Genomic DNA, 72,089 nt, shown 5'->3' with positions numbered 1-72,089 from the left:
TGTACAGCAATATGCTACCACATGTTTTACAATTAAAGTGCCAAAAGCAAATCAAAGCAAAACAGCTATTATTTAATATTAAATGATATTTTAAATGACTGTAACTAGACAATTGGCCTTATCTTTATGTCATGAAAAATTATTCCGTCACTGGTATTTCTTTCTTGTGTTTGCTAAAATAGTTGTCTCTGGCTTCACTGCTAAGCCAAATCATGTTGACTTTTTAAGAAATATTATATTAACCCTTTTCTGGCATCTGACATACTATCCTGTTGAGGTGGTACGGTCCTATATGACCCCCGACGGGATAGTATGTCATCACCGATCAGCCATGCTCACGGGGGGAGCGTGGCCGATCGGGGCCGGGTGTCAGCTGACTATCGCAGCTGACATCCAGCACTATGAGATAGGAGCGGTCACGGACCGCTCGTGGCACATTAACCCCCAGCACACTGCGATCAAAGATGATCGCAGTATTCTGGCGGCACAGGGAAGCATTGAGCATGGAGTGGGCTCCCAGCCTGCTTCCCTGAGACCCTCGGAGCAACGCGATGTGATCGCGTTGCTCTGAGGGTCTCCTACCTCCTCCTCACTACAGGCCCGGATCTAAAATGGCCACGAGGGCCTTCCGGGTCCTGCATGGAGGTGGCTTGCAAGCGCCTGCTCAGAGCAGGCGCCAGCAAACCTCCTTCAGTGCCTGTGTGATCGCTGATCAAACACAGTGCACTGCAAAGTGTCAGATCAGCGAACTGTCACTATAATGTGATGTCCCCCCGGGGCAATGTAAAAAAGTTTAAAAAAAAATATTTGCATGTGTAAAAAAAAAAAAATTCCTAAATAAAGAAAAAAAATATTGTTCCAATAAATACATTTCTTTATCTAAATAAAAAAACAATAAAAGTACACATATTTAGTATCGCCATGCCAGTAATGAACCGACCTATAAAACTGTCCCACTAGTTAACCCCTTCAGTGAACACCGTAAAAAAATGAGGCAAAAATGACGCTTTATTATCATACAGCCAAACAAAAAGTGGAATAACACTCGATCAAAAAGACGGATAAAAATATCCATGGTACCGCTGAAAACGTCATCTTGTCCCGCAAAAAAGGAGCTGCCATACAGTATCATCAACAAAAAATTAAAAAAGTTATAGTCCTCAGAATAAAGCGATGCAAAAATAATTATTTTTTATATAAAATAGTTTTTATCGTATAAAAGCGCCAAAACATAAAAAATATAAATGATGTATTGCTGTAATCATACTAACCTTAAAAATATAACTGCTTTATCAATTTTGCCTAACGTGGAATGGTATAAGCGCCCCCCAAAAGAAATTCATGAATAGCTGGTTTTTGTTCTTTCTACCTCACAAAAATCGGAATAAAAAGTGATCAAAAAATGTCCCGTGCCCGAAAATGGTACCCATAAAAACATCAACTCGTCCCGCAAAAAACAAGACCTCATATGACTCTGTGGATTAAAATATGGAAAAAGTATAGCTCTCAAAATGTGAACACACAAAAACAATTTTTTGCAATAAAAAGCCTCTTAGTGTGTGACGGCTGCCAACCATAAAAATCCGCTAAAAACCCGCTATAAAGTAAATCAAACCCCCCTTCATCACCTCCTTAGTTAGGGAAAAATAATAAAATTTTAAAAAATGTATTTATTTCCATTTTCCCATTAAAGTTAGTGTTAGTGTTGGGGCTAAAGTTAGGGTTAAGGTTTGGGCTAAAGTTAGGGTTAGGGTTGGGGCTAAAGTTAGGTTTAGGGTTGGGGATAAAGTTAGGGTTAGGGTTGGGGCTAAAGTTAGGGTCAGGGTTGGGATTAGGGTTGGGGCTAAAGTTAGGGTTAGCGCTAAAGTTAGGGTTAGGGTTGGGGTTAACGTTTGGGTTAGGGTTGGGGCTAAAGTTAGGATTAGGGTTGGGGCTAAAGTCAGGGTGGGGGCTAAAGTTAGGGTTAGGGTTGGGGCTAAAGTTAGGGTTTGGATTACATTTACGGTTGGGATTAGCATTGGGATTAGGGTTAGGGGTGTGGTTATGGTTGGGATTAGGGTTAGGGGTGTGTTTGGGTTAGGGTTTCAGTTACAATTGGGTGATTTCCACTGTTTAGGCACATCAGGGGCTCTCTAAACGCGACATGGTGTCCGATCTCAATTCCAGCCAATTCTGCGTTGAAAACGTAACACAGTGCTCCTTCCTTTGGAGTATCAGCGTACTCAGGGAAAATTGGTCAACATCTTTTGGGGTCCAATTTCTCCTGTTACCCTTGAAAAAATACAAAACTGGGGGCTAAAAAATAATTTTTGTGGAAAAAAAAAGATTTTTTTCTTTTCAGGGCTCTGCGTTATAAACTGTAGTGAAACACTTGGGGGTTCAAAGTTCTCACAACACATCTAGTTAAGTTCCTTGGGGGGTCTAGTTTTCAATATGGGGTCACTTGTGGGGGGTTTCTACTAAGGGCTCTGCAAACGCAATGTGAGATGCCTACAGATCATTCCTTCTAAGTCTGCATTCCAAACGGCGTGCCTAAACTTCCAAGCTCTGCCATGCTCCCAAACGATGATTCCCCCACATATGGGGTATCGGCATACTCAGGACAAATTGGACAAGAACTGTTGGGGTCCAATTTCTCCTGTTACCCTTGGGAAAATACAAAACTGGGGGCTAAAAATAATTTTTGTGCAAAAAAAAGAATTTTTATTTTCACACCTCTGCATTATAAACTGTAGTGAAACACTTGGAGGTTCAAAGTTTTCACAATACATCTAGATAATTTCCTTTGGGTGTCTTCCAAAATGGTGTCACTTGTGGGGGGTTTCAATGTTTAGGCACATCAGGGGCTCTCCAAACGTGACATACTGTCCTATGTCAATTCCTGTCAATTTTGCACTGAAAAGTCAAACGACGCTCCTTCCCTTCTGAGCTATGCCATGCACCCAAACAGTGGTTTACCCCCACATATGGGGTATCAGCGTACTAAGGACAAATTTTGCAACAACTTTTGGGGTTCAATTTCTTCTGTTACCCTTGGGAAAATAAAAAATTGGAGGCGAAACGATCTAGATAAGTTCCTTAGGGGGTCTACTTTCTAAAATGGTGTCACTTGTGGGGGGTTTCAATGTTTAATCACATCAGGGGTTCTCCAAACGCGACATGGCGTCCCATTTTAATTGCAATCAATTTTGCATTAAAAAGTCAAGTGGCGCTCTTTCCCTTAGGAGCTTTGCCGTGTGCCCAAACAGTGCTTTACCCCCACATATGGGGTATCAGCGTACACAGGACAAATTGCACAACAACTTTTGAGGTTCAGTTTCTTCTGTTACCCTTGGGAAAAATAAAAAATTGGGGGCGAAAAATCATTTTTGTTAAAAAATGATATTTTATTTTTTTGGCTCTACATTATAAGCTTCTGTGAAACACTTGGTGGGTCAAAGTGCTCACCTCACATCTAGACAAGTTGCTTAGGGGGTCTACTTTCTAAAATGGTGTCACTTGTGGGGGTTTCAATGTTTAATCACATCAGGGGTTCTCCAAACGCGACATGGCGTCCCGTTTTAATTCCAGTCAATTTTGCACTAAAAATTCAAGTGGCGCTCCTTCCCTTAGGTTTAACCCCGCATATGGGGTATCAGCGTACTCAGGACAAATTGTAAGGCAACTTTTGGGGTCCAATTTCTCTTTTTACCCTTGGTAAAATAAAACAAATTGGAGCTGAAATAATTTTTTTCTGAAAAAAGTTAAATGTTCATTTTTACATTCCAAAAATTCCTGTGAAACACCTGAAGGGTTAATAAACTTCTTGAAGGTGGTTTTGTGCACCTTGAGATGTGCAGTTTTTAGAATGTAGTCATACTTGGGTATTTTCCATCATATAGACCTCTCAAAGTGACTTCAAATGTGATGTGGTCCCTAAAAAAATGGTGTTGTAAAAATGAGAAATTGCTGGTCAACGTTTAACCCTTATAACTCCCTAACAAAAATATGTTGGCTCCAAAATTGTGCTGACGTAGACATGTGGGAAATGTTACTTATTAAGTATTTTGTGTGACATACCTCTGTGATTTAAGGAAATAAATATTCAAATTTGGAAAATTGGGAAATTTTCAAAATTTTCGCCAAATTTCATTTTTTTTCACAAATAAATGCAGGTAATATCAAAGAAATTTTACAAATATCATGAAGTACAATATGTCGTGAGAAAACAATGTCAGAATCATCAGGATCCGTTGAAGCAATCCAGAGTTATAACCTCATAAATGGACAATGGTCAGAATTGTAAAAATTGACCCGGTCATTAATGTGCAAACCACCCGGGGGGGGGTAAAGGGGTTAATATTTCTGGCACTATAGAACAGTTTTAGTTTTTGTGTAAGGGCTCAAAATCATATAGAGGAGATAATGTCCTGTGATTGTTATGGCTACAAGTCCTGACCTCACCTTGGGTTTCAGGATCTGAAATAATGGTATCATAAATTCCTATGATGCTGTACATTTGGTTTACAATAACTGTGGTAGGGCTTGGACATAAAGCTATAAAGCTGTTAAGAAAATATAACTGGCTTACAGTTGGAGGAATTAGTCTTAAGGCTAGGTTCCCATTGCGTTAATGGGACTGCGCTAACGGACAGCGTTGCATGGCGAAATTAACGCCGTGCAACGCGTCCGTTAGCGCACCCACTAACAGCAATGGGGACGCGCATCACTTGCGCGTGCCATTTTCGGCACGCGCTAGTGATGTGCCGGTGTTTTGTGGCGCACCGCGGACGCTGCTTGCAGCGTCCAAGTCGTGCCCAAGGTCCGTTCCCCGCTCTTGCAGATTGGAGATCTGCGAGGGCGGGGACGTTTAACGCGACCCTTTTAAAACATTGCATTAGCGCAATCCGCTAGCGCTAGGCGCTAAACGGATTGCTCTAACGCACTCTGAACCTAGCCTAAGACAGTTATGCAACTGCATTTGTTAACCAGTTTTGGACTTCACATTGACATTAAACGTCAAGGCAGTCTACCCTTTACTTTGCACTGACGTTTTAAAATGTCATTGCGGAGAAAGAAGCTTGCAGGAGATTGTGCAGCTATAGGGAAGGAATTCCAGCTGTCAGACACAATTACACTTCCCACATAGTAGACAAATAAGGTTTATTACCATCCCTGCCTTCATGATCACTGCATGCACAATGCTGAACAAGCATTATATAAATTAGGTAGCACTGACTGTGATTCCACCTCCGGACCTAGTGATGATGCAATCTGTGAGTGTAGGGTGAGAGCAGGAACTGCTGGGCCCTAGGAGACCCTGTCAGCACTGCTATGCATGCTGTAAGTTGAATTTCCCCTGTCACTGGGGCTTACAGTACAGACCAAAGTTTGGACACACCTTCTCATTTAAAGATTTTTCTGTATTTTCATAACTATAAAAATTGTACATTCACACATGTGGAATTATATACTTAACAAAAAAGTGTGAAACAACTGAAATTATGTCTTATATTCTAGGTTCTTCAAAGTAGCCACCTTTTGCTTTGATGACTGCTTTGCACACTCTTGGCATTCTCTTGATGAGCTTCAAGAGGTAGTCCCCGGGAATGGTCTTCCAACAATCTTGAAAGAGTTTCCAGAGATGCTTAGCACTTGTTGGCCCTTTTGCCTTCACTCTGCTGTCCAGCTCTGTTATGATCTGGTGGCCTAGGAGCAGCATGAGACGGACTCTGGAGAAGGTGGTCCCTGTACTGACCACAAACCCTGAACCTAGCAGCGCAACTAGAAGCAGCCGTGGGGGGTACCTAACACTCCCTAGACCCCTCGGCACAGCCTAAGATCTAACTACCCCTAACTACCCCTAAAGACAGAAACAGGAAACCTATCTTGCCTCAGAGAAAATCCCCAAAGGATAGATAGCCCCCCACAAATATTGACTGTGAGAGGAGAGGGAAATAACATACGCAGATATGAAATCAGATTTTAGCATAGGAGGCCATACTAACTAAAAAGAAAGAAAAGAACAGAGTACTATGCGGTCAGTATAAAAACACTAGAAAATATCCACCGCAGAAAATACGGATCACCACATCTGACTAAAGACATGGGGGGTATATCTGCATCTCCAGAGAAATAGCTAGGCTGCAAAAAATCCTTCACAGACTAAGCTGGACAAGACAAAGACATGGAAAAGCACAGAACTATAAGGTCCACTGCAGGTGGACAGCAAAAACAAAGCCAGGACTTATCTTTGTAGAAAAGCACAGCAAACTGGAGAGACCAGCTGGGAAGTGAATCCTTCCAGAACAATGGACAACTGGCACTGACTAAAGGATCCTGCAAAGCTATATACCCAAGTCAGTTTTGCAATTAGTAGATACACCTGTCCACTCCTGCAGTCCAGGCACAACTGTATTACCCTTTACAACCACCGGAGGGAGCCCAAAAGCTGAATTCACAACAGTACCCCCCCCTTGAGGAGGGGTCACCGAACCCTCACCAGAGCGCCCAGGCCGATCAGGATGAGCCCGATGAAAGGCATGAACCAAATCAACGGCATGGACATCAGAGGCAGAAACCCAAGAATTATCCTCCTGGCCATAACCCTTCCACTTGACAAGGTACTGAAGCTTCCGCCTCGAAAAACGGGAATCCAAAATCTTCTCAACAACATATTCCAACTCCCCATCGACCCATACAGGGGCCGGAGGATCAACAGAGGAATCAACGGGCTCCACATATTTCCGCAACAAAGATCTATGGAAGACATTATGAATAGCAAAAAAGGCCGGAAGCGCCAGGCGAAAGGACACCGGATTAATATTCTCAGAAATCCTATAAGGACCAATAAATCGAGGCTTAAACTTAAGGGAAGAAACCTTCATAGGAACATGACGGGAAGATAACCAAACCAGATCACCAACTCGAAGCCGGGAACCAACACACCGACGACGGTTAGCAAAACGCTGAGCCTCCTCCTGAGACAGCACCAAATTGTCCACCACATAAGCCCAAATCTGCTGCAACCCGTCGACCACAGAATCCACACCACGAAGGTCAGAAGGCTCAACCTGCCCAGAAGAAAAACGAGGATGAAAACCAAAATTACAAAAAAAAGGCGAAACCAAAGTAGCCGAACTAGCCTGATTATTAAGGGCAAACTCGGCCAATGGCAAAAAAGCCACCCAATCATCCTGATCAGCAGACACAAAGAATCTCATATAGGTCTCCAAGGTCTGATTAGTTTGCTCAGTCTAGCCATTTGTCTGAGGATGAAATGCAGAGGAAAAAGACAAATCAATGCCCAGCTTGGCACAAAAGGCCCACCAAAACCTGGAAACAAACTGGGAACCTCTGTCGGACACAATATTCTCCGGAATACTATGCAAACGCACCACATGCTGAAAAAAAACCGGAACCAAATCAGAAGAAGAAGGCAATTTAGGCAAAGGCACCAAATGAACCATCTTAGAAAATCGGTCACAGACAACCCAGATAACCGACATTATCAGCCTGAAATTCCTGAAGAACCCGTCGCAAATCAGGGGAGATGGCAGAAAGAATCACCCCTTCCTTCAAATGCCGGCCGGCTCAAGAACCCCAGGGGAATCAGGAAAAAAACTCCTAGAGAGGGCATCCGCCTTAACATTCTTAATACCAGGAATGTACGAGACCACAAAATCAAAACGGGAGAAAAACAGGGACCATCGAGCCTGTCTAGGATTCAGCCGTTTGGCAGACTCGAGGTAAATCAGATTCTTATGATCGGTCAGGACCACAATACGGTGCTTGGCCCCCTCAAGCCAATGTCGCCACTCCTCAAATGCCCACTTCATAACCAACAACTCCCGATTGCCGACATCATAATTGCGTTCCGTAGGCGAAAACTTCTGAGAAAAGAAGGCACACGGTTTCATCAAGGAACCATCAGAACTCCTCTGAGACAAAACGGCCCCTGCCCTAATCTCAGACGCGTCAACCTCAACCTGAAATGGAAGAGAAACATCTGGCTGACGCAACACAGGGGCAGAAGTAAATCGGCGTTTAAGCTCCTGAAAGGCAGAAACAGCCGCGGAGGACCAATTCGTCACATCAGCGCCTTTCTTGGTCAAATCGGTTAGAGGTTTAACCACACTGGAGAAGTTACATATAGTTATTAAGGTTGAAGGAAGACTATATGTCCATCTAGTTCAACCCATAGCCTAACCTAACATGCCCTAACATGTTGATCCAGAGGACGGCAAAAAAAACCCATGTGGCAAAGAGTAAGCTCCAGATTGGGGAAAAAACTTCCTTCCCGACTCCACATACGGCAATCAGACTAGTTCCCTGGATCAACGCCCTATCAAGGAATCTAGTGTATATACCCTGTAACATTATACTTTTCCAGAAAGGTATCCAGTCCCCTCTTAAATTTAAGTAATGAATCACTCATTACAACATCATACGGCAGAGAGTTCCATAGTCTCACTGCTCTTACAGTAAAGAATCCACGTCTGTTATTATGCTTAAACCTTTTTTCCTCCAAACGCAGAGGATGCCCCCTTGTCCCTGTTTCAGGTCTATGATTAAAAAGATCATCAGAAAGGTCTTTGTACTGTCCCCTCATATATTTATACATTAAAATAAGATCACCCCTTAGTCTTCGTTTTTCCAAACTAAATAGCCCCAAGTGTAATAACCTATCTTGGTATTGCCTAATAACCTTGGTCGCTCTTCTCTGCACCCGCTCCAGTTGGCAATGAAACGATGATAAAAATTAGCAAAGCCCAAGAATTTCTGAAGGCTCTTCACAGATGTGGGCTGAATCCAATCATTAATGGCCTGAACCTTAACCAGATCCATTTCTATAGATGAGGGAGAAAAAATGAAACCCAAAAAAGAAACCTTCTGCACTCCAAAGAGGCACTTTGACCCCTTCACAAATAAAGCATTATTACGGAGGATCTGAAATACCATCCTGACCTGCTTCACATGAGACTCCCAATCATTGGAAAAAATCAAAATATCATCCAAATATACAACCATGAATTTATCAAGAAAACTCCGAAAGATATCATGCATGAAGGATTGGAACACAGATGGGGCATTAGAGAGTCCGAATGGCATTACAAGGTATTCAAAATGGCCTTCGGGCGTATTAAATGCAGTTTTCCATTCGTCACCCTGCTTGATACGAATAAGATTATATGCCCCTCGAAGTTCAATCTTAGTAAACCAGCTAGACCCCTTAATCCTAGCAAACAAATCAGTAAGCAAAGGCAAGGGGTATTGAAATTTAACCGTGATCTTATTCAAGAGGCGATAATCAATACAGGGTCTCAAGGAGCCATCCTTCTTGGCAACAAAAAAGAACCCCGCTCCCAACGGTGAAGAAGATGGCCGAATATGCCCTTTCTCCAAAGACTCCTTAATATAGCTCCGCATGGCAGTATGTTCAGGCACAGACAGATTGAAAAGTCTGCCCTTAGGGAACTTACAACCTGGAATCAAGTCAATAGCACAATCACAGTCCCTATGCGGTGAAAGGGAACTGGATTTGGGCTCATCGAATAGATCCTGGAAGTCAGACAAAAACTCAGGAACTTCAGAAGAGGGGGAAGAGGAAATTGACATCAAAGGGACCTGATCATGAACCCCCTGACAACCCCAACTAGTCACAGACATGGATTTCCAATCTAACACCGGATTATGTAGCTGCAACCATGGAAAACCCAGCACAATATCATCATGCAAATTATGCAACACCAGAAAACGACAATCTTCCTGATGGGCTGGCGCCATGCGCATGGTCAGCTGTGTCCAAAACTGAGGCTTATTTTTAGCCAACGGTGTAGCATCAATGCCCCTCAAAGGAATAGGGCTCTGAAAAGTCTGCAAGGGAAAACCACAACGTCTGGCAAATTCTAAGTCCATTAAGTTCAGAGCGGCGCCTGAATCCACAAATGCCATGACAGAAAATGATGATAATGAGCAGATCAAGGTCACGGATAACAGAAATTTAGGTTGTATAGTACTGATGGCAACAGAACTAGCGATTCTCTTAGTACGCTTAGGGCAATCAGAAATAACATGAGCAGAATCGCCGCAGTAAAAACACAACCTATTCTGACGCCTGAATGTTTGACGTTCAGCTCTAGACAAAATCCTATCACACTGCATAGGCTCAGGGCTCCGCTCGGAGGACAACGCCACAGTGTGCACAACTCTGCGTTCGCGCAAGCGCCGATCAATCTGAATGGCCAGAGACATAGAATCACTCAGACCAGCAGGCGTGTGGAACCCCACCATAACATCTTTAACGGATTCAGAAAGACCCTTTCTGAAAATTGCCGCCAAGGCATCCTCATTCCATTTAGTTAGTACAGACCATTTTCTAAATTTCTGGCAATACAATTCTGCCTCTTCTTGACCTTGACACAGGGCTAACAAGATTTTCTCAGCCTGATCCACAGAATTAGGCTCATCATACAACAACCCCAATGCCTGAAAGAACGAATCAACATTAAGCAAAGCAGGATTGCCAGATTCCAGGGAAAATGCCCAATCCTGTGGGTCACCACGCAGCAGAGATATGATGATTTTAACCTGCTGAATAGGATCACCAGAAGACCGGGGTCTTAATGCAAAAAACAGTTTACAGTTATTTTTGAAACTCAAAAATTTGGATCTGTCACCAAAGAATAAATCAGGAGTGGGAATCTTAGGTTCTAAGGCAGGAGTTTGAACAATGAAATCTGAAATACCCTGTACCCTAGCAGCAAGCTGATCCACCCGAGAAACTAACTCCTGAACATTCATGTTAATACTAGACTCCGTAGCCACCCAGAGGTAAAGAGGGAGGAAAAATACCAAACAGGCTAAGGAAAAAAAAATGGCTCAAAAGCTTCCCGTCCTTCTTCTGAGATGCAATTAACTCATTGTTGGCCAGTTGTACTGTTATGATCTGGTTGCCTAGGAGCAGCATGAGACGGACTCTGGAGAAGGTGGTCCCTGTACTGACCGGAAACCCTGAACCTAGCAGCGCAACTAGAAGCAGCCGTGGGGGGTACCTAACACTCCCTAGACCCCTCGGCACAGCCTAAGATCTAACTACCCCTAAAGACAGAAACAGGAAACCTATCTTGCCTCAGAGAAAATCCCCAAAGGATAGATAGCCCCCCTCAAATATTGACTGTGAGAGGAGAGGGAAATAACATACGCAGATATGAAATCAGATTTTAGCATAGGAGGCCATACTAACTAAAAAGAAAGAAAAGAACAGAGTACTATGCGGTCAGTATAAAAACACTAGAAAATATCCACCGCAGAAAATACGGATCACCACATCTGACTAAAGACATGGGGGGTATATCTGCATCTCCAGAGAAATAGCTAGGCTGCAAAAAATCCTTCACAGACTAAGCTGGACAAGACAAAAACATGAAAAAGCACAGAACTATAAGGTCCACTGCAGGTGGACAGCAAAAACAAAGCTAGGACTTATCTTTGTAGAAAAGCACAGCAAACAGGAGAGACCAGCAGGGAAGTGAATCCTTCCAGAACAATGGACAACTGGCACTGACTAAATGATCCTGCAAAACTATATACCCCAGTCAGTTTTGCAATTAGTAGATAATCTTTAATAATAATCTTTATTTTTATATAGCGCTAACATATTACGCAGCGCTTTACAGTTTGCACACATTTTTTTTCATCGCTGTCCCCGTTGGGGCTCACAATCTAGGTTCCCTATCAGTATGTCTTTGGAATGTGGGAGGAAACCGGAGTACCCGGAGGAAACCCACGCAAACACGGAGAGAACATACAAACTCTTTGCAGATGTTGTCCTTAGTGGGGCTTGAACCCAGCACTCCAGCGCTGCAAGGCTGCTGTGCTAACCACTGCGCCACCGTGCTGCCCTAGTAGATACACCTGTCCACTCCTGCAGTCCAGGCACAACTGCATTACCCTCTACAACCACCGGAGGGAGCCCAAAAGCTGAATTCACAACACAGCTCACCCCAAACCATCTCGATTAGGTTCAGGTCTAGTGACTGTGGAGGCCAGGTCATCTGGCGTAGCACCCCATCACTCTCCTTTATGGTCAAATAGCCCTTACACAGCCTGGAGGTGTGTTTGGGGTCATTGTCCTGTTGAAAAATAAATGATGGTCCAACTAAATGCAAACCGGATGGAATAGCATGCCTCTGCAAGATGCTGTGGTAGCCATGCTGGTTCAGTATGCCTTCAATATTGAATTAATCCCTAACAGTGTCACCAGCAAAACACCATCACACCTTCTCCTTCATGCTTCATGGTGGGAACCAGGCATGTAGAGTCCATCCGTTCACCTTTTCTGCGTCGCACAAAGACACGGTGGTTGGATCCAAAGATCTCAAATTTGGACTCATCAGACCAAAGCACAGATTTCCACTGGTCTAATGTCCATTCCTTGTGTTCTTTAGCCCAAGCAAGTCTCTTCTGCTTGTTGCCTGACCTTAGCAGTGGTTTCCCATGAAGGCCCGCTGCACAAAGTCTCCTCTTAACAGTTGTTGTAGAGATGCGTCTGCTGCTAGAACTCTGTGTGGCATTGACCTGGTCTCTAATCTGAGCTGCTGTTAACCTGCAATTTCTGAGGCTGATGACTTGGATAAACATATCCTCAGAAGCAGAGGTGACTCTTGGTCTTCCTTTCCTGGGGCGGTCCTCATGTGAGCCAGTTTCTTTGTAGAGCTTGATGGTTTTTGCCACCGTACTTGGTGACACTTTCAAAGTTTTCCCAATTTTTCGGACTGACTTACCTTCATTTCTTAACCCTTATCCGGCTGAATAGGTACAATTGTAACTATTCCGTTTTAAAATTGCAATAACTTTTTTTTGAAAAGACGTAGAGGGCTGAAATTTCGTGACATCTCTACATTTTTGGTCCAGAATATATTGGCCAAATTTCAATAAAATATCTCCACCCGCTTCCGAGATAAGGGGTCGAGATCTTTTTGCATCCATAACAAGCTGCATAGGTACAAATGTACCTCATATATTTTGAATGAAGATAATGCAAGGGAAAAAGCATAAATTTTTTTTTAATGATAATGCTATTTAACTATTATAAACAAGTAAAAAACTGTTCATTTACATTATAAAAGAAAATGTAAGAAACTTTTTTTTATTGATTTTCTTTGCAAGTAATGCATGTTGGCTTTGCTACAGAGTGTTCATCGCAAATGGGTTTCACACAAACCACACAAGACTTTCTAGTCTTGCGTTGTTTTCGCCTCAGGTCTCTGCAGACATAGCAACTACCAACAACAGGGGAGGGTCCACGACTACCATGAGGTATTTTGGGGCCAGCTGCTGGCTGCGATGCTACCACAATGCATCGTCCAAGCACCATTTCTACTGCACCTCGAAGAAAATGGTTTCTCATTATCATTTTGTTTGTACTACGATCTTCAATTGCAATCATACACAGCTGATTTGCGAGATCTTTCAGGAACTTTCTTCGTTGATCCTTTGCCCTGAAGCTTGGATTGTGTTCTCTGTAGATGATGTAGGATGCTAACCCACTGACATCAATCATATTGTAGAAAAATGCCAAAGTCCAACGTGATGTTCGTCGTTTCACAGTGTACTCTCCCAACATTTTATCCATAACATCAACGCCACCTTTTGTTATGTTGTAGTATTTTATTATCTCTGGCTTGGCTGCTAGTGTCTCTTCAACTTCTCCCGTCATGTGCATAGATGATAGAAGCACGACTGATTTGTTCTTCTTTGGTACATATGAACAGACTGTTGCATCATGATTGTAGGCAAAATTTGTCGAGTATACAGGCCTTTCTTTGGCAGGCTGCATGTTGTTAGGTAGGAACCTTTTGTTTTTTCTCACTGTACCAACTAGTGTCATGTTCCAGGAGTTCAATACCTTAGCTAGTTCCATGGTTGTAAAGAAGTTATCGGTGGTGACATTTCTTCCAGAGCCTTTATACGAGCTCACTAGGTCCAATACTGTTCGTTCTCCAATGTTTACTTGTCGAGGACCATCAGTTGGTTTCCCAGTGTAGAGCTGACCTTGTAAAGGGTAGGCATTTGATGAGTCACAAGCCCAGAAAATCTTTATGCCATATTTAGCTGGTTTTGAAGGTATATACTGGGTAAATTTAGTATGACCTCTAAATGGAAATAATTGCTCGTCGACGGTGATACAATGATATGGCTTGTAGGCTCTCTCCAGATTACTGTTCAGCATTGTCCAGATGTCCCGTATTGGTGCAGCTTTATCTGTTTGCACACGTTCTGCACGTGTATTTTCGTTGTCAAACCTGATAAATCTGAGTATCATCTTGAAGCGGTCACGAGACATGGCTGCACGTATAAGAGGCAGAGCAGCAACATTCCACATTTCCTCCAGATTCTCTTTGTTGGCTCTGTGCACACCAGCAGCAATCAGTATGCCCAAAAATGCATGAAGTTCAGTTTCAGTAAATTGCTTGAATGTTTTTTGTGGTGGCCGTTTGGAAGAATCAGGAAAACGTTGTACCAGTTCGTTGTTGTAAGCATCACAAACTCTCTTGGCCTTTCGATTCGTTTCCCGTAATATGATGTCACACATCTCGGGAGTCATGATGGACTTGAATAGCTCTTTTGCTGTATATAGGTTGCTGATTGCTGCAGGGCCACCTCTTTGTCGTAGGACATTACGAGATTTTGTTTGTGCATTTGGCAGTGGATTACTGCACCATTGAGTTTCATCCTTAGCAGTCCAAATGTCGCCTGCACTTTGAGGCACAGAATCATCCTCAACACTTTCGTCTGATTCGTATTCATTTTCATGCTCTATGACCATTTCTTGTTCAATGTCTGAATCTTCTTCAGTAACATCCACTTGTGGTACATAGTTTTCATCATCAGATGGAACATATGGTTCATCCTCATGCTCAGAATCAGATTCTTCTAGCATTCGCATTATTTCGTCAGACGTAAATCTGTAAATATGAAAAAATGTAAAATAAATAATTTTCCAAAATACTACATTATTGGCTTTTCACAAAATTATACTAACCTGCAAACACGTTTTCTTGGAATATGGCGGAAACTAGATCCAGCATTACTATCACTCATGATGACTTGCTAGATGAATTTTGGCTTCGTATTTTGTGCTGAATATAAATAAAACATCGTAAAACAATATGTAGATACTAATTATTATCCATTTTTCGTATAAAAATTATACCTATAGTGATAAGTTTCATACAAAATATATGTAAGCCAAGTCCAGGCTGAAAGACAATTTGACTGTTCTGTCCCCACATAATGAGAATAAAGGTATAACTGGCTGTTAGATGCTGTGAGACTTTCCTACCTTCGTTTCCAAGAAATTGAAGACTTCACAAGCCTAGAAATGTGTGCTCACAGCAATGAGATGAACAGCAAAATGGCTAATGAGAGGAGGGAGGCAGGAAGACAAGTAGAAGCCACTCCCAGTTTGAATTAACTTAATTGACAGCAACATAAGTGACCAGTAACAACACTGAACAATAGATATCAGCATAACATTTGTAGCTGAATGAACTTTAGTTTCTGAAACCAAGTAAAGTCTTCCCACAGTGGAGGTATATGTGAAGGTACAATTGTACCTATGCAGCCTGTTAAGGTTGTAAAATTATGCAGCCTGACAAGGGTTAAAGTAATGATGGCCACTCATTTTTCTTTACTTAGCTGCTTTTTTCTTGCCATAATACAAATTATAACTGTATATTCAGTAAGACTATCAGCTGTGTATCCACCAGACTTCTGCACAACACAACTGATGGTCCCAACCCCATTTATAAGGCAAGAAATCCTACTTATTAAACCTGACAGGGCACATCTGTGAAGTGAAAACCATTCCCAGTGACTACCTCTTGAAGCTCATCAAGAGAATGCCAAGAGTGTGCAAAGCAGTCATCAAATCAAAAGGTGGCTACTTTGAAGAACCTAGAATATAAGACATAATTTCAGTTGTTTCACACTTTTTTGTTAAGTATATAATTCCACATGTGTTAATTCATAGTTCTGATGCCTTCAGTGTGAATGTACAAATTTCATAGTCATGAAAATACAGAAAAATCTTTAAATAAGAAGGGGTGTGGTGTGTCCAAACTTTTGGTCTGTACTGTATATACAAGCCCTGTGCAAGGGGAAATCAGCAATGAAAAGTATGAATTAAAATCTACCAATGCCCCCCCCCAATGACTTCTGTATAAAAATGTGCAAAATAAATAAAAAAAATAATTAAATAATAAGCATGAAAAAATAAAACAAAATTGAAAAAAGTAAAGGGACACTGCTAGCCTGAAATTGGCTTAATAAAAATGTCAAATGCATTACAGCAATATACTGTATAAGGAATAGTGAACACAATTTTATAAAGTTAAAAGTTTTGCTTAACAGTGCTTTGTAGTAGTAAAAAAAGGTGAAAAATGGACATATATTTCCTGTATTTCATATTTTTCTTTATATTTTTTTAATGTATCAGCAAAAAAAATGAATGTAAAATTGAAATAAAAATATAAAAATATTGCTTAAAAACATGCAAAAATTATTAGAAAATCTGAACAAGAAAATAATTTTAGCACTGTGAAAATCCCATATACAATAAAAAACTTGAATTTGCCAAGTCAGGACTGGAGAAAAATTGCCGTTTAAAAAAAGGTGGCACTAGAATATATGTTTTCTTTCTCTTAGAAGAAAAGAGGGCTTATTTCAGTGCATTGTTTTGAGTGGCATGTAAAACTTGAGTGGCATAGTGGCATGTAAAACTTTGGGCACCCGTGGTCAAAATGACTGCTATTGTGAACAGTTAAGCAAGTTGATCAAATGATCTCTAAGAAGCCTAAAGTTAAAGATGACTCACTTTCTTTGTATTTTAGGTATATATATATGAATATATATATATATATATATATATTTTTTTTTTTTTTTTTTTTTTTTTCCATCTTTGAAATTATAAAAAATATAAAAAGGAAAATTTGCCAGGCAACTGTCAGTTCATGTTTGGGATATTTTCATCCATTCTTCCTTGAACAATTCTTTCAGTTAAGTGAGATTTCTTGATCGTCTTGCATACCCTGCTATTTTGAAATCTAGCCACAAATTTTCAATGATGTTCAGATCAGGAGACTGTGTGGACCATTGTATATACTTCAGCTTGCACCTTTTGAGGTAGTCTATTGTGGATTTTGATGTGTGTTTAGGATCATTATCCATTTGTAGAAGCCATACTCTTTTCACCTTCAGCTTTTTTACAGATGGTGTTAGGTTTGCATCAAGAATTTGTTGAAATTTCATTGCATCCATTCGTCCCTCTACCCATGAAATGCTTCCCGTGTAATTGGCTGTAACAGACCTCCAAAGCACTTAAGGTCAGTGAAATTTCCTTTTTCAGAAATTCAGTGCGCTTTTTTTCTCCATATCTTTGTCATTGTGTTCGAGAAGTTCTAATTTAATTTCATCTGTCCACAGGACTTGTTTCCAAAATTCATCAGTCTTCTTTGGAAGTTCTTTTCCCTACTTCTGAATTTTATAGTGAGGATGCAGGACAGGTTTTCTACTTATGACTCATGAAGGCCATATTCGTGCACGCGTCTCTGAACACTAGAAAAAGGTACCACAACTTCAGAGTCTGCTAAATGTTTATGAAGGTCTTTTACAGTCAAAATCCATAGTTGTGATTTGCCGTTCTGTTAATTGTACGAGCAGCTGTCGATGAAATTTTTCTTGGTCTTCCAGATCTTATCTTGATCTCCACTGTTCCTGTTAACTGCCATTTCTTAATTACATTTCAAACTAAGGAAAATGCAACTCGAAAATACTTTGCAATCTTCCTATAGCCTTCTCCTGCTTTGTGGTCCTCCACAATTTTCATTTTCAGAGTGCTAGGCAGCTGCTGAAAAGAAACCATGGCTGCTGTATTTTGCCACAAGGTTAAAGGAGACTGGGAAATTTGCACCACCTGGACTTTCCTAAGATTGAAAGTGTACAAGCTAAACCCTAACAGGCTAATTAACTTCTGAAACCTTGGTCAAAGTTATCTGAGCACACAAATCCAAAAGGGTGCCCAATCTTTTTCATCGACCCACTGTTAGGCGCCAAGATTCTTCCACTGCACAGGGTAGATCCCAAGCCTTGTCTGCCTCGGAGATCTCCCATTCGGGCTTGGCCGCAGCAGGTGTTGCTCAGCATAGATCTTGGTCCCAGCGTCTACCTCATGCTTGTGGTATACAGTTGGTTACTGCAGGCTCTCCAGCCAAGGCCTTTGTAACCAGTGTTATACAGAAGCAACCTGCCACTCTGGAGTTTAAGTCCAGAGATCACCTTAATGAGCATGTCCGTGAGGTGGCCTCTTCTTATTGGTGGACGGACATCAGTTGCTCTGGTGATGTGGCAGCTCCGGATTGGTCCACATTTAAGGTCCTGTCCAACTGGACATGAGTCTAGTGTATAAAAGGCTCTCAGAGGCGCACGCAGGTGTGCTAGTATCATTTGTGTGTTGTTGTTGCCATTGTATATTCTACCACTTTGTCTGCAAGTGTTGTATGTCTGTCTAGCTTGGGACTGTACACATCGGCAGGCAGCTAGCATCAGTGGTCGCAATTAGCCATTGGCTTGGTTCCTACGTGTGTGCGGTTAGCACAGTAGAGCACAATAGAGTTCCAGAGCAAGCACAATCAGGGTATTATACTGAACATCTGTTCCATTTCTGTGGGCAAGAGTGTTAGGAGTCGAGTTTCCTCTGCTGCACAGGGGGAATCTCGATCCGTGTCTGCTGCGGTCTCCCATTCTGCATCGGCCGCAGTGGGGTCTGCTCAGCGGAGACGTTGCTCCCAGCGTCTCGCTGAGGCTGATTCTGTGCATAGGGTTACTACGGCCTCTTCTGGCTCTCCTATTGTACCCTGCGAGCAGGCTTCTCTGGGGCTAAGTCCCTATTTACACACACTGAGCATGCCCAAGGCAAGACCTCTCAGTGGAGGTCTAGGGTCACATGCTCAGGTACTGCAGCGACTCCCATTGGTCCTTCTCACGGAAGGTCCTGCAGGTACTAGGACTAGTTCTGCTTTGCACACTGAGCATGCCCAGGGCAGGATCTCTCAGTGGAGGTCTAGGGTCACGTGCTCAGGTGCTGCAGCAATTCCATTGGTCCTTCTTTCACAGGTCCTAGACGTGCTGCAGCTATTTAAGGCTCGCATGGCCGCACGGCCATGCGCTAGTGTTGTCTAAAGTTATGTGCTTTGCGCCAGTGTGGTCACATGTGAGTGTGTTCAGGGACCCGGCTGAAATAAGCCCTTAGAATGCTGGCTCCTCCGGCAAGGAGATTGAGTCTGTGTGTATTCAGGGACCCGGCTGAAATAAGCCCCTAGAATGCTGGCTCCTCCGGCGAGGAGTTTTGTGTAATTGCGTGACCACTTACTGCACTCTGTTTGGGCAGTTAGCCTGTGCTTCTGTGGAGTCTAACAGGGCACAGTGCTTTACTTTCACGGCTACTCAGTGAATTAACTGAGTTAGTCTATACTGCCATATAGCTCCGCTGTTTGCTAGCAGCAGGTACTCCTGCACGGTGGACCCCGGGCTGCAAATGCACCAATATCAATAAACATCTCTATTTACTCGGTGCGTTCCGCTAGCCCTAACAAAGAGACAGCTCAGTTGCAGAGCATCTCCTTCATTTCTGTGAGCGAGTGACACAGCTCAGTTGCAGAGCATCTGTTCTGTTTCAGTGTGCAAGTGACACAGCTCAGCTGCAGAACATATATTTAATTTCTGTGTGCGAGTGACACAGTTCAGTTGTAGAGCATCTCTTTAGTTTCTGTGAGCGAATGACACAGCTCAGTTGAAGAGCATCTCTTTAGTTTCTGTGTGTGAGTTCAGTTCACGTGCTGTTCACACTGAGTGGCATTCAACCCAGTGTGTATGGGTAATCCCTCACAGTTTTCCATCTCTGCAAGGTGGACCCCGGGTTGCGATTGCGCTTTATTATTTTATTTAGCGCAATCCATCAACCCTAACACCCACTTTCCTTTTTGAAATTTAAAAAAATATAAAAGATTAAAATAAATAAAAAAAAATACAGTGCCTTGCGAGAGTATTTTGTCCCCTGGGACTTTTCAATCTTTTCCCACATATCATGCTTCAAACATAAAGATGTAAATTTTTGGTAAAGAATCAAGAACAAGCGAAACACAATTGTGAAGTTGAACGAAATTTATTGGTTATTTAAAATTTTTGTGGAAATTCAAAAACTGAAAAGTGGGGCGTGCAATATTATTCAGTCCCTTTAGCTGAATACTTTGTTGCGCCACCTTTTGCTGTGATTACAGCTGCAAGTCGCTTGGGGTATGTCTCTATCAGTTTTGTACATCGAGAGACTGAAATTCTTGCCCATTCTTTCTTGGTAAACAGCTCAAACTCTGTAAGGTTTGATGGAGATCATTTGTGAACAGCAGTTTTCAGCTCTTTCCACAGATTCTCGATTGGAATGAGGTCTGGACTTTGACTTGGCCATTCTAACTCCTGGATACATTTATTTGTGAACCATTCCATTTTAGATTTTGCTTTATGTTTGGGATCATTGTCTTGTTGGAAAACAAATCTCCATCCCAGTCTCAGGTCCTTTGCAGACTCCAACAGGTTTTTTTCAAGAATGGTCCTATATTTGGCTCCATCCATCTTCCCATCAATTTTAACCTTCTTCCCTGTCCCTGCTGAAGAAAAGCAGGCCCAAACCATGATGCTGCCACCACCATGTTTGACAGTAGGGATGGTGTGTTCAGGGTGATGAGCTGTGTTGCCTTTAAGCCAAACATATCACTTGGCATTGTTTATAAAAAGTTCAATTTTGGTTTCATCTGACCAGAGCAGCTTCTTCCACATGTTTGGTGTGTCTCCCAGGTGGTTTGTTGCAAACTTTAAACAACACTTTTTATGGATATCTTTGAGAAATGGCTTTCTTCTTGCCACTCTTCCATAAAGGCCAGATTTGTGCAGTGTACGACTGATTGTTGTCCTATGGACAGAGTGTCCCACCTCAGCTGTAGATCTCTGCAATTCATCCAGAGTGATCATGGGCCTCTTGGCTGAATCTCTGATCAGTCTTCTCCTTGTTTGTGATGAAAGTTTAGAGGGACGGCCAGGTCTTGGTAGATTTGCAGTGGTATGATACTCCTTTCATTTCAATATGATTGCTTGCACAGTGCTCCTTGGGATGTTTAAAGTTTTGGAAATCATTTTGAATCCAAATCCGGCTTTAAACCTCTCCACAACAGTATCACGGACCTGCCAGTTGTGTTCCTTGGTCTTTATGATGCTCTCTGTGCTTCAAACAGAACCCTGAGACTATCACAGAGCAGGTGCATTTATACGGAGACTTGATTACACACAGGTGGATTATATTTATCATCATTAGCCATTTAGGACAACATTGGATCATTCAGAGATCCACAATGAAATTCTGGAGTGAATTTGCTGCACTGAAAGTAAAGGGGTCGAATAATATTGCACGCCTCACTTTTCAGTTTTTGAATTTCCACAAAAATTTAAAATAACCAATAAATTTCATTCAACTTCACAATTTTGTTCCACTTGTTGTTGATTCTTCACCAAAAATGGCACATTTATGTTTGAGGCATGATATGTGGGAAAAGACTTAAAAGTTCCAGGGCGCCAAATACTTTCACAAGTATAAGTATAAATATAAATATATATATATATATATATATATATATTGTATAAAATACACAGAAAATGTGCAATCTTTAACATTAGGCGCCTTTTAGACATCATTTCATCTTCAACTTGCTTGACTGCAGTTTTTACAATGATGGTAATTTTGACTAGGGGTGCCCAAACTTTTACATACCACTCTATACAGTTGTGGCCAAAAGTATTGACACCCCTGCAATTCTGTCATAAAATGCTCAGTTTCTTCCTGAAAATGATTGCAATCACAATTTTTTGGGTATTATTATCTTCCTTTAATTTGTCTTAAACGAAAAAACACAAAAAGAATTGTCCTAAAGCCAAATTGGATATAATTCCACACCAAACATAAAAAAGGGGGTGGACAAAAGTAATGGCACTGTTCAAAAAAATCATGTGATGCTTCTCTAATTTGTATTATTAACAGCACCTGTAACTTACCTGTGGCACCTAACAGGTGTTGGCATAAACTAAATCACACTTGCAGCCAGTTGACATGGATTAAAGTTGACTCAACCTCTGTCCTGTGTCCTTGTGTGTACCACATTGAGCGTGAAGAAAAGAAAGAAGACCAAAGAACTGTCTCAGGACTTGAGAAACCAAATTGTGAGGAAGCATGAGCAATCTCAAGGCTACAAGTCCATCTCCAAAGACCTGAATGTTCCTGTGTCTACCGTGCGCAGTGTCATCAAGAAGTTTAAAGCCCATGGCACTGCGGCTAACCTCCCTAGATGTGGACGGAAAAGAAAAATCGACAAGAGATTTCAACACAAGATTGTGCGGATGTTGGATAAAGAACCTCGACTAACATCCAAACAAGTTCAATATGCCCTGAAATCCGAGGGTACAACAGTGTGAACCCGTACTATACGTCGGCGTCTGAATGAAAATGGACTGCATGGTAGGAGACCCAGGAAGACCCCACTTCTTACCCCGAGACATAAAAAGCCAGGCTGGAGTTTGCCAAAACTTATCTGAAAAAACCTAAAATGTTTTGGAAGAATGTTCTCTGGTCAGATGAGACAAAAGTAGAGCTTTTTGGGCAAAGGCATCAACATAGAGTTTACAGGAGAAAAAAAGAGGCATTCAAAGAAAGCAACATGGTCCCTGTAGTCAAACATGGCGGAGGTTCCCTGATGTTTTGGAGTTGCTTTGCTGCCTCTGGCACTGGACTGCTTGACCGTGTGCATGGCATTATGAAGTCTGAAGACTACCAACAAATTTTGCAGCATAATGTAGGGCCCAGTGTGAGAAAGCTGGGTCTCCCTCAGAGGTCATGGGTCTTCCAGAAGGACAATGACCCAAAACACACTTCAAAAAGCACTAGAAAATGGTTTGAGAGAAAGCACTGGAGACTTCTAAGGTGGCCAGCAATGAGTCCAGACCTGAATCTGATAGAACACCTGTGGAGAAATCTAAAAATGGCAGTTTGGAGAAGGCACCCTTCAAATATCAGGGACCTGGAGCAGTTTGCCAAAGAAGAATGGTCTAAAATTCCAGCAGAGCATTGTAAAAAACTCATTCATGGTTACTGGAAGCAGTTGGTTGCAGCTATTTTGGCTAAAGGTTGTGCAACCAAGTATTAGGCTCAGGGTGGCAATACTTTTGTCTGGCCCATTTTTGGAGTTTTGTGTAAAATGATCAATGTTTTGCTTTTTGCTTCAATTTTTTTGTGTTTTTTTCATTTAAGACAAATTAAATGAAGATAAGAATACCAAAGAATTTGTGATTGCAATTATTTTCAGGAAGAAACTGAGTATTATCTGACAGAATTGCAGGGGTGTCAATACTTTTGGCCACAACTGTATCTATAATATTAATCACTGTTAAAATATTGTGATTCATGTGATTATAACTGCTTGTTTGCTCATCTTAGTTCAATTATTTATCATTTATTCTTGGCTATATCATAAATATATACTACCGTTCAAAAATTTTGGGTCACCCAGACAATTTTGTGTTTTCCATGAAAACTCATACTTTTATTAATCAAATGAGTTGCCAAATGAATTTAAAATCAAGTCTAGACATTGACAAGGTTCGAAAAAAGATTTTTATTTGAAATAATAATTTTTGCCTTCAAGTTTTGCTTTCGTCAAAGAATGCTCCCTTTGCAGCAATTACAGCATTGCAGACCTTTGGCATTCTAGCAGTTAATTTGCTGAGGTAATCTGAAGAAATTTCACCCTATGCTTCCAGAAGCCCCTACCACAAGTTGGCTTGGCTTGACGGGGAATTTTTGCGTAACATACGGTCAAGCTGCTCCCACAGTTCTTGCATAATTTGGAGGTGTGATTTGGGTCATTGTTTTGTTGTAGTATGAAATTGGCTCCAATCAAGTTCTGTCCACAGGATATGGCATGGCTTTGCAAAGTGGAGTGATAGCCTTCCTTATTCAATATTCCTTTTACCTTGTACAAATCTCCCACTTTACCAGCACCAAAGCAACCCCAGATCATCATATTACCTCCACCATGCTTGACAGATGGTGTCAGACACTCTTCCAACATCTTTTCAGTTGTTCTATTTCTCACAAATGTTCTTCTGTGTGATCCAAACACCTCAAACTTGGATTTAATTGTTCATAATACATTTTTCCAATCTTACTCTGTCCAATGTCTGTATTATTTTGCCCATATTAATCTTTGTCTTTTATTAGCCAGTCTCAGCTATGGCTTTTTCTTTGCCACTCTGCCCTGAAGGCCAGCATCCAGGAGTCACCTCTTCATGGTAGATGTTGACACTGGCGTTTTGTGTGTACTATTTAATGAAGCTGCCAGTTGAGAACCTGTGAGGCATCGATTTCTCAAACTACAGACTCTAATGTACTAGTCTTGTTGCTCAGTTGTGCAGCGGGGCCTCCCACTTCTCTTTCTACTCCGGTTAGAGCCTGTTTGTGCTCTCCTCTGAAGGGAGTAGTACACACCGTTGAAGAAAATCTTCAGTTTCTTGGCAATTTCTCACATTTAATAGCCTTCATTTCTAAGAACAAGAATAGACTGTCGAGTTTCACATGAAAATTCTTTTTTTGGCCATTTTGAGAGTTTAATGGAGCCAACAAATGTAATGCTCCAGATTCTGAACTAGCTCAAAGGAAGGTCAGGTTTATAGGTTCTCTAAACAGCTAAACTGTATTCAACTGTGCTAACATACAGTACTTGCACAAGGTTTTTCAAGGGTATTCTAACCATCTATTAGCCTTCTTATACAGTTAGCAAACACAATGTACCATAAGAACACTGAAGTGATGGTTATTGGAAATGGGCCTCTATACACCTATGAAGATATTGCATTACAAACCAGACGTTTGCAGATAGAATAGTCATTTACCACATTAACAATGTATAGAGTGCATTTCTGAATCATTTAATGTTAGCTTCATTGGAAAAAAACTGTGCCTTTATTTAAAAAATAAGGACATTTCTAAGTGACCCTAAATTTTTGAACGGTAGTGTATAGAAAAGCAAAAGTCAATTAAAATCTTCATCAAGACACAGTATAATATGTATATGCAGAACCAAGATATTTTAGCAAATAAGCTCTGAATAAACCATGTACAGAATAAAAAAGTGATATAATGCTTGTGATACTACAATTCAGAATAAAAAAGTGATGCTAAAATACTACAATAATGCTTTCCACTTATAAAAAGCTATCCAGATAAATATGACTGTCCACATTTGGTATTTTAAATTACCGTACTTTTTTAAAATTGGGCTCTGTATATATTTAAATATAACTGAATATTAAATATTAATGAGAGACGTTTGGCTAATAAATATTACAGTATGGCTGTGTTAGTGCTCAGTGTCAGGCAGCTGGTGCAAAGCAGATAAAACCATGTGTATAATTAAAACAAAATAAGTAAAAATAGCGGCGCTAGTGCAGATGGAAGTGAGACGCAGCAGGTAATATTCTGTACCACACTCAGAAAAATGAATAAAATATATAAAAAATGCGTGTAACCTGCGCTGTCTATTATATATACAAAAATCAAACAATCACAGTGCGAAATTACCTGTCAGGTGAAGAATATTGATCGAATTTGGAGTGTATATATATACTCAAACAGGTGCAATAAGCAACTATAGGGGAAAAAGGAACAAGAAAAGGAAGATCAATAAATAATTCCTGTTTAAAAATATATAGTGAAGATACCGCTATACTATATATACTAATCTTATCAAAATGGTAAAAAATATATAAAAATATATTATGATAAAATGATATGCTCCTGTAGTTTGAGCGCTGTTAGTGACACACCTGTAGCTGACTGAAAATAGAATCAGTATAGTAGCAGACAAGTGCTCGTATGTAGTGCAATACAAACGTAGCAGCTACACGTGTAGTCCCAGTGCAGTACCTGTATTGTAGATAGCTGTCTGAAAGATCTCCGTAGTTGCTGCAAATGGATGCTGCTGAATGCTCAGCTTGTGGACACGAGAATGGTAGTCTTCCAAGCGGCTTATGCAGGCGCTGTCCCGGCCGGTGACAGACGCTTGCGCGGCCGCGGCTTGAAAGGCCTGGTAATATGCTTCGCAGGACCTGCAGTGACGTTCGGGTCACGTGTTCTTGAGTCACGTGGTGCCCCTGGAGACACTACGGATCGCAGTGGGAGCCAAAAACCTCATGTGTATAATTACTAGTGATGAGCGAGTATACTCGGTACTCTAGATCTCCGGAGCACGCTCGGGTGTCCTCCGAGTATTTGTACAACCTGGCAACCCCCACATGTACTTATGCTGGCTAACAGATGTAAATCATTCAGCTGCGGCAGAGAAAACAAAATCTCAAAGTACTTACAAATACTCGGAGGACACCCGAGCGTGCTCGGGATATCTCGAGTACCGAGTATACTTGCTTATCACTAATAATAATGTGTATTGATAATCACATCCAATTTTTTGAATCTTTGACCCAACTTACCTTGGATCAACTGTAAATAAGCTTCTTGATCCCTTAATGAAACCTGCAGACATTAACAAGCTTGAGCCTTAGACAGTGCATTCCTGAGCTAATGAACCATTTTGATTTGCACAAAAACGTATATTCTACTGTAATGTCGAGATAAATTACTTAACAGCTGAGTAAATTATATATCATCATTAAAGATACAAATTTCTTAGGCACTTAATATTACAGTTGATTGTTTGCTCTATATGTTGCAGAGATTCAAACTAACTTTAAAGAGCTTAAATTTCACAACTTTAAACATAGGTTCTTAACCTCTTGTGTGTCGAGCTCTTTTAACATCATTAAACCTAAACTTCATTTGGAAAATACTTTTACACGTAATTAGGGTTAAGTGAACCTGAATGGTGTCTGGTGCCGAACCTTGAACACTGAGCTTTTATTGTATTTCCGATTTAATGTTCGGAATTGCCAGACTAATAAAGATTGCCTAATGGCTGCAGCGCAGCCAACAACAAGCTTTTAGGCTGCATTCACACTAGCAGTATTTGGTCAGTATTTTACATCAGTATTTGTAAGCCAAAACCAGGAGTGGGTGATAAATGCAGAAGTTGTGCATATGTTTCTATTATACTTTACCTCTATTTCAGTGTTCCCCAAGTCCGGTCCTCAAGAGCCACCAACAGGTCATGTTTTCAGGATTTCCTTAGTATTGCACAGGTGATAATTGCATCACCTGCACAGGCAAGCATTCAATGACCTGTGCAATACTAAGGAAATCCTCAAAACATGACCTGTTGGTGGCTCTTGAGGACCAGACTTGGGGAACACTGCTCTATTTGTTCCACTCCTGGTTTTGGCTTACACATACTGATGTAAAATACTGACCAAATACTGCTAGTGTGACGGCAGCCTTAGACTGTAGGCACTTCCATAGCAATCACAGCCAGTGTTGGCACATGTTGTGTGTACTCTGCAAACCTTATCTGTGGGAGTAATATGCTTTTAAGCTGCTGTGTATACTCTGCAACATATATCTATGGTAACAGTGTGCTGCTGTGTGTATTGTGCACCCCAAGCATGTGGGAGTACTGTGCTTTTAAGCCACTGTGTGTACTATGTTCACTCCATCAGTGGGAGTACTGTTCCTTTAAGTCATTGTGTGTACTCTGCACACCCCTTCAGTGGTAGTACTTTGCTTTTAAGCTGCTGTGTGTACTCTGCTGCACCCCCTCCTGTGTGACTGTTGTGCCTTTAAGCCACTGTTTGTACCCTGCTCCTCTCGCCTGTGTGAGTACTCTACCTTTAAACCACTGTATGTACTCTGCATCCCCCAGCCTGTGGGAGTACTGTTCCTTTATGTCATGCATGCACTCTGCACCCCCACCTGTGAGAGTACTGTTTTTTTCTGTCTCTGTATATTTTCTAGTAGTCTGAGAAGTTTTTTATTTGGCATCAGCAACCTCATTGCCATTTGTAAGCCAAAGAAATAAGTTTCCTGGACTGGTGTGTGTTTTCTAATACTTTTAAAAAGAAATAATTGGCATAAGCAGTCTTTTTTGCGATTTCAAAGCCAACAAAATATATTTTCTGGGAGAGAGAGTGTTTTCTAGCAGTCTGGGAAATAAATAATTGCCATCAGCTGTCTTATTGACATTTGTAGGCCAAAACAATCATTTTTCTGGACAATTGTGTGTTTTCTAATACTTTTGAAAATAAATAATTTCCATCATCCATCTTTTTGCCATTTGTAGGCAAAATAAATTCATTTTCTGGACCTGTATATTTTTTCTAGCAGTTTTGGAAATAAATAATTGGCATCAGCTTTCTCACTGACATTTGTAGGCCAAATTAATAATTTTTCTAGACCATTGTCTGTTTTCTACTGCTTTTGCAAAAAAGTAAATCTACTCTTCCGCCATCTCTTTGCAAATAGTTTGCAGAAAAAAACACTTCCAAAAAGAAGGATAGCATCAAATAGGGACATGGCCATGGTGGTGCTCGTGTAGGTGATGCAGTGAAAGGAAGTATTCATTCTGTACCTGCTATGTGCCCAAATGCAACACCTTCCTCTGCTGCATGCAGGTGACAGGACATTTTGCATCCTTTCACAGGCCCGAATACTGATGCACAAGAGTTGCTCTACTTCCTTCTCATTATCTTCCAGAATGTGCACAGTTGGCACATGAGGACCATGGTCATCCGGCTTCCACCTCACCCCCTTGCAAATCAGCAAAGCAGTCTGAGCACCAAGTTATGCAGCAGTCTCTTCTGCTTTTTAATAAGTTTGCTGGCTTTGGTTTTGTGGCTCATCCACCTGGCTCTGCCCCAGACGTGGAAGAGACTGTGCACAGATGCTCAACCACTTGTTATGTTGGAGGATGAGTAGATAGGAGGGCTAGGGCACATGGTCAGTGCACCACAGCAGCACAAGTCAGATTACAAAACTCAATCACTAACTGAAGCATCTTTCTGCAATGTGCAAACCGGTAACAAGAGCAGGGTTGAGGAGGTGGTAAAAGATGATGAGGTCCTAGACCCCACATGTAGCAGAGGCACTCCTAGTGATGTGCACAGCAAAAAAGGAAGCAGGGGCAAACACACTGTGGGTAGTCTGTAGCCAGTTTGTCAGCTGCCACAGCCCACTGTGCCGATTAAATAAGCGCATCAAATCCAGATCAAAAGAGCTCCCTGGCATTCCATTTCTTCAGGCAATGTGCTGTCGACAAACGATAGGTGGCATACATGCTGTGCCATCAGACCCTGAAGTGAGACATAAATGTTCTGAAACTGAGCACCACCCACATGACTAGACATCTGAATTCCAAGCACAAGGTTCAATGGTGAACGTTGCTCCTGGCCGCCACTACTTTTCCAGGTGGGCCATCCTCGCACTGCACAAACATGTTGTGGACCTAATCGGGTGTATACTTCGCAACGCCATCAGTGGCAAGGTCCTCATAACCACTGATACGTGAACCAGTAAGCACGCCCAGGGAGGATACATTTCCCTAACTGCCAACTAGATAATTGTAGTGACAGCTAGGGCAGAGGCAGAAGGCATACTGGTTCAAATCCTACCACCACTTAGTATTGTTGGATGTTTATCTGTCCAGGATGCTTGTTCCTCGTACTCTGCATCCTCCACCGCTTCCTCATCTGGTAGCAGCAACACCTGCACCAACTTCAGCATAGCCAAGACGAAAAGAAAGCATGCTGTTCTTAAACTTCTCTATGTGGGGGACACATCCTACAATGTGCAGTGGCTGTGGACTAGTATCAAACAGCAGACAGTTGAGTGGTTGGTGCCAGTGAACCTCAAGTCCAGCCTGGTGATGTCCAATAACAGTCAAAATCTTGTAGTAGCTCTGAGACTTGCTGGTCTGACGCAAATCCCTTACTTAACATATGTGCTGAACTTGGTGGTGCAGAGCTTCCTGGAAAACTGCCGATACATGTAGTAGCTGCCGCTGAAAGTGCAGACAATGTGTGCGCACTTTCAGCATTCTCACTCTGCTGCTGCTCGCCTGTCTGCGCTGCTGCATCACTTCTGACTTCCCGCTCACCACCTCATATGTGACGTACCAATAAGATAGAACTCTGCCTTGCATGTGCTGAAGAGACTGTGAACAGCAGCAGGCAATAGTGGAGATTTAGCTGCAGCATGCACGGCTGCATCTCTCTGCAGAACAACACCACTTCACTGCCAATGAAAGCTGATGGCCGACTCAATTCCACAGTATCAGTTGCCCAGTCACCATTACTTCTCTAAGAAAGATGGGCCTGCGCTATACTAGCATGTCACAGACAACATCACCCATTCCCTGAAAAATTCTGTCTGCCAGGGTGCATTTCAACACTGACACCTGGTGGAGCAAACATAAACAGGGGCATTACACCTTGCTGACTGGGCACTGGGTGGTTGTGGGGGCAGTCGGGGAAGGTGCTGCTCCACAAGTCTTGCAGTCCGCAAGGCTTGCATAGCGCTTGGGGATGAGAACTAAATGACTACACACCATAAGATGGACCACTAAACTACTAGACAATAGAGGTTGGAGTACTAAACTACTAAACAGCTATGGTTGAAGAACGAAACAAAAACACACCAGAACATGGAGAGCTAAACCAGTAGACAACAGGGGTTGGAAAACTAAACTACTAAACAGCTTGAGTTGGAGAACTAAACTAGTAAACACCAGGGCACTAAAACCCTAGACACCAAGTCGTTGAATACCCAGGGCTTGCTCGACAAACATCTGTAACTAACACTTCCTCCAGCGTTTCTGCCTCCTCCACTTCCTCTATGGCCTCCACCTGCACCCTTAACCTCTGCCTCTTACTGGCAGCCAGGGCTCACCGCAATCAGGCAGAGTTTAAATTTATATGGCTTGGAGATCGCAGTCATAGTGATCAAGAGTTGTCGATAGTTATCCATGCCGAATTTGAGCAATGACTATCTCTCACCACTCAACCTGGAGCCAGGGAAGGCTGTGTGGGATAATGGTATAATGGCGGAAACATGGTGGCGGAAATACGCTGGGGCAACCTAACACACATGCCTTGCATGGGTCTCATCTTCATCCTTATGGTTTAGCAATTCCTCTGCCACTGTCTTAGCCTGGATGCAATGATGCAGAAATGACTGGCATTGTGTGCTCACTTCCACCATTCCACTTAGGTTGGTAAAAAGATCTTTTGTCCTACCGATTAACCGGTTGATATACGATGTGACTACACAATAGAATTCACCTCTGCGCATGTTTATCTGGACACAGATAAGATACACTGCACCCATCTGCACATTTCTTAAATGGCTACTAAGATGGTTAGCACTGATGATGCCTTCATCAGCATCACTACTGTCATCTACATGCTGGAGCACACTTTGAAAAGTCTGCGGGAGGAGGTGGTGGTCCCGCAGAAAGAGGAGGAAGCAGAATAGTATGTGGGAGGATTAACAATATCTCTAAGTTTAGGTGTGTGGTCTCACAGGTGGTTGCTAAGGGAGGAACAAATGAAGAAGGATGAGCAGAAGGACGAGAAAGAAGAGGTGATGGATGCGCAACAGTTAGGAGATGAAGAGAATAATGATTCCCTCTCTGCTCTACGTGGTTGCCAGGAAGGAATGGAGGAAGCAAGCTTAATTGTTATCCTGCTACTAACACACTATGAAATTGTACCTCATGAAAGAGACCGATCCATTATTGCCATCTTGCAGCACTATCTGCAACATGATTGTTACCCGTATTATTAGGATTCAAAATAGTGCTGACTACTGGGTTGCCAGTCTGTTTGATCAATGATATAAACATACATTTCACCAGTAGCTCCTACCCCCTGGAAAGGGATGCACCCAGTAGCAAAACATGCTTGAAAGCAATCTTAAAAGTGGTTTTCCCCAAGATAGCAGTGAGGCATGATGTGTGCATCGCAGTGATAGGCTTCCAAGCTCCAGAATGTTGAGTCATCAAAACAAATACATTAGCATACTTGTAGCACTGGAGTCCTGAATTCCAAAGACAGCATCTGCAGAGTTTGTATATTCTCCCCGTGCTTGTGAGGGTTACCTGCCAAAAATAATTTTTCTTCCCACACTCCAAAGACATACTAATAGTAAATTTAGATTGTGAGTCCCAATGGGGACAGTGCCACTTATGTCTATAAATGTCTGCAAAGCGCTGTGGAATTATTGGCACTATATAAGTGATGAAAAAAATAAATAAATATAATTTGATGCCACTTTTTTTGGTATCTGCCCAAAATTTGTGGAAATATTTGCTCTCCAAGTTGGGTCTCCTTTATTTGTGTTACCTAAAATTTGGCACAGCTCTCAGAGCACCAGCCCTACAGCTGTTGCTCATCCACCAGTTACTGATAGTGTTGAGCGATACCGTCCGATATTTGAAAGTATCGGTATCGGATGGTATCGGCCGATATCCGAAAAATATCGGATATCGCCGATACCAATACAAGTCAATGGGACACAAATATCGGAAGGTATCCTGTAATGGATCCCAGGGTCTGAAGGAGAGGAAACTCTCCTTCAGGCCCTGGGATCCATATTCATGTGTAAAATAAAGAATAAAAAAAAAATATTGATATACTTACCCTCTGACGCGCCCTGGTCGTTACCGCTGCAACCGCCTTGCTTTCGTTCCGAAGAATGAGCGCGTTAATTACATTCGATGACGTCGCGGCTTGTGATTGGTCGCGTAAGCGTTCACATGACCGCTCAGCGACCAATCACAAGCCGCGACGTCATCGAAGGCCCTTTACGCGCTCATTCTTCGGAACGAAAGCAAGGCGGTTGCAGCAGTGACGACCAGGGCGCGTCAGAGGGTAAGTATATCAATATTTTTTATTTTTATTCTTTATTTTACACATTAATCCTAATCCCGATACCGATTCCCGATATCACAAAAATATCGGAACTCGGTATCGGAATTCCCATACCGCAAATATCGGCCGATAGCCGATACTTGCGGTATCGGAATGCTCAACACTAGTTACTGATCAAACTTTAAGCAAGAAATATTGATTCAAGCTCTGTCCAATGCTTAACCACTTTACCCCCAAGGGTGGTTTGCACGTTAATGACTGGGCCAATTTTTACAATTCTGACCACTGTCCCTTTATGAGGTTATAACTCTGGAACACTTCAACAGATCCTGATGATTCTGACATTGTTATCTCATGACATATTGTACTTCATGATAATCATAAAATTTCTTTGATATTACCTGCGTTTATTTGTGAAAAAAATGGAAATCTGGCAAAACTTTTGCAATTGTCCAACTTTGAATTTTTATGCCCTTAAATTACAGAGATATGTCACACAAAATACTTAATAAGTACCATTTCCCACATGTCTACTTTATATCAGCACAATTTTGGAACCAAATTTTTTTTGTTAGGGAGTTATAAGGGTTAAAAATTCACCAGCAATTTCTCATTTTTACAACACCATTTTTTAGGGACTACATCACATTTGAAGTCATTTTGAGGGGTCTATATGATAGAAAATACCCACGTGTGACACCATTCTATGTGACACAATTCTAAAAACTGAACCCCTCAAGGTGCTCAAAACCACATTCAAGAAGCTTATTAACCCTTCAGATATTTCACAGGAATTTTTGGAATGTTTAAAAAATGAACATTTTACTTTTTTGCACAAAATTCAGCTTCAATTTGTTTTATTTTACCAAGGGCAACAGGAGACATTGGACCCCAAAAGTTGTTGTAAAATTTGTTCTGATTATGCTGATACCCCATATGAGGGGGTAAACCACTGTTTGGGCGCATGGCAGAGCTCGGAAGGGAAGGAGTGCCATTTAACTTTTCAATGCAAAATTGACTGGAATTGAGATACGATACATGTCGCGTTTGGGAAGCCCCTGATGTGCCTAATTATTGAAACCCCCACAAGTGACACTATTTTGGAAAATAGACCCCCTCTGCGCATGGCAGAGCTCGGAAGCGGAGGAGCGCTATTTGACTTTTCAATGCAAAATTGACTGGAATTGAGATAGGACGCCATGACGCGTTTGGAGAGCCCCTGATGTGCCCAAGCATTGAAACCTTATCTAGATGTGTGGTGAGCACTTTGACCCACCAAGTGCTTCACAGAAGTTTATAAAGTAGAGCCGTAAAAATAAAAAATCATATTTCTTCACAAAAATGATATTTTTGCCCCCAATTTTTTATTTTACCAAGGGTAACAGAAGAAATTGGACCACAAAAGTTGTTGTGCAATTTTTCCTGAGTATGCTGATACCCCATATGTGGGGATAAGCTACTGTTTGGGTACATGGCAGAGCTCGGTTGGGAAGGAGTGCCATTTGACTTTTCAATGCCAAATTGAATGGTATTGAGATACGATACCATGTCGTGTTTGGGGAGCCCCTGATGTGCCTAAACATTGAAACCCCCACAAGTGACACTATTTTGGAAAGTAGACCCCCTAAGGAATTTATCTAGTTGTGTTGTCAGATCTTTGAACCCCTAAGTGTTTCACTACAGTTTATAACACAGAGCCATGAAAATAAAAATTCTTTTTTTCCACAAAAAATATATTTTAGCCCCCCTTTGTATTTTCCCAAGGGTAACAGGAGAAATTGGACCCCAAAAGTTGTTGACCAATTGGTTCTGAGTACGCTGATACCCCGTGTATGGGGGAGGACCACCGTTTGGGTGCATGGCAGAGCTCGGAAGGAACGGAGTGCCGTTTGGAATGCAGACTTAGGTGGAATGGTCTGCAGGCATCACATTGCGATTGCAGAGCCCCTGATGTACCTAAACAGTAGAAACCCCCAACAAGTGACCCCATATTGGAAATTAGACCCCCAAGGAACTTATCTAGATGTGTTGTGAAAACTTTGATCCCCAAAGTGTTTCACTACAGTTTATAATGCAGAGCCGTGAAAATAAAAATTCTTTTTTTTCACAAAATTAAATTTTTAGCCCTCAGTTTTGTATTTTCCCAAGGGTAACAGGAGAAATTGGATGCCAAAAGTTGTTGACCAATTTTATCTGAGTACGCTGATACCCCATATGTGGGGAGAACCACCGTTTGGGTGCATGGCAGAGCTCGGAAGGGAAGGAGTGCCATTTGGAATGCAGACTTAGATGGAATGATCTGCAGGCATCACATTGCATTTGCAGAGCTTCTGATGTACGTAAACAGTAGAAACCCCCCACAAGTGACCCCATATTGAAAACTAGACCCCCCAAGGAACTTATCTAGATGTGTTGTGAGAACTTTGAACCCCCAATTGTTTCACTACAGTTTATAATGCAGAGCGGTGAAAATAAAAATTATGATTTTTTTTCTCCACAAAAATGACTTTTTAGCCCCCAAAATTTTTATTTTTCCAAGGATAAGCAGAGAAATTGGACCCCAAAAGTTGTTGTATAATTTGTCCTGTGTACGCCAATACCCCATATATTGGGGTAAATCCCTGTTTTGGTGCATGGGAGAGCTCAGAAGAGAAGGAGCACTGTTTTACTTTTTCAACGCAGAATTGGCTGGAATTCAGATTGGACGCCATGTCACGTTTGGAGAGCCCCTGATGTGCCTAAACAGTGGAAACATCCCAATTCTAACTGAAACGCTAACCCAAACACACCCCTAACCATAATCCCATCCCGAACTCTAAAACCAACCACACATCTAACCCCAACAGACCCCTAACCCTAATCCCAACCCTAACCCTAAGCACACCCCTAACCCTGACACACCCCTAACCCTAATCCCAACACTAACCACACCCCTAACTCCAACACACCCCTAACCATAATCCCAACCATAACCCTATCCACACCCCTAACCCTGATACACCCCTAACCCTAATTCCAACCCTAATCCCAACCGTAAATGTAATCCAAACGATATCCCTAACTTTAGCCCCAACCCTAACTTTACCCCAACCCTAACTTTAGCCCCAACCTTAACTTTAGCCCCAACCTTAACCCTAACTTTAGCCCCAAGCCTTACCCTAACTTTAGCCGCAACACTAACCCTAACCCTAACTGTAGCCCCAACCCTAACCCTAACTGAAGCCCCAACCCTAACTTACTGTAGACCAAACCATAACTACAGCCCTAACCCTAACTTTAGCCCTAACCCTAATTTTAGCCCCACCCTAGCCCTAACTTTAGCCCCAACCCTAACCCTAATCCTAATGAAAAAATGGAAATAAATACATTTTTTACATTTTATTACCTTTCCCCAACTAAGTAGGTGATTAAGGGGGGTTTGATTTACTTTTATAGCGGGTTTTTTAGCGGATTTTTATGATTGGCAGCTGTCACACTATAAAGGGTGCTTTTTATTGCAAAAAATAGTTTTTACGTCTCCAGATTTTGAGAGCTATAATTTTTCCATATTTTGGTCCACAGAGTCATGTGAGGTTTTGTTTTTTTGCGGGACGAGTTGACATTTTTATTGGTACAATTTTCGGGCATGTGACATTTTTTCATCGCTTTTTATTCCAATTTTTGTGAGGCAGAATGACCAAAAACCAGCTTTTCTTGAATTTATTTTGTGGGGGGCGTTTATACCGTTCCACGTTTGCTAAAATTGATATAGTAGTTTTATTCTTCGGGCCAGTACGATTACAGCGATACCTCATTTATTTATTTTTTTATGTTTTGGCGCTTTTATACGATAAAAACTATTTTATATAAAAAATAATTATTTTTGCATCTCTTTATTCTGAGAACTATAACTTTTTAATCTTTTTGCTGATGATGCTGTATGGTGGCTCGTTTTTTGGGTTACAAGATGATGTTTTCAGCAGTACCATGGTTATTTATATCCGTCTTTTTGATCGCGTGTTATTCCACTTTTTGTTCGTTGATATGATAATAAAGCATTGCTTTTTGCCTCATTTTCTTTCTTTACTGTGTTCACTGAAGGGGTTAACTAGTGGGACAATTTTATAGGTCGGGTCATTATGGACGCAATGATACTAAATATGTGTACTTTTATTTTTTTTTATTTAGATAAAGAAATGTATTTATTGGAACAATATATATATTTTTTTCATTATTTAGGAATTTTTTTTTTACACATGTAAATTTTTTTTTTTTACTTTTTTACTTTGTTCCAGGGTGGGACATCACTAAATATTGTCAGATCGCTGATCTGACACTTTGCTTAGCTCTGTGTCAGATCAGTGATCTGACAGGCAGTGCTCCAGGCTTGCCGATGCCTGCCCTAAGCAGGCGCTGGCAAGCCACCTCCCTGCAGGACCTGGAAGGAGCCCTGTGGCCATTTTGGATCGGGGGCCTGCAGGGAGGAGGAGGTAGGAGACCCTCTGAACAACGCGATCACATTACATTGTTCCGAGGGTCTCAGGGAAGCACGCAGGGAGCCCCCTCCCTGCACGATGCTTCCCTATGCCGCCGGAACACTGCAATCATTTTTGATTGCAATGTTACAGGGGTTAATGTGCTGGGAGCGGTCTGTGACCTATCCTGGCACATAGTGCCGGATGTCAGCTGTGATAATCAGCTGACACCCGGCCGCGATCGGCGCACTTCCCCGTGAGTGCGGCTGATCGCATATAATAATAATAATAATAATTTTATTTATATAGCGCCAACATATTCCACAGCGCTTTACAAACTATAGAGGGGACTTGTACAGACAATAGACATTACAGCATAGCAGAAATCACAGTTCAAAATGATGTACTATCCCGTCGAGGGTCAGATAGGCCCAGGTCACCTCAACAGGATAGTATGTCTAAGGTCAGAGAGGAGTTAAGTGTGGCAGGATTTGAGGACCAGGCTAATAGCACAAACAATTTATATTGCGAAATGCAGACTCCCGCTGAAGCACAATGCCATCACAATACCACAATAGAGCAATGGTTAGCACTGCAACCTTGCAGCGCAAGGGTCCTGGATTCAAATTACACCAAAGACAACATCTGCAGAGTTTGTGTGTTCTCCCAGTGTTTGCGTGGGTTTACTCCGGGTACATCAGTTTCCTCCCACACTGTAAAGACACAAGAGAGCGCTATATAAGCAAAGCATAATTAATAAATAAAGAGCCCAAAATAATTAAAAGATAAAATTTGGGCTGCTTTATGTAGCACGGTAATAACAGAAAAAATAAGATTTGTTACTGTTGACGAGCCTTGGATACAACAGAATTTGAGAACAAAAGAATGACAACCTCAGATGTGGCCACATTTTTGGAGCATGGTAGTTACAGAATAACTTGATATTTTATCATGTGCACCCCTATATGGAAAGCAATATGTGCACCAAAGACTGAAAAGATTATATGTAGCCTGCTTTTAGTAGCACTATAGTAAGAAAACCAATTTTGATTTTCTCATGTGTACCCCTGTATGAAGAACAATATCAGTACCCCAAAATGTAAAACTAACTTCTAGCCTGCTGTATAACGTTACTAACAGAAGAAAGTATTTTTAACTGTGGATGAGGCCTGTATACAATTAAATATATGCCTAAAACAATTTCAAACTCAGATCTAGCCTGCTGTTTCACATTTGTAACAGAAAAAAATTGTCTTTTTTTTCTGCCTGAGCTATACAGACAGCTAAATTTCAACGCCACTAAATGACAAGTTGGGATATGGCATGCTGAATCACGTTAGCAACAGCCAACAAAATAATATTTTTCTGTGAAACAGCTCTACACACCGAACAATTTAACTACCACAAAATAACAAAGTGGCATATGGTGGGCTGTATCACTTTTAGCAACATAATTTTTTTTAATAATCAGCATGAGCTATGCAGACAGCTGAATTTCTTCACCACAAAATGACAAGGTGAGATATGAAGGGCTGTATCACGTTTAGCAACAGATTTTTTTATAATCTGCATGAGCTATGCAGACAGCTGACTTTCAGCACCACTAAATTACAAGGTGAGATATGACATGCTGTATCATGTTAGCACCTGCCCCCCAATTTTTTTTACTGTGCAATAGCTCTGCACATAGAACAATTTCACCACCACAAAATGACAAGGTGGGATATGGCAGGCTGTATCAAGTTTAGCAATAGAAATTACTATTTTTTTAAATCTGTATGAGCTATGCAGACAGCTGAATTTCACCACCACTAAATGAGGTGAGAAACGGCATGTTGAATCACATTAGCAACTGCCAAAAAATAATTTTTTACTGTGCAACAACACGTCTTCAAACAGTAAAATTTCACCACCACAAAATTACAAGATGGGATATGGGTGGCTTTATCATGTTTAGCAATAGAATTTTTTTTTAATGTGCATGAGCTCTGTGGGATATGGTGTTCTGAGTCACATCATCAACTGCCCAAATTTAGTTTTTTACTGTGCTTCAGCTCTGCAAACAGAACACTTTCACCACCAAAAAATGATGAGTTGGGATATGGAAGGCTGTATGATGCTTAGCAACAGAATTTTTTTTAACTGCGTAAGCTATACATACAGTTGAATTTCACCGCCAATTAACTGCCAAAAATAGGTTTTACTGTGCAAAAAAATACACACAGAACCATTTCAAGACCACAAAATTACATCTTGGGAAATGGCGGGCTGTAGCAACAGAATTTTTTTATGTGCGTAAGCTCTACAGAAATCTTAATTTCACTGCCACCACAAAATGACAAGGTGGGATATGGTGTGCTGAATCACGTTTATAACAGAAAAAAATGTGTTTTTTTATCTGCATGAGCCATGCAGACAGCTGAATTTCCCCACCACTAAATGACAAGGTGATATATGTCATGCTGAATCAGTATAGCAACTGCCAAGACATTGTAAATGTTTACTGCTCAACGATTAGCTAGCTGCAATGTGCACACATAAAGTTAACAAAAAAAGTTTACAAGCAAACACGTGCCCCACACTCATCACATACCACCACTATCCTAGCCAAAGTACTCAAAATAGTTTAGTGACAACGCAAACATTTTCCAGCACTTTTTACTGAATGTTACTGATTTTTTTATTTTATAAAATTTTGCTTGTGTTTCCGATCATGAATCTGAATGTGCCATATTCATGATAAACTTATGTTTGCCAATCAGTTTCCAAACATATTTGCTCATCTCTACTGATTAGTGGGTGGTCAACCTGATGGACTTGAGCTACAAGGACAACGTACCATCCTTACGTCAATTACCATAACTGGAGCAATATCAGAAAATGCGGGAACACAAGTGCACACTTGTGGACACACTACTGATGGCATACTCACCTGTGAGTGGGGGCTCAGTGGATGATCAAGGCAGAGGAGAAAGAAGTCACCAATGCAGCTAGGGCACTGGCAACACCTCAGAATGGAGGGTTAGCATGGCCAAAATTTGAAAAACCTTCCTCAGCACTCTACAGCATCGGGCACCACCATCTGATACCACCATCTGATATGGTCCATATTAGCAGCAGCCAGTGTTTCAACAACATGGTGGTAGAGTATGTGTCCACACTTCTCGATGTACTGAGTGACGAGTCGTCCCTATTTAACTTCTTGGTCTTCAAATTGGATACATTGCTTGAGCTTGTCCTTTATGGCTTGGAGGTGCTGGCCTGCCTTGCAGCAAGTGAACTGTAGGATCATGTGATTAGCATGGCAGGGGTGTGATTACATTAATGTGAACTAGGTGTTGATATCACAGGACTTGTCCACATCTATGGCTGATTAAAGAAGTATAATATCTGCACCCAGCCATTGTTATATTTCACTGCAGTTTGCTCATTGCATTTACCATTCCCAATGGCAAGTGTTAGTTATCTCCTCCGCCGTCTCTTTCACCTACACCGTCAAGTTCTTCTCTGTTCAACCTCCTCCTCCAATGTTTCCTGGTTTAAGATTGTTAGTTTTTTATTATATGTTATTTTAAGTAGTTTCACTTAAAACAAAAATATAAGCAAAAAAACCCACAAAAACAGTGTGGGTTTTCTCCTCCATATCTTCATAAACACCTCCAAGTCCACCTCCTCCTTATTTTTCAGTTCCTTAAAAAAGCTAAAAATCCCACCAAAAATACAACCTCCCCACAAACACATTCAAACACAAAAACAGTGTTGGCTACCTCAGCCTCTTCCACCTACACCACCACGTCCACCTTCACCTCTTCCTTCACTTTGACCTCCGTCTCCTAGTTCAAGATTATTATTTTTTATTTTTAGTTATTCTATGTTATTTTAAGTCAAATCCCTATCCACATTTGTTTGCAGGGCAATTCTCATGTTCTTGCCGCTTTTTTGCTTCCTTTTGCAGAATCCTAGACCTTACTACGACCATTTTACAGCACTGAAGTTCAGTTCCACATTGACTTCAATTGGATTTAGGTTCAGGCTCAAGTTCTGATGCCAGAACCAAACTTTGGACTACAGTTCAGTCCAACCCGATGAACTTGAATATCTACGGGTCCACTCATCCATATTGACAACAAATCAAATGTCTAATGGCGCTAATAAGCGCTGATTTTTAACATTAGTAGCAATATTATTTGTACACTTAATGAACAGTATTTCTATTTTTTTATCATATTTTCTACATGCACATACATTGTGATGAATATTTTGAAAAAACAATGAAACATAACAGACAGGACATTCAGCATCTCACACTCACACACCACCTCCTCACCTCTCCCCCTATCTGTCGGAGTCCGGCAAGGTTCAGTCCTAGGGCCCCTGCTTTTCTCCATTTACACCTTTGGCCTGGGACAGCTCATAAAATCTCACGGCTTTCAGTATCACCTCTATGCTGATGACACACAGATCTTGAGATTCCAGCTCAAAAATATCTCCAGAATCCGTCCTTTCCTCAACCGCCAATCTACTAAAATGCTTGTGCATGCCCTCATCATCTTCCGCCTTGACTACTGCAACATCCTTTTCTGCGGCCTCCCTGCTAACACCCTTGCACCTCTCCAGTCCATTCTTAACTCTGCTGCCCGACTAATTTATCTCTCTCCTCGCTACTCCCCTGCTTCCCCCCTCTGCAAATCTCTTCACTGGCTCCCATTCCCTCAGCGTATCCAGTTCAAATTACTAATACTGACCTACAAAGCCATCCACAACCTATCTCCTCCATATAGCTCTGAACTAATCTCCCGACATCTTCCCTCACGTGATCTCCGGTCCTCCCAAGACCTCCTTCTTTCCTCCACACTTATTCGCTCCTCATCCAACTGCCTCCAAGACTTGTCCCGAATATTCCCCATCCTCTGGAATTCTTTGCCCCAACACGTCCGACTATCAACGACATTCGGATCCTTCAGACGGAACCTGAAAACCCATCTCTTCACGAAAGCCTACAGCCTGCACTGACCCCGCTGCCGCTTCATCACTACCGAAGCTACCGCCTCACCAACACCGGAGCTCCTGCAACCCTCACCCTACTGTTTCTTTCCCCATAATCCTGTAGAATGCAAGCCCGCAAGGGCAGGGTCCTCGCCCCTCTGTATCAGTCTATCATTGTTAGTTTGTTTACTGTAAGTGATATCTGTAACTTGTATGTAATCCCTTCTCATGTAAAGCACCATGGAATCAATGGTGCTATAGAAATAAATAATAATAATAATAATCTACATCTCTGGACCAGATATCACCTCCCTACTAACGAGAATCCCTCAATGTCTGTCCACTATTTCATCCTTCTTCTCCGCTAGATTTCTGAAACTTAACATGGACAAAACAAAATTCATCATCTTTCCCCCAACGAACCTATCCATTACCATAAATGGCTGCCCACTCTTCCCAGTCCCACAAGCTCGCTGCGTCGGGGTAATCCTTGACACTGATCTCTCCTTAAAACCACATATCCTGCTGACTTCAACTCAAAAATATTTAACGGATCCGTACATTCCTCAACCAAGAATCTGCAAAAACCCTAGTCCATGCCCTCATCATCTCTCGCCTTGACTACTGCAACCTCCTACTCTGTGGCCTTCCCTCGAACACTCTTGCACCCCTCCAATCTATTCTAAACTCTGCTGCCCGACTAATCCACCTGTCTCCCCGCTATTCCCTGACCTCTCCCCTCTGTCAATTCCTTCACTGGCTCCACATTGCCCAAAGACTCCAGTACAAAATCATAACCATGACATACAAAGCCATCCACAACCTGTCTCTTCCATACATCTGTGACCTCGTCTCCCGACACTTACCTGCACGCAACCTCCGATCCATGCAAGAGCTCTTTCTCTACTCCCCTCTTATCTCCTCTTCCCACAATCGTATACAAGATTTCTCTCGCGCATCACCCCTACTCAGGAACCCTCTACCACAACATATCAGACTCTCACCTACCATCGAAACCTTCAAAAAGAACCTGAAGATCTACCTCTACCGACAAGCCTACAACCTGCAGTAACCACCGATCGACCAAACCGCTGCACGACCAGCTCTACCCTCGCCTACTGTATTCTCACCCATCCCTTGTAGATTGTGAGCCCTCACGGGCAGGGTCATCTCTCCTCCTGTACCAGTTGGAGATGATTGTACTCGCTTTTATTTTGTATACCCCTCCTCACATGTAAAGCGCCATGGAATAAAAGGCGCTATAATAATAAATAATAACAATAATAACATGCCTGACGTTCTCCAACTAGGCACTACTGATTTGTACTCCAAGCATAAATTCTTGTTTAAAACGATTGTCCAGCTACAAAAAAGAACAGAGCTTTGACAACTTCCTGTGGGAACCCTTTTTCCCCATCCAAAATCTATCTATTTGGATAGCAGAATAAGACTGACATTTTGTCAGCTCCTCTGTATGAATCATAAGAATTAATCTTTATGGTCAAATTCAACATTAAACACTTCGAGGCTGGCTGATTTTTCATTTTTGCACTTTAATTTTTCCTCCCCTTCTGCCAAGAGCCACAACTTGTTTTATTTATTTTTTGTCAATGTAGCATTATAAGGGCTTGGGGTTTTTTTTTTGAATTTTACATGACACCACTCATTTAACCATATGATATGCTGAAAAACAGGAAAACCATTTCAAGTGGGATAAAATTGTAAAAAAATGCAATTCTGTCATTGTTTTTTGAGTTTTGTTTTTGTACTGAGTTCATTATGCAGTGAAAGTGACCTAGCAACATCACTGTACAGGTCAATATGAGTATGCTGATTCCAATCCTGTATTATTTTTGGTTTACCCTTTCATCTCTCAAGCCTGTATTTGCCTTCATGACCAGGCTAAACTTCAAATTTTACAATTCTGACCAGTGTAACTTTTTGTTGTAATCACTCTGGAATGCATCAACAGATCCCAAAGATTCTATTTGTTTTCTCATGACATACTGTATTTCATGGAAGTGGTAAAAATTATTTGATAAGACTTGTGTTTATTTGTAAAAAATAAAATCATAAATTTGGTGAAAATTTAGCAAATGTTGAAAGTTTCAAACTTTTAATCTTAATGCCCTTAAACCAGAGAGATATGTCCCACAAAATAGTTAATAAATAAAATTTCCCTCACGTCTATTTTACATCAGCACAAAACATATTTTATTTGTTAGGAAGGGTTAAAGGGTTAAAATTGGCCCAGCGTTTCCTAACTTTTCCAACAACATTTACAAAGCCATTTTTTAGGAACCCCATCACATTTGAAGTAACTTTGAGGGGTTCATATGCAAGAAAATACTCAAAATTGACACCGTTCTAACAACTTCTCTCCTCAAGGTGATCAAAGCCAAATTCAAGAAGTCTATTAACCTTTCAAGTTCTTCACAGGAATTTTTGCAATGTGGAAGGAAAGAATGAACATTTAACTTTTTTTCACAAAGATTTTTACTTAAGACCCAATTTTTTTATTTTCACAATGGTAACAGGAGAAAATGGAAACAAAATTTTGTTGTGCAATTTCTCGTGAGCATGCCAGTACCCCATATATTAGGGAAAACTACTGTGTAGGGCTCAGAAGGGAAGAATCAAGTTTGACTTTTTGAAGCAAAATTGCATGGAATAGGAAGCGGATGCCATGTTGCATTTGGAAAGCCATTGATGTTGCTAAACAGTGGAAACCCCCACAAGTGACCACATTTTGGAAACTAGACACCTCAGGCAATGTGTCTAGATGCATGGTAAGCAACTTGAATCCCCAGATGCTTCACAGAAGTTTCTAACATTGAGCTGTGAAAATAAAAAAAATATTTTCCCAAAAAAATGTTGTGGTAACCCCAAATTTTTAATTTTCACAATTTTAGCAGGAGAAAATGGACCCCAAAAATTTGTTGTGCATTTTCTTCTGAGTACACCTATGCCCCATATGTGGTTGAATATGACTTTTGAGGCAGAGTGCAATGCTCAGAACAGCAGAAACACTCCTAAGTGACCTGATTTTACAAACTACATCCCCAATGAATTCATCTAGAGGTATAGTGAGCTTGTTGACACCACATGTTTTATACCATTGGGCGCTGAAGAAACAATAAATTAAAATTTACCACTAAAATGTTTTATTCACAATTTCTAAATTTTTCTAAGGGCTAATAGTAGAACATGGACCTCAGTTTGTTGTAAATATTTATCCTGAGTGCACAAACTACATGTAATCAGTGAATACTTTTCAGGCATAAAGCAAAAGGGAAAAAAGAAAAGGAGTGCTATATTACAGTGCAATTTTTACTATTATGGTTTGCAGGTGCAACAACCCACTGGGAGAGCCTCGGTGCAAAGCAGCAGAACCCCTCTTAAGTGATCTCATTTTATAAATTACACCTCTCAGTAAATTCATCTAGGAGTACAGTGATCATATTGACACCACAAGTGTGTCACAGAAACTTATACTAATGGGCAGTGAAGAAAAAATAATTCAATTTTTGCCACAGAAATTTAGATTTTAGCCACAGATTTTATATTTTCACATGGGGAAATGGGTAAAATGGAACCAAAATTATTTTCATCAATTTTTACTGAATGTGGCATAACCCCATATGTGGCTGTACAATACTGCTTAGATATATGGCGAGACTCGGGAGGGACGGAATGCTATTTGCCTCCTTGAGAGCAAATCTTTCTATAATAGTTTGCTCAAAAAACAGAACCCCTAAGTGTAAAAGAGCAGAATATCCTTTCTTTTAGGAATGTATCTACAGGTGTAATGACAATTTTGACGAAATGGATATTTTCCAGAAACAAGCAGCAGTGGATGTTGGTCAGTGAAAATTACAAACTGATGTTGTAGTGCTCAGTACTTGAAGTGCCCAGTAAATTGTAGTGACCAGTATGTGGAAGTGCCCAGCTCATGCTTCTGATGCTTCAGAAGACATGGACCCATATATAAGTCAAACTCTCTTCGATACAGACATGCCAAACATGTGGACACTAAATGTGGTTTTGACACACTGTGAGGCTCAGGAGGGAGGGCAATTTGGGAGTGCAGAATTCAGTGGATTTCATTGTGTGGGTGAGGAGCCATAGGGCTTTTCCAGAGGAGACCCCCTATATTTCTGTTATCAGGTGACAGACTTGAGTGGGTGCTTTTATTGTGGACTGAGTTGAAGCTTTTATTTGGTACTTTTTACATAACTTTGGGATCACATTTATCCTGTGCTATACATTGAGCTCTTACATGGGGGTTTCCATCTAAATCTCCAAGTGATTCAGATGAAACCCACAATGGATTAAATCACTAGGAAGAGGCAGCATAGTTACTCTGGGCTCCATCTGACCTCTGTTCAGAGTTGTCTTTTTTTCAGACTTGCATAAAACTGTGGCCAACGGCATTTTTATGCAGGCCTAAGATGACGGACACTGCCTGATCATAGGCCACACGGTGTCCATAGTATCTCCATCATCCTCATTATAAGGAATCTTCTCTGTGATTCCATCTGTATTATGTATTTCAGAGATTTTACACAGTAACCCCAGGATAAATGTGAGCTGAGCCTTACTGCATTTCTTGGGAGACAGAATGAAAAAATCAACAGCAGGTGAAGAATTGGTTTTGTTATTTACACCGCTCTTCATGCGATTACAACAATACCAGATTTATATAATTTTTTTTGTTTTGACTGCTTTCTCACAGTAAAAGATGCTTTTTGTGCAAAAACTAATTGCATTTTCAAATTTTTCGGCTGACAGTCATATGACAGCTTGGTTTTTGACGTTTTTATTGGTACCATTTTTGAGCACATGACATTGTTTGAATGCTTTCCATTCCAATTTTTGGGAGACATAATGAACAAAAATGAAGAATGCAGGAATAGTTTTTTTTGTGGGGGTTTATATCATTCTGCGTCTGGTAAAAGTGATAAAATAGCTTTATTCTTCAGGTCAATACGATTACAGTGATATTATATTTAAATAATTTTTTGTATGTTTTGGAGCTTTTGCACAATAAAAACTATTTCATGGAAAAAATGTTTTTAAAAAACAATTATTTTTGCATCACTTTATTCTGAGAGCTATAATTTTTATATTTTTACGCTGATGAAGCTGTATAGCGGCTTGTTTCTTCTTACAACAACATGACTCTTTTTAAGCGATACAATTTTTATTTACAGTCATCTTTTTGATCGCATTGTATTCCACTTTTTGTTTGGTGGTATGATAAAAAAAGCATTGTTTTGTGCCATGTTTTTTATTTATTTTTTCTATGTTGTTCACTGAACAGGTGAGCTAGTGGGACGATTTAGGCTACTTTCAGACTAGCATCGTACTCGGCCCGTCGCAGTGCATCGGGCCGACGTACCGACGCATAATGTTGAAGCGCGGCACAATGGGGGCAGCGGATGCATTTTTTTTGTTCGGATGGTCCGCTACAACACGACGCAACCGTCGCACGACAGTTGCGACGAGTGGCAATGCGCCGCTAATGTTAGTCTATGGGGAAAAAACGCATCCTGCAGACAACTTTGCAGGATGCGTTTTTTCCCCAAAACGATGCATTGCGACGTATCCCAAATGACGCTAGTGTGAAAGTAGCCTTATGGGTCAGGTCGTTCCAGATGCAGCAATACCAAAGGTGTATTTTTTTTCATTAATAAAGAAAAATTTTACATAAAAATATAAATTTATCAGTACAACATATTTTTTTATTACTATTTTCACATATTATTAAAAAACAGTTTAACTTTTTTTTTAAACTTTTTTTTTGCTTAGTACCATTTTGGAACTTTCAATTTCATCAGTTTGATTGCAGGTATATAGCATAGTATTGCTGGAGCTTTGCAATGCTTTGAAACTGTCAGTGCTTTACTGACACAAGTTAGTTAAGTCATGCGCTGCACATGATCTTACTAACTCGCCAGAGCCTGGTGACCTGGATATCATCTTGTTGATGACATAGGGTCACCATGGCAACGATCGAGCCCCAGCAATGACGTCCCTCCCTCTGCCTGCCATCTAAATGCTGCAATTGATATTGATCGCAGCATTTAGGGGGTTAATTTGACAGAAGCAGTGCGGGCACCCCTCCTGACAGTGAGTGCCGGGTGTCAGCTATGACATTAGCTGAACACATGGCCGTGGTTTGCGTGCACACAGCTGTTGTGCGTGCAAAATCACCTGGACGTACTCAGTATTTTCAAAGTTGTGAAGTACTACCCAACCATAAAGTATTGAGTATATCCAGGGGGGTTAAAAGAAAATTCTGAATAAACATTTTCTTTTTTTGTTGCCATTTTCTGAGACCTGTAACTTTCTTTTAGTTTTTATTATCTATGAAGCAATATAAGGGCTTGTTATTGTGTGTCAAGCTGTAGTTTTCATTAGTATAATTTTTGTGTACATATAGCATACTGATTACCATACTATTCATTGTATTTTTTGGGGAAATTGCCGTGACTGAAAAAATGCACATGTTTGCTAATGAGTTTTTTCAAAACAATTATATTTTGGTAGACTGGACTATCACAGTTGCCGAGATATCAATTATTTTTATCATTATATATTTGCTTTCTTTTTTTATTTTAAAATTAGGAAAGAGAGGAGTGATTTAAATGTTTATATTTTTCGCATGTATTTAAACTTATTCTTATTTTCTTACACAGCGATTTTGCCGCTGCGGGTCCGCTGCAGTTTCCATAGCGTTTACAGTAACATGTAAACCCTATGGAAACCGCAAACCGCTGTGCACATGCTGCGGGAAAAACCGCGCGGGAACGCAGCGGTTTAAAACCCGCAGCATGTCACTTCTTTGTGCAGAATCGCTGCGATTCTGCACCCATAGGAATACATTGAACCGCTTACTTCCCGCATGGGGCTGTGCCCACGTTGCGGGAAGTAAGCGGCTAATGTGCGGTTCCTACCCGGGGTGGAGGAGAGAAGACTCTCCTCCAGGCCCCGGGAACCATATTTGGGGTTAAAAAAAAGAATAAAAATAAAAAATCTTGTTATACTCACCCTCTGAAGTCTCAGCGCTGCACGCGGCCGTCTGGTCAGAGTTTCTATGCGACCAGGACCTTCGGTGACGTCGCGGTCACATGACCGTGACGTCACGAAGGGTCCTTCTCGCACAGCATCTCTGGAACCGGACCGCCGGGTGCAGCGCCGAGGGATCGGGACGTCAGAGGGTGAGTATAACCAATTTTTATAATTTTTTTAACACTACTATTGATGCTGCATATTGCTGCATATGCAGCATCAATAGTATAGGCGGAAACCCGCAGCGGAAACCGCGGAACAAACCGCGATAAATCTGCAGGGAGAACCGCAGTTGTTTTGCCCTGCAGATTTATCAAATCCGCTGCGGGAGAACCCGCAGAAGGACAACGCAAAGTGTGAACATAGCCTTACACTACTGTCTGTACTGCAATTTCATAATATTGCAGTATAGAGTAAAGGTATTTGTATACCGTATATAGTGGAGTTTTAGAGGAGTATCTCATTGTATCTCATCAGTCCCCTAAGATCGCGTGACTGGGGGAAGATGTACACCGATGCACGAGTCAACAGACGTTTGCACTTTTTAAATGCTAATTTCAGTATTTGACCATGGCACTTAAATAGTTAAATAGGAGTTATTAGCAGTATTAACAATTGCTACTGTCATGGACAGATGCTGGATATGCATTACAGCCAGCATCAGCCCTGTATTGAACAGACACAGTGCCTGCTCCATACTCATGCACCTATCCATGATATACAGTACATGTACAGCAATATTCATGAAAGTGTTAAAATAGTTTCAAAAATGGCCAGAAGAGATTGCTACTTTTAATACCTGAACATAGAATTTACTTAGTTATAGTTTTATCCTGTTCTAAAATTCTAAAAAAAGAAAAGTGCACTGAAAGCAAAAGAAAAACATAAAGATAGTTTGATTAATGCATCTGTTTCATAAGGTATAGGCCAGATACCTTCTGTTTTTTCCCTGTGGGGCTTGATTGCACTATGATTCATATTCTCAAGAGGCTTTCATAGCCTTAAATATGTCAAACAGGTATTACTGTAAATCAACAAAGTGCATTGTAAAGAAAAGAAAAAAAAACAAGTCAGCACTTTCAACGGGATATAATAAAATGCAAACAATCTAAGTATCCTTTTTCATTTTAAATTAAATATAAACTAAGTATGATTGATTCATTTTGACCTAAAATGTAATTTACAGATATATATGTAATATCAAAATATCAATAACACATTACATTGTAATATAATTTTAATGTATGAAAAATGTGAAACCATACCTAACATAAAATAAAATCCCATTCTCTCTGTTTTTTAGTGACGTATTGTACTTCTTTGATATGACTTGCATTTATTTGTGGGAAAAAATTTAAATTGTAGACAATTTAGCAATTTTTAAACTTTAAATTCTTATGCCTTTGAATCAGAGAGATACAGATGAAACTAGAAGTTTACATACTATATAAAATGACACATTTGCATGTTTTTCTCAATATCTGACATGAAATCAGAATAAATCTTTCCCGTTCTAGGTCAATTAATATTACGATAAATATTAATATTTGCCAAATGACAGAATAATGAGACAAAGAGTATGTGTAAGGCATTTTTATTACTTACTGCAAGATTACTGTATACATAGAAAAGAAAGCAGATAGGCACATACCGTCCCGTGCAATAAAATCCTTTGTGGCATCATAATACCAACAGCAGGCTGATAAAGCGATGGAGCAAATACAGACGACGATCGTTTCGCGCTTACATTGCACTTCAATGACTTGTTGAAGAGCAATGTAAGCGCAAAACGATCATAGTCTGTATTTGCTGCATCATTTTATCCGCCTGCTGTTGGTATTATGATGCCACAATAAAAGATTTTATTGCACAGGACTGTATGTGCCTATCCGTGTTTTTTTCTATGAATATACAGATTCTTTTTCTTTGGAAGTGGCACACGTAATCACTGGTGTATGTGCAGCTTCATTAACCAGAGGTCATACAGCTGTGCCTTCGTCCTGCTTCTCTCCCACGGTATGCAAGATTACTATGCCTTTAAACAATTCTGGACTGCCCATATGATGATGTCACGTGTTTGAAAGTTTCTGTTTTTTTGGCAACATCTGAGTTAATTGGAGACACACATGTGGATATGTTTTAATGCACACGTGAAACACACTGCTTCTTTGTGTAGCATCATGGGAAAGTCTCAAGATATCAGACACAATATCAGGGAAAAAATTGTGGACTTGCACAAGTCTGGCTCATCCTTGGGTACAATTTCAAGATACCTGAATGTGCCTTGTTCATCTGTACAAACAATTATACGCAAATTCAAACAAGATGGTAATGTCCAGCCATCATACCACTCAGAAAGGAGACAGGTTCTGTGTCCACAGATGAACATTATTTGGTACAACACGTGCATATCAACCCAAGGACAAAAGCAAAAGAACTTGTGAAAATGATGGCAGAAGCTGGTAAGATTGTGTCAATATCCACAGTGAAACGAGTACTGTATCAACATGGACTGAAAGACCATTCTACCAGGAAGTTAGAATGTTCATCAAGCCAAACCGAACTTAACCTTGAAAGGTTCGCTCATCTCTACTTATAACTTCAAATGTGTTTACTACCTACACTACCATTCAAAAGTTTAGAGTCACTTAAAAATGTCCTTATTTTTGAAAGAAAAGCACAGTTTTTTCAAATGAAGCTAGCATTAAATGATTCAGAAATACACCCTATACATTGTTAATGTGGTAAATGACTATTCTAGCTCCAAATGTCTAGTTTGTTATGCAATATCTTCATAGGTGTATTGAGTCCAATTTCCAACAACCATCACTCCAGTGTTCTTATGGTACTTTGTGTTTGCTAACTGTGTTATAAGGCTAATGGATGGCTAGAATACCCTTGAAAACCCTTGTGCAAGTATGTTAGCACAGCTGAAAACAGTATGGCTGATTAGAGAAGCTATAAACCTGACCTTCATTTGAGCTATTTGAGAATCTGGAGCATTACATTTGTTGGTTCCATTAAACTTTCAAAATGGCAAGAAAAAATAACTTTCATGTGAAACTCAACAGTCTATTCTTTATCTTAGAAATGAAGGCTATTCCATGCGAGAAATTGCCAAGAAACTGAAGATTTGCCTCACAGGTCCTCAACTGGCATCTTCATTAAATAGTACACGCAAAATGCCAGTGTCAACGTCTACAGTGAAGAGGCAACTCTGAGATGCTGGCCTACAGGGCAGAGTGGCAAAGAAAAAGCCATATCTGAGACTGGCTACTAAAAGGAAAAGATTAATATGGGCAAAAGAACACAGCCATTGGACAGAGTAAGATTTGAAAAAGTGTTATGGACAGACAAATCCAAGTTTGAGGTGTTTGGATCAAGTAGAAAAACATTTGTGAGACACAGAACAACTGAAAAGATGCTGGAAGAGTGTCTGACGCCATCTGTCAAGCATGGTGGAGGTAATGTGGTGGTCTGGGGTTGCTTTGGTAAAGTTGGAGATTTGTACAAGGTAAAAGGGTTTTTGAATAAGGAAGGCTATCATTCCACTTTGCAACGCCTTGCCATACCCTGTGGACAGCGCTTCATTGGAGCCAATTTCTAACTAGAACAGTACAATGACCCAAAGCACACCTCCAAATTATGCAAGAACTATCTATGGAAGAAGCAGGCAGCTGGTATTCTATCTGTGCAGGCATGTACTACGGAGGACAGAGAATGAGCTTCAATCCAATATTGCAGCCAGCATGCAGCCAGCGGGTAAGGAAAGGGTGAATCAAACACCCCTAAACCCCGCCCCTATGACTGAAAAATGTTCCCTCCAAATTCAGGTGACAGAGTCCCTTTAACTTTTGCATGGTAGTGTATACATACAGACATGTAACAGAGCCACTGCTGTGATCTGTTGTTTTTGTATCTCTATCAATGTTATCTATTGATTTTATTATAAACAATTTACTTTTGCTGTTTTTGTCTATATTTTGTGGATTTACTGATTTGTATTATTTGACTCTGATTTATATTATTTGACCTTGATCCCTGGAGTTACTCACTTTATGTGTCCAGAAATTGGACTCTAGATACATTGGCAGGTTATATGCCTACTAAATCACTTTTTCAGATTTTATGGGCTTACCTTACTCGGTATTCTGGTGTATATAGTTTGGCGCAAAAAAGGGGAGAAGCCAGCGCAGCCTAAGGTTAAGACGCAATACATAAAGTGCAAATGCACATATTAATTTCTAACTGTATTATCAAAATGAGACATTTAGCAAACAATTGATCAATTCTTTGAGCCACCCCACCTCTTCACGGCAATCTCATATTTTGGCAATCCTACACTACGTTTTTTATATTCGCTGTGCCATAAAGGCCTCCTAAATGAACTAAAAGCAAGACCACATTAAAAGCATGCTGTACCTGGAGCATTACTGAGTCACCCCCATGGCGCCAGAGTAGGCAAGCGAGGATAAAGGTTGACCAGGTCCAGACAGACATTTCGGATCTAACCTCCACACTGCCCATCCAGAGCCACAGATGAAGAGTGAGACAGGCTGAGGAACAGGTGCATAATTAAACAAAGCCTGAGGCAGGGCAGGGCTGCTATGTGTGTGTACAGCAGCCTATCAATCACTGAGACACAGAAAGAATGGCGCACATAACCAGGCGCGGCGCACGGCAACAGTGGTGGTCAGCCACTTAACAATAACGGAGCAAAAAAGGGGAGAAGCCAGCACAGCCTAAGGTTAAGACGCAATACATAAAGTGCAAATGCACATATTAATTTCTAACTGTATTATCAAAATGAGACATTTAGCAAACAATTGATCAGTTCTTTGAGCCACCCCGCCTCTTCACGGCAATCTCATATTGGGGCAGTCCTACACTACGTTTTTTATATTCGCTGTGCCATAAAGGCCTCCTAAATGAACTAAAAGCAAGACCACATTAAAAGGATGCTGTACCTGGAGCATTACTGAGTCACCCCCATGGCGCCAGAGTAGGCAAGCGAGGATAAAGGTTGACCAGGTTCAGACAGACATTTCGGATCTAACCTCCACACTGCCCATCCAGAGCCACAGATGAAGAGTGAGACAGGCTAAGGAACAGGTGCATAATTAAACAAAGCCTGAGGCAGGGCAGGGCTGCTATGTGTGTGTACAGCAGCCTATCAATCACTGAGACACAGAAAGAATGGCGCACATAACCAGGCGCGGCGCACGGCAACAGTGGTGGTCAGCCACTTACCAATAACGGAGCAAAAAAGGGGAGAAGCCAGCGCAGCCTAAGGTTAAGACGCAATACATAAAGTGCAAATGCACATATTAATTTCTAACTGTATTATCAAAATGAGACATTTAGCAAACAATTGATCAATTCTTGGAGCCACCCCGCCTCTTCACGGCAATCTCATATTGGGGCAGTCCTACACTACGTTTTTTATATTCGCTGTGCCATAAAGGCCTCCTAAATGAACTAAAAGCAAGACCACATTAAATGCAAGCTGTACCTGGAGCATTACTGAGTCACCCCCATGGCGCCAAAGAATTGATCAATTGTTTGCTAAATATCTCATTTTGATATACAGTCAGAATTTAATATGCGCATTTGCGCTTTTCAAATTGCGTTCTGACCACAAGCAGTGCTGGCTTCTCTCTTTTTGTTTTGTATTTAGTTTGGCACCCATCTTTGGTCACATCTACTGATCTCTTACCAGCGCAAAAAATTGTATTCTATTATTTGTAAGCTATTCTTTTCTGTAAATTATGATGTCATGTATAACAGTCACATGACTGCTACAACCAATTACTATTATTGCTAATAATTGGCTTCAGCAGTCAGCTGACTGGTGTACAGGACTTCATCACTTCTATTACTGGCTGGGACCACGGGAGTGGCGCAACTATAAATGTGGGGATTCAAAGAATAAACAATCCTTTTCTCTTTATTTTCTTACTAGTGGGAATACATTCCCAGGAAAATTCTTTAAAATAAAAATAATTTAAGTACTATACTTAATTTCTCAATATCACTCACTTTTACATAATTGTCCCGATATTTCTCCAAACATATCATGTCTCACTTGTTACAGACTTTTTGACTTCACATTACAGCATCACATCAATCTTATCTTTTCACTCCATATACTCTAGAGATCACAGACCAGTGTAATCACATTACATCAGGACTGCATGGATGGCCTACAGCAGTCATCAAGTATAGTTATCATAAAGTGGTGTTATATGGATTCTGCATGGTTTTGTATTTTTGCTGTGTCAGTTTTTATTAATGCTGTGTTATCAAAATGATCAATATTACTAAATTTGAGGAAATATTAAACAGCAGCTCTCTTATTCTGAAAGTAGTTAAAACTGCTGTTAATGCTATGGTTTTTTAAAAGAACTTTGGAAATATAAAAAAATGTTATACAGAAGTCCATGCTATTTTTTCTCCACATGTCACCAGTGATAATGCAGTAACAAATTGAATGCTATGCAAAATTCAAAAATAATATAAAAAGTGAGACTCTATATTGTTAATAAAATGAAAGGCAGCTTTTTTAACCTGCAATTAGTGATGGGCGAAGCCGAACAGTAAAATTCGGGGTTCGTTCCGAACACCTAGTGTCCGTGCACGGACCCTTAACTCAGACTTCTCTAGGAAGTCCATGTTACTGTTTGGGTTTTGCAACATTGGGTGTTGCCTAAGCTCTCATCTGTGTGACAGGTCAGACTGGCGTCAAAATACGCCAATGAAATTCTATGGGGGCGAGAAAAATACGGATTACACATGGACCATGCGTGTGACTTGCGAGAAATACGCAGCGGTGTTAGAGAGAAAAGCCAGCAATTCAGTGCAGTTTTCGTAAAATCACACTGACAGCTTACAATAGAATAGGTAGATTAAATGTGTACACATAAAATAGGTATATATATATATATATATATATAAATATATATATATATGTCATTGAGACACATATATATATATTAATATTTCATCCAGCGCGAGATAGCTTAAAAGCCGGTAATTCAATTGCCGGCTTTGCTATCTCCTTCCTAAACCCGACATGATATGAGACATGGTTTACATACAGTAAACCATGTCATATCCCCATTTTTTTTGCATATTCCACACTACTAATGTTATTAGTGTGTATGTGTAAAATTTGGGCTGTTTAGCTATTAAATTAAAGGGTTAAATGGCGGAAAAAATCGGCGCGGGCGCCCGCGCAATTTTCTCAGCCAGAGTAGTAAAGCCAGTGACTGAGGGCAGATATTAATAGCCTGGAGAGGGTCCATGGTTATTGCCCCCCCCCCCCCCCCCGGCTAAAAACATCTGCCCCCAGCCACCCCAGAAAAGGCACGTCTAGAAGATGCGCCTATTCTGGCACTTGGCCACTCTCTTCCCACTCCGTGTAGCAGTGGGATATGGGGTAATGAAGGGTTAATGTCACCTTGCTATTGTAAGGTGACATTAAGCCAGATTAATAATGGAGAGGCGTCAATTATGACACCTATCCATTATTAATCCAATAGCATGAAATGGTTAAAAACACACACACACAATATTGCAAAGTATTTTAATGAAATAAACACACAGGTTGTTGTAATATTTTATTCCACTCTCAATCCACCTGAAGACCCTCGACCTGTAACAAATTAAAAATAATAAACCAACAATATCTCATACCTTCCGTCGATATATCCCATGATGTAAATCCATCTGAAGAGGTTAAATTGTTTTACAGGCAGGAGCTCTGCTATAATGCAGCTGTGCTTGTGCCTGTAAAACCCCAGGGAATGAATGGAATATAGGTCAATGACCTGCAGTTACCTTCAGTCACGGTGATGCGCCCTCTGCTGGATGTCCTCATATGAACTCAAGCGTGGGAACTTTTCTGAATATTTTCCCAGCCTCGAGGTCATGCATGAGGTATCAGGGACTGGCACAGAATTTACAGCTTGGAATTGAAGTTTCAATGAGGACCTGGTGGTTAAGTGAGCGGTGTAAGCCTTCTTAGCTGTGAGCCCTGATACCTAATGCAACACCTCCAATTTATTTTTTATTCCAGCTACACTCAGATGGCACAAACATCAGTTTCATACAGTACTATTGGTAGAAAACTATAAGGAAAGTAACACAGGTTGTTGTCTGATGAATTGGCCCACAGTGGAACATTATATAATGGCACAGAAGCAGTCAGCCATGGGTCATGCATGAGTTATCCGTGTCTGTCCCAGCATGAACTGCTTGGAATTGAAGTTTCTATGAGGACCTAATGGTTAAGGGAGTGGTGTAAGCCTTCTTAGCTGGGAGCCCTGATACCTCATGCAAAACCTCCAATTTCTTTTTAATTCCAGCCACATTCAGATGAGGCAAACATCAGTTTCATGCAGTACTATTGGTAGAAAAATGTAAGGAAAGTAACACAGGTAGTTGATTGAAAGTAAGTGCGGGCCTGCCTGTCTAGGAGTCCTAGATACAAAGGCAACTGGGGTGTCACTCTCTTAGATCCAGGGTAAAAGTAAGAGTATATCATAACAATCCTTATTACAGGATCAAGAAGTGCCATCACACATAATTACAAAACAACGATTTCTTTATTTCAATATAAAATACATCAACATTAAAATAGGTGCCTCAAACCAAACAAAACCAGAGGCTAGGAAGGCAAAGTGGAATATAGTTGACTTAAATATATGTGCAAATCATAGAATTTGTGGGGACATATGCAATATAAATAAATCACCTGACATAATGCAATCTTGTAAGAAGGAAAACACACAGGCCAAATTTATAGCAGGTGCTGAGGTTATAATTAACCTAAAACAAACAGACACCCCTCATCAGTCAGATACTGTCTGTTCCTTCTACCACTAATAGGATGTGAAGTGCATGTAATCAGATCCTCCTCATATTACCTGACATGATTTCCCGCACACAATGCCACTGCCAAATGACTAGCCGAGCCTCCGGACCCCTACGCACGTTTCGCTGTCGCTTCTTCCTGGGGGCCCCCGCGTCTTCCTCACGCCCCCAGGAAGAAGTGACAGCGAAACGTGAGTAGGGGCCCGGAGGCTCGGCTAGTCATTTGGCAGTGGCATTGTGTGTGGGACTTCATGCCAGGTAATATGAGGAGGATCTGATTACATGCACTTTACATCCTATTAGTGGTAGAAGGAACAGACAGTATCTGACTGATGAGGGGTGTCTGTTTGTTTTAGGTTAATTATAACCTCAACACCTGCTATAAATTTGGCCTGTGTGTTTTCCTTCTTACAAGATTGCATTATGTCAGGTGATTTAATTATATTGCATATGTCTCCACAAATTCTATGATTTGCACATATATTTAAGTCAACTATATTCCACTTTGCCTTCCTAGCCTCTGGTTTTGTTTGGTTTGAGGCACCTATTTAATGTTGTTGTATTTTATATTGAAATAAAGAAATCGTTGTTTTGTAATTATGTGTGATGGCACTTCTTGATCCTGTAATAAGGATTGTTATGATATACTAATATGATGAAGTGTGGCCCATTCCTTTTTGAGGTCTAGGGTCAGGGTAGTATGATTACTATAAAAGTAAGAGTAGAGGAACTGTTACATACAGATGTTTGTCCCCCAAGCCTTGGGGATTCAAAGACTTATGGAGCAGCCCCTTGACTGCCTGTCCCCACAGCCACCCATGTGACCTAGTGCCCAGTCAGTGAGATGTAACACTCCTGCCCATGTTTGCTCGTTCAGGTGTCAGTGGAATGCATTCTGGCAGACATAGATTTTTTTCAGGGAGTAGTGATGTTGTTTGTGAGATACTTTTGTATTGCAGGCACAGCTTTCTTAAAGAAGTAATGGCGACTGGGCAACTGCTACCGGGGGACTGCGACGGCCATCATCTTTCTGAAACCATCTGTCTCCACCAGGAGGAAAGGCAGAATTTCCATTGCCAACAGATTGGAGATGATCGAGTTCAAACTCTTAGATTTGGCATGTGTAGGAGGATGATCACATCACATTGTATGTGATCACAACTCTGAGACCAAGGGCTGGCTGCTGTGCTGAGAGAGTGTGGAGTACTGGGAACAGGACAAACTGCTAGACTGTGAGTGAGGTGCAGGCAGAGATTTTATGGTGGATTGAGAAAGATGTATTGTGCTAGGTGACACAAAAACAGCAGTAGATAAATTGGCACACACAAGTCACTTGGTGCAGTGAAGATTTAATGGAAACAAGTACATACAGTAGACGTTTCGGTCTAATTCGACCTTCATCAATGTACCTAAATTGAGTACTAGTAAAGTTTATGGGTCGTTACTGGAACTCAAGATTCTCCTTAATGTAGGACTATCCGGATATGCCGGAAGATAGCACAGAATCTCAGTTTGATGAAGGACACAGTATCCACCGCTAGTCCCATGTTGTGCTATCTTCCGGAATATCCAGACATTCCTACATTAAAGGGAATCTTGAGTTTCATTAACGACCCATAAACTTTACTAGTACTCTATTTAGGTATATTGATGAAGGTTGAATTAGACCGAAATGTCTACTGTATGTACATGTTTCCATTAAATCTTCACTGCACTAAGTGTCTTGTGTGTGCCAAGTTTATCTACTACTGAATACAGCTTGGGCACCTACTTGAGCACCACATATTAGTTGTGCCTACGAGCTTTATTACTACAACAAAAACAGCAGTCATGTCCACTTCCGTAACTGTAGAGGGTAAACAAGCGGAATTTCTGCAGCCAGAGACCTGTGTGAGAAGAATTGGAACGTGACAGAAGAGAAAGAAGCAGCAGATGAGATGGCTGCTGGTTTGCAAGGCCCGCTAGTCTGCATTTTAGAGCAGTGGAATTCTTACACTAAGGCATGTTAAAAGCGCATGTGCCGATTCATGCATGTTGTTTTCAAACTATTGCAATTTTTGCCTTTACTGACTTTTTTTCTTGCAAATTTGGCAGATAACATAAGTTGGGTCATAGTTTTTGGTCACAAAAAGGCCCAGGCTAGGAACACTTGCCGTCCAAGCAACTGCACACTCACGACAGGTACTGGCCACAGCCAGAGTTGGGGCAGGAAAAGCAGTGCTTGTTGTGGTTGCATTCCTTCATGTCTGTGTGGGAAGCTGCAACGTAACCTCTTTATCTTCCTCCTCCACCTTCTCTACTGAACTACTCAGCTGTGTACCTCTGAGTTCACAACAAGTGGGATCTACAACCTCATTTTCATTCTCTCTGTGCTCACACTTAGAGTCATCCTCCTCCTCTTCCTGCCCTGACACCACAGTACAGTCCGTGTGCGCCTCTGGTATCTGAGTCTCTGCAGAATGACCCATTTGTGGTTCCCCACAGTCAATTGGGCATTTGGAGATTTTTGGAAAGAAAGAAAGAAAGAAAGAAAGAAAGAAAGAAAGAAAGAAAGAAAGAAAGAAAGAAAGAAAGAAAGAAAGAAAGAAAGGAAGAAAGAATGGTGATTGGGGTGCCACCTTTGAAGATTGTATAGTGTGTGATGTTAAGGTGGAGGAAGTGGAGAGACCACTTGATGCCACCCACTGGAACACATGCTCTTTCTGAGCCTCATCTACAAGGTTTACTGCTGTGTGGTTGCCAAAGAAAGAGTGGAGTAGCCTGTCCAGAAACAGATGTTGTCAACAGTCTTTGGATAGGATGACATGGTGTTTGTTAAGGTGAGCTTTTATTAACATTAACATCTAACTTACATTAACGTCGAACTCCAAGCCTATTCCCCCTTCCGCCATGACCTTGCTTTTTGCCACTCATGTTGTACAGTATGTAGCCTTCCCCTTTTGTAACCTGCTGTTTCACAATCTTAAGCCTGTTTCTTAGATAGTGTGCCTGGACAACGCTGTTATACCTAACGAGTTGTAAGTGAAGATCTGGCCTTCTGATTTGGAATTGTCACCGAAACACAGTTTTATTACAAATTATTTGGATTAGCTAATTTGGCTTCTTGGACGCACCCCAATATTAGGCATAACGATTTTTAAGTTGAAATATGGCCTTCTGATATTTCACTGAAACACTGTTTTATAACAAATGATTTGAATTAGGAAATGGAGCCTCCTGAGACTGTCACACAGTTTTTGTACATTCTATTTAGACGCTAGGAGATCGATTTCACACAGGACAGGATCCTATAAAGCTAACTGACAAGTTCACCTGCAGCACTATCAGGAACGGCTTCTCTGCACTGTGACACTGGTCAGGGACATGTGATTTCAGCATCCAACCACAGAAGACCTTGTGTCATGATATTGTGGATTGTTTCTGTGCCCAAACTGGCTCCTCTAACCTTTTCACAATCCTTCCCAACATCAAACAAGTCACCCCACTTATCATACAGCACCACTATCCTAGCCAAAATAATAACAAAAAGCATTAGTGGAAACGCTATGATTTACCGAACTGTGACCGAATTTAGCTGACTTTGAGTAAAAATGTTCGTGAAAGCGAAAATGAATCCGAATGTGCTACGTTCATGCCAAATTTGAAATTGGCAAACGTTTTCCAAAGATGTTTGCTCATGTCAATTCATCATTCAAAGCCTGTGCAATACATAAATGAATAAAATGGCATGGGTTCCCCTCTATTTCTGATTACCAGCACAGGTAGAGCTGACAGTTGCGGGCTGAAACACCTTAATATTGGTTGGTTATCAAAAATAGTGTGTTCCCCACATCATATTTTTTAATTATTTAAATATATAATTTAAAAAAATGCTTGGGGTCCCGGTCATTTTGACAACCAGCCAATCTAAAGCAGAGAGCTCGGAGTTGGTATTTCTCAGACTGGTAAGGGACCATGGATATTGAACCTCAGCAACCTAAAAATAGCAGCCAGCAGTCACCCCAGAAAAGGCACATATATTAGATGTGCTAATTCTGGTGCTTTGCCCAACTCTTCCCACTTGCCCTGGTGCAATGGTAATTGGGATTATAGGTTTGGGGTTGATGACAACTGTTTTATGGCTGATGACATCAAGACCAGGGCTTAGTAATGGAGAAAAAACAAAAATAATAAAATGCCATATTCCTCACCTGTCCTATCATAATCCATCGATGCCCATATTCCCTGCAAAAGGCAAAAAATAATAAAACAGCATATTCTTCACCTGTCCAATGGTAATCCTTAAATAGCCATGCCCCACGATGTTTCAGATGGTTTGGACAGCAGTCACATCAGTGTTGCTCTCCATGCCAGCTGGAACACTTTGAGTCAGGAGCGTAACTTTGCTACTGCAGTGTGTAGCACTGACGTGAGAAAGGTCATCAGAGTTCATAGCTGATGATCCACTGTCACTTCACTTACGGCACAGCTTGCATCGTGAGAAAATTCTCACGCAGTGAGCAATAGCCGTTATAAGACAATGAGAGTAGTACTCTCATCAGTCAATTCCTGTGAACTGTGGTAACCTTTTTACCTTTTAATCGTGTGAGCATCTGACAGCATGGGAACCGCAGCATTCTGACCGGGAGTAACGATCAGAGCCCATGGTCCATGTCATGATAACATGGGAAACAATGGATTTTTGGACCCTCATTCATTGGTACCCAAACTGAACTATTTTTAAATGTTCTGCCTCACCCACCGGATCCAAACATCCACGTGTTCGCCCATCTTGACCTGTGATCAAACATTTTTATATCCCATTATGAAAATCTAAAGGCCTTATTCACATTTCAGTGTTTAATGGACACCATAAGTGTGTTGCATCTGTTTTTTCACAGACCCAAAGAGTCGACTTGTATTGGCTTTTGTCATGATGTCTACAATTTCTTCCAGCCAAATTTGCATTTCAACAACCAAACTTGTACTTCTTTCCTTCTGATTTTTGTCATGTGTCCAAACTGCATAATTCAACCACATGTGAGATATTTCTACACTTGTTTAAAGTTGTGCAACAAATTGTGGGGTTTTGTTTTTTTCTGTTACTCCTCATTAAAATGAAAAACCAAGTTTATATTTTTTTTCATTGCAAGTTTAGTAAATTCTTTTGAAGAACCTGAAAGGTTAACAAATTTAGTGACAGCCATTTTGAATAAGATTTTAAAATGGTATACTTTTCGAAGTTTGCCAATATACCTACAGCATATGCCCTCAAAGTAACTTCAATTTTGAATAGGTTTATAAAAAATACTATTCTTAAATTTTGTTGAAAAAGTTAAAGGTTGCTGCAAAATTTTAACCCTTAGTAACAAGGAACATAAGAGGACTGAGTGTTAAAGAATAAAACATGAATTTTACTATGACAATTAAATGAATGGAGGTAGGGCTAATATTAGAAGAAGCAATTGCGTCAGGACCACAACACTTCCAGTGTACCAGATACAGAAGAGACAGGCGTAACAAGTGAGAATTGATAATCTTAACTATTTCTAATTCTAGATTCCCATCAACAATGACTGGGGACGGTGGTGGTGGAGATGTTTCAGAAGAAGGAATTTATTTTTTGAGTAGAGATTGGTGAACCACATGATGAATCTTAAAAGTGGATGGCAAAGCAAGGCGAAACACTAGTAGATTGACTATGACCACAATCTTATAGGGACCATTGAACCTGGGTCCCAGTTTCCAAGAAGGAACCTTGAACTTAATATTGTTCTAGGGCAACCACACCAAATCACTAACAAATAGGACCCACCAAACATTTCCGATCAGCCACACTCTTATATTTGGATCTCTCACTGATGTAATAGATGAAGAAAACCAATCCTCCTCAGGTATAACTGAAGAATGGTTCTTATTGATGGACCAGATTTGACGATTTCAATAGTGCCAACACTTTCGGCCCTGAGTATATATATTTACATATTATATAGTAGCAATATCACTGTCATCAACATACTTACTGTTAGGAGTCGAGTTTCCTCTGCTGCACAGGGGGAATCTCGATCCGTGTCTGCTGCGGTCTCCTATTCGGTATCAGCCGCAGTGGGCTCTTCTCAGCGGAGACGTCGCTCCCAGCGTCTCGCTGGGGCTGATTTGGTGCATAGGGTCACTACTGCCTTTTCTGGCTTTCCTATGGTACCCTGCACTGATCTGCGGCGAGCGAGCCTCTCTGGGACTAAGTTCTTGTTTACTCACACTGAGCATGCCCAGGGCAGGGTCTCCCATTGGAGGTCGAGGGCCACATCTTCGGTCACATGCTCAGGTGCTGCAGTACATTCCATTGGTTCTTCTGGAAGATCCTGAAAGGGCAAAACATGCTCAGGTACTGCAGCACTTTCCATTGGTCCTTCTGGAAGGTCCTGAAAGGGCAAAAACTTCAGTAGCAGCTTCCTGTGCTGCAACTATATAAACTGCGCATGACCGCACGGCCTTGCGCTAGTATTGTCTTATGTTATGTGCTTTGCGCCAGTGTGGTCACATGTATGTGTGTTCAGGGACCCGGCTGAAATAAGCCCATAGAATGCTGGCTCCTCCGGCGAGGAGATTGAGTCTGAGTGTATTCAGGGACCTGGCTGAAATAAGCCCCTAGAATGCTGGCTCCTCCGGCGAGGAGTTTTGTGTGTTTGTGTGACCACTGACTGCTCTCTGTTTGGGCAGTTAGCCTGTGCCTCTGTGGAGTCTAACAGGGCACAGTGCTTTCCTTTCACGGCTACTCAGTGAATTAACTGAGTTAGTCTATACCGCCATATAGCTCCGCCGTTTGCTAGCAGCAGGTACTCCTGCACGGTGGACCCCGGGCTGCGAACGCACCAATATCAATAAACATCTCTATTTACTCGGTGCGTTCCGCTAGCCCTATCACTTACTATTATAAATATATTATACTGTTATAATTACAGTTTTACAATTATTTTCAATCTTCAAGGATATTTCCTTATTTCTTGCTCAGCTATTGTTTTATACATATGTTGAAGCATTGAAGAGTTATTACCTCATAAATTCATAAATTGACAAGTGTCAGATTTCTAAGTGGAGCTTGGTCACTAAAACTGGTATTTGATTACAAAGGGGTTTTAGCAACCCCTTTCATAACTGAACAAAAAATCCCAACTAATCAGTTGGTATTGACTTGGGAAGCTGGACAGGTAATTTATTACCGTAGTTTATTTAATGCAAAAAAAAGTATTGTGCAGCTGTAAGGTGATAGTCATAGTTAAATGTACTTTACCTCTGTATCATCCAAACTATCATTGCATAATTTTGCCTACTTACATAGTTCAATGGTCATCGCTTCCTTCCATTTCAACATTGTTCATTTTGTTTTAAATTAATTCAGCATACAATTATATGAGGTATATCTCTAGCCAAACCACCACTTCAACATGAATTTACTGTTCTTTTATCAGAAGTAATATCTATAGCCAAGTCCCTTCCCTACACACATGACACCATCTCTTTTCCTTCATTAAAGCCATAAAAAACTATATATAAAAGTGGTTTTCTATTAACAATGTCTTTTATCCTCTGTGTTAGCTGAGGTTAAAAATAACAAAGATAGCTATGCCACTATTGCTGCTCCAGCGATGCCTCTCAGATTTTATTGACTGGCAGCATTGGTGACACCCGCCATGACTACACCGCACATGACCACTGACGCTAATAATGAAAGTCACAGGTCTCATTGATGGGCATGACACCAGACGGCTGATCTAAGTTTTGAACTGTAGAGGACACGTGTAGTGCAGTCTTGTTACATTATTGTTGCAGCTTGACAACAAAGACCTGTGGTAGCAGTGGAGATGCAATGTTAGAACAGCAATGTGTGAGTATATTTAATTTTGACATTTTTATTTTCTCCAAAGCCATATAATAAACTCAGATATTGGAAAACCCTTTAAACCATTGATGAGAAGGTATATTCTTTGAGGTATCTTAGACAAAATGCAGACAGGAGAGAAGAACTGTATGTAAAACTATGCCATAAAATTACTTTTTCTTCTTAAATCCTCTTTAATTTCATAGGCTAGATAACTTTGGTATATTGTCTTCACTAGGCCTAACCATTCCAATTGCACCATATAGCTGTGCCCAGTACTGCTTAGGCACCTATTGACTTATTGCCCTGACCGTGACCCCTACATATGGCTGGGTTCACACTGCGTCAATGGTGTCCGTTAGACGGACTACGTTACACCGTGGCATAAACGCGGTGTAACGTAGTCCGTTACGGCCACCATTGACTGCAATGTCGGACGCATCGCTAGCGCACGCCCACAATGGGTGTGTGCTAGGCATGTGCCGTCATTGAGTGACGGACCTGGAGACGCGGGCTGCAGCGTTTCTGGGTCCGTCACTGCTAGCGCAGATAGAGCTAGCAAATGCTCTATCTGCGCTAATGCGATGCAAACGTCGGCACTTGCGTTACAGCAGCCAGTTAGCGTATGTGCTGAACGGGCTGCTGTTAACGCAGTGTAAACAAAGCCAAGGACTGGGACAACTTAACCAGCCTTGCAAGGTGAGAACCAGATTTCAGCATTCTCTGAAGTACTGCTATATAATCTATATCTATAAATCTATATATAGGAGCAGGAGTGATGGTAGGGAAATCTAATTTAATTATGTTAAACTTAAAATGTCAGATTTGTTGGCTGGCAGGTCCATTAGAGATGTTTGTGTGCCTAAGGGTACCGTCACACAGTGCAATTTTGATCGCTACGACGGCACGATTCGTGACGTTCGAGCGATATATTTACGATATCGCAGTGTCTGACACGCTCCTGCGATCAGGGACCCCGCTGAGAATCGTACGTCGTAGCAGATCGTTTGAAACTTTCTTTCGTCGTCTAGTGTCCCGCTGTGGCGGCATGATCGCATGGTGTAACATATATCGTATACGATGTGCGCATAGTAACCAATGGCTTCTACATCGCACATACGTCATGAAATTATCGCTCTAGCGTCGTACATTGCAAAGTGTGACAGCAGTCTACGACGCTGGAGCGATATTGTTACGATGCTGGAGCGTCACGAATCGTGCCGTCGTAGCGATCAAAATTGCACTGTGTGACGGTACCCTTATGGTAAGACAAGTCTGTAGCTAAGTATTTGCATAGCTGATATAATTGGTCTTTTTCTTTGTTCAATGTAAATGGGAAATTGATAATGTTTTTGGCGAGGAGGAAGCATTCCATTTTTTTATAGTCTTAGCACAAAAAAAGGTTAATGATGTGTAAATGAATGCTAATAGTTCATGTATTCCGAATTATATCCACATTGGAAATGTAGCCTTTTTCATTCACACATTATCTGTGGTAAAAAAAAAATTGAAAAAAGCAATTATTTGTCACTTTTTCTGTAAAGGTTGCATCATTCAGTTTACTTTATCTGACAGATTGTACAAAGGCTTAGAAAATTAGCAACTCTATAGGTCAAAGCTTTAGCAACTATTTTTTCTTATCAAGCTCCTACAATTAGCCAATACAATGTGACAAATATCAACTCAATTCATCTAATTCTGCCAACGTTACCCTGTGTTTTTTTTTTATGTGAAAACATTCATTTTACTCATCAACCTTTCATTGTAATGATATTTGTATGGAAACCCATCACAGGTATATGGGATAGAACAGAAAAAAAAATTCAATAATACTTATGCAGCTATCGTGAATGCCTTGCACATTAAATCAGTTGGATCAACTGTCTGATATGGTTATCAGGGCAAGATGAATGTAATTAGTTTATTGAAAGTGATCAGACCCTCACAAAGCTGTTGACAGTGCAGAATTAAAATTTGCATTGTCCTCCAGAAATGTTTTGCCATATTTTATGCAATTATAGAATGTGATGAAAGTTGCGTATTTGTAATCACCAAAGTCAAGGTTTATTTGAAAAAATAAGTAACAAACATTAACAACTGGATGAGAAGTGTTGACGGCAATCGGCTATTTATTAAAGAAATAATATATTTTATATTTAGGATTGAAAGTTTTACAGTGAGAGACAATAATAAGAGGCAAAATTATTAATTAGCCTTTGATAAACACCTTTATAGGTCACAATACTTTTGTGCAATTTGGTAGTTGCACAAAAATATTTGAACTTTTGGCATTTTTACGCCGGTCGCAGCCAGCTGTGCAGATATGGACGGAACATTGCCAGAGGGAGAATTGCTATGTCCTCTAGGAAAATTCATTAACAGTTACTCCACTTATAGTGGCTCAACTTACTCCAGAAATGAATCCCAGTCCCTGATTACGGTACACTTTTGGCAGAGGCGCAAGCCAGTTAAGAGATGTGCCTAACTCATTTTGTTGTGTGTGCCATTAATGAATTAAATTCGTCATACTCTAGCAAGCTATTTATTAACATTACCATGCACAATGCCTGTCTTAATGAACCAGCTTCTAAGTGTATGAAAAAATGTAAAAAACTTACTTTTAAAGTGCAACTTTTGAGAGTAAACTGTCCCATATGTGGACATACGCATGTTGGGCCACTAAAGTGATATGCTATATATGTCTATCGGCCTTTTTTTCTGCCTTTGGCAAAGAAGGGGATATTGTATGTGATGCATCAGCAATTTATACCTGATTATAAAAGAGAAGTGAATAGACTTCCTTGATGTATGTGCCTATTAAGCCTATGAGAGTCTCAGCTTTTTCATTGCATGAGCCATCTTGTAAACAGTGAGTAGAGAGGACATCTGGATTGGAGATATAAAGCAAAGGAAATAGAAAAAAAAATATTAATGAGGCATTGTAGTAAGTTGTTAGCTGCAGGAACTCTGCTTTTAACCCCTTCATGACCTTGGGATTTTCCGTTTTTCCGTGTTCGTTTTTCGCTCCCCTCCTTCCCAGAGCCATAACTTTTTTATTTTTCCATCAATATGGCCATGTGAGGGCTTATTTTTTGTGAAACAAGTTGTACTTTTGAACGACATCATTGGTTTTAGCATGTCATGTACTAGAAAATGGGAAAAAAAATTCCAAGTGAGGTGAAATTGCAGTGCCACACTTGTTTTTTGTTTGGCTTTTTTGCTAGGTTCACTAAATGCTAAAACTGACCTGCCATTATGATTCTCCAGGTCATTACAAGTTCACAGACACCTAACATGACTAGGTTGTTTTTTATCTAAGTGGTGAAAAAAATCCAAACTTTGCAAAAAAACAAAAACAAAATTGCGCCATTTTCCGATACACGTAATACCTCCATTTTTCATGATCTGGGGTCGGTTGAGGGCTCATTTTTTGCATGTCGAGCTGACGTTTTTAATGATAGCATTTTGGTGCAGATACTTTCTTTTGATCGCCTGTTATTGCATATTAATGCAATGTCACGGCGACCAAAAAAACGTAACTCTGGTGTATCGATTTTTTTTCTCGCTACGCTGTTTAGCGATCAGGTTATTGCTTTTTTTATTGATAGATGGGGCGATTCTGAATGAGGTGATACCAAATATGTGTAGGTTTGATTTTTTTTTTATAGATTTATTTTGAATGGGGCGAAAGGGGGGTGATTTAAACTTTTATATTTTTTTTTTTTCACTTTTTTTACTTTTTTTTATACTTTTGCCATGCTTCAATAGCCTCCATAGGGAGCTTGAAGCAGGCACAACTCGATCGCCTCTGCTACATAGCAGCAATCATCAGATCGCTGCTATGCAGCAGAAATGCAGGTGTGCTATGAGCGCCGAGCACAGGGTGGCGCTCACAGCTACCGGGGATCAGTAACCATAGAGGTCTCAAGGACCTCTATGGTTACTATACAGAAGCATCACTGACCCCCGATCATGTGACGGGGGTCAGCGATGCGCTCATTTCTGGCCGCCCGGCCTGATGCACCGGTTACATGCCGCTGTCAGCAATTGACAGCGGCATTTAACTAGTTAATAGTGGTGGATGAATTGCGATTTCACCTGCCGCTATTGCGGGCACATGTCAGCTGTTCAAAACAGCTGACATGTCCCGGCTTTGATGCGGGCTCACTGCCGGAGCCCGCATCAAAGCGGGGGTTCTGACCTTGGACATACTATCCCGTCCGAGGTCAGAAAGGGGTTAAAAATCAATATCCCTCCTGGAAAACCCCTTTACTTCGGTAGTCAAGCAAAAATCTGCAAGATAATTAGATGTTTGAATTTGCAACAAACTCAGTTAAGGATTTCTGCTGCGTAGTGAAAGATATAGTACCCTATGGCCCCATACATGATACTTCGGACTGTAAGGCCTAATGGTCCCCTGTGCAGTGCAATATATTGGGAGATATCCACAATTTTTCATGTCCAATGAAGCGTGCATATTTTTTTTCTGGTAATTTTAGGAAATGTGTGATAAAAAAAACTATAAACCTGTTTAACAAATGGGAGATATACAGTATGCAGTACAGGTATTGTACAAACGATAGTATATCAATGCAGATTAATTAATAGTCCTTTGTGGCATCCCAAAGTGTAAAATTTATATGGTGTTATAAGGTTTTATAGCTATCTAGAGTTGTATAGTTTTGATACTATGACAATTTTGCAAATTTTCCCACCTACAAAGAAAGTAAAGATCTTTTAATTTTATTGTACACTTCAACTGTGAGAGACAGAATCTAAAAAAAAAACCAGAAAATCATGCTTGTTACCTTCTCCTGAAGCTGCTTGCCTATTGTTCCATAGCCCATTCCAGCCTTGTGCAGGTTTACAATTTTGTCCCTGGTGTCCTTAGATGACTCTTTGGTATTGGCCATGGTGGAGCGGTGGAGTGTGATTGATTGAGTGTGAGGACAGATGTCTTCTATACAGTTAGCAAGTTCAAACAGGTGCAAATTATTCAGGTAATGAGTGCAGAGTAGGAGGGCTTCTTAAAGAGAGGTCTGTGAGGGCCAGAATTCGTGCTGCTTGGTAGATGATAAAATACTTATTCCATGCAATAAAATGTAGTTTAGTTATCTAAAAATCATACACTAGAATTTTCTTTTTTGTATTTTTAGATTCTGTCTCTCACAGTTGAAGAGTACCTACGATGAAAGTGACAGACCTCTCCATTCTTTGTAGGTAGGAAAACTTGAAAATCTGAAGTGTATCAAATACTTATCTTTTCCACTGTAAATAGAGCTGTATTTTTGCCTTTTTTTGACTTTTACCATTTTATTTATGCCAAATGATTATATTTTGTACAATGTATCATAAGAGAAAATTTGTTTCTAGATTTACCTTTTATGTAGCTGTTTTCCATGAAAATGCGGTTGAATATTATATTTTTGAGATTACAATAATAATATTGTTATGACAATGAAGTTTTCTTATCTCAATCCAAAAATAAACGAGGGATGTGTTTTGCTTCTATCATGGAATCTCAAAAGCATAATGAAACGGCTCTAACGCAATTAGCTTGAGGATATCATGTTTCAAGAACTAGTATCTTAGATTTTTGTAAGATTTCACACAGTTTAAGATAGATTATGAAAAAAAATCTAATCTTAGCAATTGTATAAACAACATTTTCTAGGCAGTAGTTAGTATACCTCAGTATATAATGTGTTTAGGTTTGAATAAACATTTTACTTTCCAAACTATTTCCAGTGTTTTTATCTGTGAAGTTTTATTAGAGATAAATATTTAGGAATGATTTTACTTAAGCTTTAAATCTTCCCACTTAATCATAGTGTACTATTGTCATCTCTCTAGGGCATGATAAAAAAAGAAATGTTGTTGACTAGAAAGAAAAGTAT

The sequence above is a fragment of the Ranitomeya imitator genome, chromosome 5, assembly GCF_032444005.1.
Source record: "Ranitomeya imitator isolate aRanImi1 chromosome 5, aRanImi1.pri, whole genome shotgun sequence".
In the NCBI taxonomy this organism is placed as follows: domain Eukaryota; kingdom Metazoa; phylum Chordata; class Amphibia; order Anura; family Dendrobatidae; genus Ranitomeya; species Ranitomeya imitator.
This window is presented reverse-complemented; position numbering follows the sequence as displayed.